This window comes from Microtus oregoni, unplaced genomic scaffold (genome assembly GCF_018167655.1).
Source record: "Microtus oregoni isolate MIOR12 unplaced genomic scaffold, Mior012 000007F_ref0000211, whole genome shotgun sequence".
Classification (NCBI taxonomy): Eukaryota; Metazoa; Chordata; class Mammalia; order Rodentia; family Cricetidae; genus Microtus; species Microtus oregoni.
Window position 1 is genome coordinate 2407144 of NW_024543066.1, and position 72089 is coordinate 2479232.

The window sequence follows — 72089 nt, forward strand, 5'->3', positions numbered from 1 at the left end:
AGGGAATTGGGAGGCGGTGGCGGGGAACAGACAGAAATCTTTAATAAATAAATAAATTAAAAAAAATGCTTTGACTTCAAAATTTAAGTCAAAAGATATGCTAATTTGGGGAAGAGGTTTTGTTTTGGTTTCCACAGGAAATAAAAGTCTGTGGATTCATTCTGGGCTAATAAAAACTAGGTTTGATCAAGGAAAACCCTCTGAGAAATCTCTGATAGGAGCAGATGGCCCAGATGATCCAACGTTTCAGAGGACCTCTGTTGGAGTTTCTGCTAAGTTTCATCCAGAGCAGTTTCAAGACTGATAGCTGAGATTATCAAGCCTCACAGAATTTTTCAGTCAGGACTTGACAGCAATTCTAAATTTTCATTAGGTCCATGTAAGATTATCAGCACCCCCAATCTGCAGGAAGTAGCCTGGAAACTACATCCGCATTCCCCAAAAAAAATGGATTATGGATTTTTCCTTTGCTTATAGCGTTGGTTACAAGTTGTATGGATAATGATCAGGAAGAAAGCTAAACGAGGGAGATTTAATTCAGAGTTCTTGTATTGAAAAAAGGGGAGGGGGTGCTGTAGGACAATGGTTTTACCTATAAATATTTGGTTTTTGTACTTGTTTAATAAAATGATGATTGGTCAGTAGCCAGGAAGAAAGTATAGGTGGGGAAACCAGGCAGGAAGTAGAGATGGGGCAATGAGAACAGGAGAATTCTGGGAAGAGAAAGATTCAGTCTGCAATCATCACCCAGCCACAGAGGAAGCAAGATGAGAAGGCCTCGCTGATGAAAGGTACGAAACCACATGGATAACACAGAAAAGAACTATGGGCGAATTTAAGTTATAAGAGTTATACAAAGCCTGAGCTAATAGGCCAACCAATTTATAATTAATGTAGACCTCTGTGTGCTTTTTTGGGACTGAAAGGCTGTGGGACCTGGTGGGACAGAAACCTCTGGCAACAGACATGCACCACTGGGATTAAAATCATGTTCCACCTGATTTCTATGGTAACTAGTATGGCTATTGGGATTAAAGGTGTGTATTACCATAACCTGGTCTATAAGGCGTTAACCAATGGGACTGTTTTACTCTCAGGTCTTCAGGCAGTATTTATTTACTAAAATACAATTGAAATGCCACTACAAGGAAGCATGTGGCACAGAAAGTATGTAGCAGAGGAAGCATCTTGCTTAGAGCTGTAAACAAAGACACCCTAAGCAGCATTGCTAAGATTCCCTGCTGATTTAGTTCTTCTGTAGGCACAACCACACATCTGCCACCTCTCCCAGGCAGTTCATCCTAGTAGAGTCTGTATGGAGTAACACTGGGGTCCTTTGTCAAGTTACCTCCTTTTCCTTATGAAAATAAATGCCAAAACAAGAGAAGAAAACAAAGGCCAAATTTTAACTAAGCTAAAAGAGTATACTTTTATGTCTATCATAATTAAATTTATTTAATGGATTAAGAATCTAAAGGAAGGTTGCTATTGATGGATTAGAATAAATAGGAAGACTCATCTAAGACATTTATTTATAATAATGGAAAGCATGCCCTTGAAATATAAAGACAAAGATGGATAAAATAGCATCAAATTTTATAAGGAACACACTGAAGTAGAGCAAGCCTGGCTATGCCAATCTCAACATGTTTTAAGAAATCTAAAATGCACTTAACTAATCCAACAGTGAATGTCTTTAACCTTGTGGCTAGCAGCATCGTGATCATTTATTTCCTCCTCGGATAAGGAACAGTGTTGGAGTCTCAGTCTCACTTCTTTTTGATAGTGCACTTGAGATCTGGGCAGAGCAAAGGCGTGACAAACTGCTGGTCTTAATCTTGAAAGCTCCATAAAGCCAGTAACTGCACTACGAAGAGAATTGCCAAAGGTCACCATTTAAATGTAAGGTCAAACTCCCACTGAATTTTTTCCGTATAAAGAATCAATAGTTTCAAAATTAATCACCAAAATATATATAACAACAAAATCAGAAAAGCATTAAATACACCACTTATAATGAAAAAGTAAAAGCCCTGTGCAGGACATGTGGACTTAATAGGACTGTAAAGCACGCAGATCAGGGAATCAGAAGAGATGGATCAGAGGCTAAAGCTCAGGCCATGCAGACTAGAGGACTCTGATTTAGACTCCCAGATTCCACAGTGTCAGATGAGTGTCTAAGTCCACCTTTGAAAACAGAGTCAGGGAATTCACAGAAAAAAAAAACTGTATAAAGGAATTAGCCATACTGGTGACTCTGAGTTCGATTGAAAGACCCTGCCTTAAGAAATAAGGTGATGAACAACTAAGGATGATTCCCAACACCAGCCTTGGGCTCAGAGTCCGTGTATCCAATACTTCATTACTCATCACCTCGTGCTAATTTATACTTTTTAAAAGTGCTATTCAGAATCCTGGCAGCCTCTGTTTTTATGATTTGACAATATATAATCTTTATATAAAAACCTAATGATGGCCGGGCGGTGGTGGCGCACGCCTTTAATCCCAGCACTCGGGAGGCAGAGGCAGGCAGATCTCTGGGAGTTCGAGGCCAGCCTGGTCTAGAAGAGCTAGTTCCAGGACAGGAACCAAAAAAGCTACAGAGAAACCCTGTCTCGAAAATAAAAAAAAAAAAAACCATCTAATGATGTAGAGAAGAATTTTTAAAAAGAATAAAATTAAAGGAGAGGAGATAAACCACTGTCTTGCATAGTCACAGTAACCAATGCAATACAATATAGTCCTAAGGATAATGTATAGATTTGTGAGTTTCAATTAGAACACATAGAAATCAGTGTGACTACTGACTGGTTTTTAACAAAGGTGTCAAAATTATTCACTACAGAAGCAATGCTGAGACAACTGGATGCCATTCTAGGAAAAGAAGTGATCATAGCTTCACTAATAGAGAAAATTACAGAGTGGTTTTTAATGTGGTAGGGTGAAGAGAGGAAAGCTCAGAAAGAACCCGAGAATGGCACAATTCTTATCCTGCTACATTTGAGGCATCTGTAAGTCATCTTAAGTTACTTGTCATTTTGTTGCGTGGTGATAGATAGAAATAAAGAAAGTGACTATGATTAATGTCTTTGGAGGACTTTTGGTGAATCAAATGAAAACTATCTCACTCATTTACTGCCTCACAAAACATAGCTCATGCTTCAAAATCTATCCCTTTAGTATCTACTGTTTGCAAGAAAGTGATTACTGAACCCACAAAAGGAAAACCATTCAAATAACTATCTCCCCTGGCTAAATTCTGTTACAGTTACCTTTTATTTTGTCCAACCTTATGCCCAGGCATACAAAATCGCCTCTTAATTTTGCCAATTATTTTGATCACGTGAAATAATGGATGAGCGAGTAAAGTCATAAGTGAGAGATACTGTGAAGTTGAACAGTCATTAGTGGTCATTGCTTGGTGGTCAAACACATCTCTACCATACTGAAGAAACACAACCAAGTGGTAGATACCATAAAACCAACTGCTTCATGGACAGCAACGAGACAACAACAAATCCCAAAAGAGCCTGATTTGGGTAGAGAAATAGAGAAATGTGTCTTGTCACCTGCAGAGCTATATCACCTTTTGCACCATGAAACTGTTACTGGGGAAGAGGGGCAAGGAGAGGAATTTCATAATGGTGATAGAAAAGGCTAGACCTGATGCTATAAGCTCTGGATAGTTAAACTGATCCAAGAGTCGCCATCTCTCCTAGTTTTATTTCTGTGGCTGTGAAAAGACATCCTGACAAAAAGCAGTTCAAGGCAGAAAGGGTTTGTGTTACCTAAGAGTGCCAGGCTATAACCCACCATTACAAGGAGGTCACAATGGCAGGACTTTGAAGCAGCTGGTCACATCCATCCACAGGAATAGAGAATGAATGCATGCATGCTCCTTGCTAACCTCACTTTCTCTACTTTTAAATAGACCAGAGCCCAAACTTGGGAGCAGAGATGTCCACTTCAGGATGAGTCTTCCCTTCATTCCAAATAGTTCTTTTCAATAAGGAAAGTCTATGAAAGCTCATGTATTTCTACCTTGAGGTTGGGACGCAGTGTGCCTGGGGGGAAATACAAATACAAAACATGATTTTTGTCCTACTCAGAGAGTGGTGCTTGAATGACCATATTTAAACAGGCAGAAGAAACTCACTAGCGACACCACTGCAGATCTCTTCTGAATAACCAAGACATTTATTGAGCTCAGAAGCAGCAGCTTCGGCAGTAGGTACACTCATGAGTTACTCTTTAGAAGCCTAAGCCAAAGTTTCCAACTGTGAGTTGTAGACAAGACCCAATTCTTGGAGAATTGCCATGACTGGGCTTTAAAAACGTGAGCATTTGCTTTTATCCCCTAGTGAATATCTAAGGTGCAATGTTTGTACTCTTATGGGGAAAAAAAGAAAACAGCTGTTTAAATCATATGTCAGTTTTTTAATTCAGTGTGTTTTTATCTAACTAGTAGAGTTCTTAGAATGGTATCTAAGCAGAGGGAGACATAAGTACAATCTGGTACTATCTCTGGCTGCTTATGATCATGTGATAATGCCACTATCTAAGGAGAAATATAATAATAAATAAAGGAGAAGAGCTGAGAATACAGTGGTTATAAGATTGAGATGCAACTCAGTTGTCCTCAATGTGATAGGAGCATCAGAACAAGACTGCTCATAGTAAGGAGCCCAAACATCCTTACAATTTAATGGTTATTATTTGGTATTTTAATAAAAATGATCTCAATTTAGATATTAGTAAATGAACATCCAATTATTGTTATTATTTTATAATAATAAAAAGATGTATTACCCATTTCAAGAAATTACTTTGCCTCATAAGATTATTTTGTTTTGCCTTAGAATGTACAAAAATAATAAATATCAGGTCCATTTGTTTTACTCTATATAGGATAAAATTTAATTTCAATCGTAAGATCACTTTGTTTTAGAAAATACAGAAATGCTAAATATAAGATCAATTTGCTTTACATCGTATAGGATAAAATTTAATTCCAACTACAATGTTCTCTGCACTTCAGCTCAAACTGCTTATGAATTTGCTGTTGTGTTTGTAAAACATTACCTTGAACTAACTACACTAGCAGTGAGTTGCTAAGTAGGTGAAGATTGAAGATTCACAGCTCTGCTTGAACCATCTCTGATATTTAATGTCTCAGACACAGTGCTAAGACAATTCTACAAATCCAAAATCTCTCACTTGATGTGTTTAATATTGTCGAACTCATCTAGCAATGCTTTTAAAGACCATGATTATTAACTGGCCATTGTCTTCAGTAATAAATACGCTTAAATTATCTTATCATTTTTAGTATTTAGGATATATGCAGTACATACTCTAGAACAAAGAAAGCCTTTGCATGTGCTCATTGTGGTAAAAGCACAAGCCATAAACCTGACCTGTATGGATCAGGATGAAGACTAAATGCACCAAGATGAAGACCAAGTTCAAACTGAGGCAAAGCTTTGTTCTGCCTCTGTTAACATAAAATACCTGCAGACGAACCTCATCCCACAAAGAGTATTCAAAACAAAAACCTCCACGTAGTTTCCAGACTTTAAATTCTAGTAGTGTTTTATTGTTCCATCAAGCATGTGGAGCCCATTCCATCTTGTCCTCTAATCTATTCTCTTGCTAACTTTATCTCCTAAATAGCTCCATAAACCAAGGAAGCCACAGAAATTTTATAGTCTACGTCCAAGCATGGAAATATTGAGTGAACTAAACATTCCTTTTTCAGACCCACAGTGCAAACAACAGAGATGCATCGGGACAAGAAGAATAGCAACTAAGCACTGCATTTTCCTCTGGATGCTGCTGCAACAAATTGGTGTGAAGTGATTAAACATACACACACACACACACACACACACACACACAGAGAGAGAGAGAGAGAGAGAGAGAGAGAGAGAGAGAGAGAGACAGAGAGAGAGACACAGAGAGAGAGAGAGACAGAGAGAGAGACAGAGAGAGATTTACTACCTTACAAATGAAAAGGTCAGAGACTAAAATGAGTAAGGATCTGGAGGAAAATTCATTATTGTACCTTTTCTAAGGTTGAGAGGATATTGTTTTCTACAACTGTGACCCCACCCTGTAAGCATAGACTGCTCATTCATTTAAGGCTGCCCAGACCTGAAATAATCACAAAGAAATTGTATTAATTAAAACACTGCTTCGCCAATCACTTAGGCATATTGCTAGCTACCTCTTATATCTTAGATTAACCCATCTCTATTAATCTGTGCACCAGCACCAAGTCATAACCTACCAGCAAGGTTCCAAAAGGATCCTGAGAGCATCTTTCTTCTTTTGTAGCTACATGGCTTCTCTCTTACTCAACCTACTTTCTCCAAGAATTCAGTTTTGTTTTACTGCCTGGCTATGTTCTGCCCTGCCATAGGCCTAAACAGCTTCTTTATTCATTAACCAATAAAAGCAACACATATACAGAAGGACTTCCCACATCAACTCCCCTTTTCTTTCTAAATAAAAAAGGCTTTAATTTTAACGTAGTAAAATTATATATGTAAAACAGGTATCAAGCAAGAATTACATTTACAATTTTGATATCTACTTTATATTTTACCATAACTGAGAAAAACTATAAATATAACTATTATTCAACTCAATCAAAGACTTCAGAAGGATGTAATATTACCTAAGTAAACAGGGAGTGCATTGTAAGCAACTTCCAAAACTCTAGAATTGACAGAGACATCTCGTTGCCTGGACAGTCACTCAAAGTTCTTCTGTAACATTGGGGCACTCATCTTTAGCCTACAGGCCCATAGTATCCAGCAGACATTCCCATGAAGCAGGAAATTTGAAGAACTTTTAAGCCTTGTACTGGAAAAGTTCAAGCAACACATATACAGAAGGACTTCCCACATCACTACCCTGTACCTTCAGGCCCACCAAGCATATCCCCTCTTTCTGTCTATCGTTTTCCCCCTCTACCTCTTTTTGACATCCCCTTCCAAACTTAGATCTCCAGACTCTGTCAAATTCTCTAAGTCTGTTGTTCCTTCCTGTTGTGTGGAAAATGCAACATCACACACATCACACACACACACATACACACAAACACACACACAACTGCTTAGCCCATAAATGGAGTCCATGTCAAATCAAACTATGAATACCATCTGTGCTGGATAGTTTTAAGTCAATTTGATACAAGTTAAAATCATCTATCTGAGAGGTGGAAACCTCCATTAAGAAAATGCCACCTAAATTCAGATTAAAGTCAAGTCTGTATGGCATTTCTTAATTAATGATTCATGTGGGAGGGTCAAATCTATTGTGGGTAGTTCAATCCCTGGGGTAGTGGTCCTGGGTTCTATAAGAAAGTAGACTGAGTAAGCCATGAGGAGCAAAACATAGTTGGTTACTGCTCCATGGACTCTCCTTCCCTGTTTGAGCTCCTGTTCTGACTTCCTGTGACCTGGAAATGTAAGACAAATAAACCCTTACCTCCCCAACTTGCAATGAAACCCTAACTATGACACCACCAACTTGGACAACCAAAGAGTTTTATTGGGGTTAATTATAGGAAATGTGGGTGAGGAGTTATTTATAGATTCAGAAATGACTCAAAGACAATTGTACCATCAAAACCTAACCTAGCATAGTGACAGCCCATGGAAGCTGGAAACTGGTACACAGTGCATGACCAGCAGGCAGCACAAGAGACTGGAGTGTCCTTTCCAAGTGGCTCAGGTGACCTGAGCATCTTCCAGGTCTTTGTGTCTTCTAAAGAGTTCTGTTGCTATCCCCTTCTTTCAGGCTACTTGGCTGGTCCCTGATTCTTCCAAATAGATGGGTTTATCTGGGAGTAATATACAGTTATCTTTTTAATCATATATTATTAGGGAATGAATCTGTTTAGTTTCAGGGACTCCCTGAAGCTTTTTGAGTTGATCACTCTCTGTCTTAAGGAGCTTCCCTGCCGAATGGAATGTTCAAATTTCAGAGGAATCTGCTACACATCACCAGCACATCTCTTCTTCCCAAAGCCTGTAGTGTAATCACACCAATAAGTCTCATTAGCCTCATAGAGAAATATGATCAGATTCTGGGGAATTAGTGCATGAGCATACTTGAGAGGCTGTTATTACTCAGTCTATTGTATCACATAAGGCTAGGTATATTTCACTGAAAATCAATGCCAGTGTAAATAAAGGAATTTGTTTAGCTTGAATATTACAACTTCCCATTAAATAAAGAGAAACTTTATTATTACTTACTCAAGTTATGGTTTTGTACTCTTTATAACATATGATTAAAAGAGCCCTCTCCTCCACAGAGGATCAATGTCCTAACAGAGTAATGAATATATATTGAAACATGGAAAGCCCTTTAACTTGAAACGTCTATAAAAAAACTATTTTAAGAAACATGTCAATCAAAATCAGTCTCAGTTTAACAGCCTTTCGTTATGCATATTTCAGCTTTGAATATTTTTATGTTAATAACCAATAAATTCTTTGGTTAAAACAAGGCCACCAACATTTTGCCAATACTTAAGATTAATTTCTTTTGTTTTTCTAACAGAAATATATTTCAAGAGTTAAAAAATGGTGTGCTTTAAATGCTTTTATTGAATGACAAAACTAATTAAAAGAACTTTTGTCTTTAAACTTTAAAAATTAGGTCAGAAAAAATTGCCTTGATTAGGGTTTACTAAATATGACCTACATGAAATCAAATCAATGGTAATACAGACCATACAATATTTGCATTGACTTAAGATTTTCAAATGCAATATGTGCTTTAATATGTCACTTAATATTTTAACTTGCGTGCCATGTTAAAATCAAACTAAACTGATAATTAAAGACTTCTCATTATATGCAAGTAAGTTTTCTGAGATCCACCACTTATTAAGTGGTGTCTCATAATAGTGGAAATGGGAAGGACATTGGAAGACAAATGAAGGAAATGTCAGATTCTCTCTGAAATTCACTCACTCCTCTGGAGAGACATCTGCAAATTCCATGCCTTCTAAATTCTGGTATTAACTCCTAAGGCAAATAACATTTTGCTTTACAAGCAGTGTGTGTTGCTGGGGCAACCTTGAAATCACAGGTAACCAAGCTTCGTTCATGGTTCCTTAGAACACTTGGCCTCAGTATATATGTCTTAGCTAGGGTTTTATTGCTCTAAAGAGATACCATGATCATGGCAAATCTTATAAAGGAAAGCATTTAATTGGTGCTGACATACAGTTCAAAGGTTTAGTCCATTTTCATCATGTTGGGAAGCATTTCAACACATAGGCAGACATGGTGCTAGAGAGGAAACTAAGAGTTCTACATCCAGATCAGCAGAGAGCGGAATGAAAAGAGAAACTGAGACTGGCTTGAGCATCTAAGACCTCAAAGCCCACCTCCAGTGACATACTTCCTCCAACAAAGCTGCACCTCCAATAACGCTATTCCCTCTGAGTCTATGGGAGCCATTTTCACTCAAACAACACTGTGCACAAGTATAGATGCTCCTCTTTCTACATATTAGATAATAAATTTGAGGACTGTAAAACCATTAAAGAGAAAAGATATCCTTTTTCTCATGATCTAGACCAAACATTAAACTTTAAAAAAATATTAAAGAAGACATATCTTCATTTTTTCTTTTTTTTAAATATTTATTTATTTATTATGTATACAATATTCTGTCTGTGTGTATGCCTGCAGGCCAGAAGAGGGCACCAGACCCCATTACACATGTGCGCCACCATGTGGTTGCTGGGAATTGAACTCAGGACCTTTGGAAGAGCAGGCAGTGCTCTTAACCTTGGAATTCAGTGGTATGAATGTACATTCCATGGAACACAGACTTTACTCCATTTCCTATTCAAATACACATTAATGCTAAAATTGCTCTTTTATGCTTAGTTTCTTGAGATCCTTAGTATATTCCTGTCAAATGAGCAAATCCAAAGGCATTCTCTATCACCATGGGCTGTTCATAGTTTATCTGGCAGAGAAGAAGATTCAGTGTGAGACATTCCTATCATTGCTTGCTATTATTCCTGAGATATTAGAACTCTTTTTAAATTTAGTTGTAAACTGAGACTGTGTTTTCATTTCCTGGCTGCAGAGACCAGAATAATCACACAGATACTATATTAGTTACAACATTTTTTTTGGCCAAAGGCTTAGGCCTATTCCTAGATAGCTCTTACATCTTAAATTAACCCATTTCTATTAATCAAGGTAACACCATGAGAGTGTGGCTTACTAGTAATGTTCTAGCATCTTTCTCTCTCAGCAGCTACATGGCATCTTCTTAACTCTGCCTGTGCTCTTTCTATATCTTTGTTTGGACCTCTCACCTAGCTTTACTCTGCTATGTTAAAACAGCTTTATTCATCATCCGATAAAAGTAACACATATACAAAAGGACATCCCACCTCATTTAGTATTTTTTTTCTATTTTTTGAAATGCCTATACACTTATACCATGTATTTTGATTATATGTACCTGCCATACCTACCATCAATCCCTCTAATGCTCTCATTCTGTCTCCCTCTCAACTTCATATCATCTTTAGATTGTTATCTCTATCTTTTACTCCACAATTTCATAGTACTTACAGACATGTTAATTTAGAAGAAGAAGAAAAAAATGAATAGCCAGGTTAAAACTGTTTTCCCTCCCAGACTAAATATTCAAATTACCTCCATTAGTCTATAAATTCCTTCCTGATCCCAGAACTTTAAAATATTTGAAGTCAATATGGTGTTTTTTCATTGGACTTTGCATCGCCTTCATAAATTGCCATGTCTCTCTCAGAAATCATTGTCTACACACAGCCTTCAGCTTAACTGTCTACATTTTTTTTCCAGATCACTATTTGTTCTTATCTCCAAACACTCACATTCCTTGCATGGCTGTGTGACTGGCAGCAGCCTTCACTGCTGTGTGTATGTATGCCTTCATATGCCACTGCTAAACAATCTAGGCTTGAGAGACTGATTTTGTATTTTCTAGTTGGATTGCTGCTCTCTGTTTTGTGCCAAGTCTACCTGGAAGATTTTTGTGCAGGCAACAATAAAAATCTTTACAAGCCCATAAATAGTCGAGTGGCCTTGTTTACAGTGTGCACTTACATGAGTTCCTGGCCTTGGTCATACAAGCCCAGCTAACAATCTTACGTGCTTCAGCTTATGTGTACACATGCTTATTAAAGAACTTTATAGATCCATGAACAAATCTAATTAAAAGTTAATCAAAGATATAAGCATTGTGGGCAGCCACCCGCTTGGATTTCACTAGCTACAGCTTCAGTGTGTACTTTTACGATTCTCCGAGGGTGGGCTTTCCATGCTTATATGTGAATGTAGACTGAAGACTTGACTCCAAAATCTGAAAAGGGGGTACTAACCTCACAGATGGAAACATTTGAAAAGTAATAGGTAAGATGTATAAACTCACCCCTTTTTCACACTAGGCTTCTGCAGAAATCTTTACAGGGCTGCTACTGGGCATTATCTTTTATGTTTTAGAGAGAACTATGCCCATATTCCCAAATCAAAATGGAGCTGCTCCTTATCTAGCACCATGTCTGTGTGCATACCACCATGCTCTCTATTACATGACAATGGACTGAACCTCTGAACCATAAGCCCACCCAATTACATGTTTTCCTTTATAACACCACAGTCATGGTGTCTCTTCACAGCAATGAAAACTGTTAAGATAGCATGTACACATTAAAGGCCAGGTGACCCTGATGATGCTTACTTGGTTCAAACAGCATTTTGGGAAAGCTTCCTTGGTTTTTCAACAATATAATACCTGGAGATGCTCCATGCACAAATTTCTAGAAAATAATCTGCTTTAGAAAAGCTGCACAAAACTTCACAAAACATGATGATCAACTTTTATCGAATGATGAAAACATGCCTTATGGTTTATTGTGGCCAGCACATTATTTATTATGACAAACCAAGAAAAAATGCTGTGAATTCTTTATATCTTAAGCATGAAGGTATCTTTTCCTGCTATTAGAAATGTCACAGTCATTAATTTTGTTTAAAATACCTTTTCTGTGCCTTTCGAATTCCTTGCATATAAATTCAGTACAAGCTTATTAAAGCAATGCTTCCTTGTGGCCTAGAAGGACTCCATCTTCCCACATTCTTTGGACTATGCCACCTCTTCATTATCCATTTAACAATAGAGAATGCTTGGTTTATAATTTTCCTTGATGGAAAAATAATGAAAAATAGAGAGCATTAAATTAATGGCATGAATCTTCTGTTAACTCAAAGGTACACCTATTTCTGAGTGTGTAGCAGTATACACTACAGGTATCTCTAGCATATACACATAGACTGTGTTATTGTCTTTCTATCTTCGCACTTAACTCAATGATGTTATCATTTGTGCCAAGGAAACTGTACTACTGTACAGTCATAGAGCTACTGTTCCATATGAGAGATGAATGGCCCATTTTAGAACTACAATGGACTACATTGAGGTAAAAATGAAAACAAAATAAGTTTTTAATTACCCTGTCCAGGGTAATAAAAATATTAACCAATCTTAGGCTAGTACACACTAGCATTTATATTTCAAAATGTGATATGGCACACAAATATTAAATTTTAAGTAATATACACTCTACATTTTTGAAAGACTGTGGGCAAAGATTTAAAATCCTTGATAAGAGTTACTCAGAAGAAGGACTCCTGGAGGGTAAGGCTGTCAGTAATGAAAAGTCTGACTTAGTTATACATGGGAATTGTTGGCAGATGAGCGTCTCGGGTGTAAATGGCACTTCAGCTGATAAAGTGTGGGTAACATCTGGATGTTCCCTAAAAGTAAATTTCAGAATCATCTAACTCAAAGTCTAAGATAACTTCCTAAAATATAATGAAAGGGTATAATTAGAAGTGACTGTTCAACATGCGAAATAAACTGAAAGGAAAACCATATGATCATTTCATTAGATGCAGGAAGGGAGGGTGGGAGGGGAAGAGGAGGAGAGAAGGGAGGGGTGAGGATAACTTGAGGTAATGGGATAGTCGAGAAAGAGGAAGGACAGAGAAGACAGCAAGGAAAGAGATATCTTGATTGAGGGAGCCATAATAGGGTTAGCAAGAAACCTGACTCTAAAGAAATCCCCAGGAATCCACAGGGATGACCCAAGCTAAGACCCTAAGCAATAGAGGGGAGGGGGCCCAATCTTGACTAGCCCTGTAGTCAGACTGATGAATATCTTAAATATCATCATAGAACCTTCATCCAGCAACTGATGGAAGCAGAGGTAGAGACCCGCATCGGAGCCCTGGACTGAACTCCCAAAGTCCAGTTGAAGAGTCAGGGGAATGAGAATATAAGTAAAGAGGTCAAGACCGTGATGGGGACACCCACTGAGACGGTTTACCTGAGCTAATGGGAGCTCACCAACTCCATCCAGACAGGGAAGAAACCAGAATAGGACCAAACTAGACCCTCTGAGTGTGGTTGACAGTTGCATGGCTGGGGCAGACTGAGGGGCCAGTGACACCAGGATTTATTCCTACTGCATGTACTGGCTTTGGGGGAACCTATTTTCTTTGGATGATACCTTGCTCAGCCTACATATAGTAGGGAGGGCCTTGGACCTTCCCCCAAATCAATGTGCCTTACCCTCTCTGAGGATTGGATGGGGGTGGGGTGGTAGGGTGTGTGGAGGGAATGGGAGGAGGAGAGGGAGTGGGAACTTTGATTGGTATGTAAAATTAAAAAAAGAGTTTGTTTTCTTTTTTAAAAAAGTGAAAACTGACTGTTCATGTTATAAGGCTCAGCTAACTGCACTTTATAGCCCCACTTCCCAGTTAACCAAGTTACATGATCAACTTACCCTAATGATATTCATTAGGAAGAAAAGCACAAAGGAAATTTTGAAAGGTTTTAAATCTGTAGGAAAATGTTCTTTGTAGGCTTCATATCCAACCAAAGTTAGAAGAGTTTTCAATCATTGTGTTTAAAAAAAAAATGCAAGAGAGAGGGAGAATGGAGGAGGGACAGAAGGAAAGAAAAAATAGAGGAAGGAAGGAAGGAAGGAAGGAAGGAAGGAAGGAAGGAAGGATTGCAAATGAAAGGAGAGAACTTGTACAGAAAAAAAAAAAGAGCCCATAATAGGAACTGATGGGTGCTGAAATTTCAAATGTCAAGGAACCCAATCCATTAACCATACCTGGAAGGGTTTTCAATTTATTGACTGAGATCTTAATGATTCCTAGTGATAAAGGTTTAAAAATTAATAGTTGAGAATCAATTATCCCAGGGAATTTTGTCAGCTGATTTATTTGTTCTATGTTTGGTAACATAGAACACTGCCTTTCTTCAACTTGCTGTGGAGAGAAACATTTATAGACCCCTGAGAGAGAGAAAGATGGGCATCACCTTGAAATCTGAGTAGTTTTAGTTCAAAGGGAATCTTGGGAGGTAGGTAATCCTAAAATATTTCAGTGTGTGTTGTGCTCAAAGAGATCATTTCAGAGTTAGTTTTAGTTTTAGATTAGAAAGCTGGAGCTAGAAACAATGTTTGGAAACTTTTTAAGAAAAGGTTTGGCATCATCATTTACCCTGTTCTTATCTTATAAACTTATAAATACTTTTAAAATGTCACTTATTAGATATAACGTTTGAATAAACACATCCATTCAATAGGATGTGCACTGAGGGACTCTTTCCCATCACTGCCACAATTAATCAGAACATCCTTTTCCCCCAGATAAGCTATACAAGAGATTTTCATTCTGCTAGAAGGTTGTGTTAACTGTTGCTCTGGCTTCACATAGAGCTATTTCCCCAATCCCAAGAATATCATTCATACTATGAAAAAAATGTATAAGCATGAGTCATTAAATACTTAAATAATGAGCCATGTGAGTGAATAGGAGAAAATTCAATTAAGTAAGTGTGACCTTTAGTAAAACCACCTGGCTTTGCATTCGTCATCTGCCTGGGGTTCTTGTTCTGCTACGTGGACCAAAACCAAAAACCAAAAAAGCAACTCTTCTTTGCAATGATTCAGTAGAGAACATAAAACAAAAAGAACCAGAGAGAGTACATCAGACGCTACGGGGGAAATTGAGAGAAAGAAAGGAGAGATGCAGCGGATTAATTACATTACTAATGCAACTGCCTTGGGGGGAAACTAAGCCTTGCAAAAGAACAAACAGTCATTCATCAATAATTTCATTTAATTAATCATTCCAGAAGTTTAAGAGATTGGCCCTCTGGAGCCAGACAGAACTATATTTATAGACGGGTACCATCACTTCTAATTTGGTGCCTGTTTCCAATAGCACTGACATTCTAAGCCCAGGTTTTCTAGACAGTTAAAATAAATCATAATAATAAATCATTGCATTGTTATCAAGATTAGTTTAGGCAATTAGTATCCAAGTTTCAGGACAAAGCCAACACTGAGAAGAATAGCCAAAAATGTCACTACAGTGGTCCTGATAGTGTGTCGTCATCATTACTAGTTAACCATTCAAAAGGTGATTTGACTTAAACCGTCACTCAAGAAGTGAGGACTTAAGGAAGAGCTGAGTGTTATCAGTGATACAAGAAGAAACAGACATCCCAAGCAACCAGCATGTCTTCGAGGGCACGATTTCCATGTAGCTTGAGGTCATAGAAAATTTAGTTCTTAATCAGATAACTGACTCCATCAAAGCTAAATTAATGAAATTCCACTTTTTCAAACCTTTTAAAGAAAAGGTTTGGCATCATCATTTACCCTGTTCTTAAGACTTTGCATTTATTCAGCCGTCAAATTGTGTTGGTTGAGCTTTAAAGGGTTGTGAAAATTTTACCACCAATGCTGCCGCGAGCACACCACAGGAATGTGTACCTTCGCCTATGTACCGCTGTTAATGAAACATTCTATACTAAGAAATCTAAGACTTTTAAGTTGCAAGTCAGGGCTATTTCAATTTTGCAAGACAGGCAGCCTTGCCCTAAGCTGAGCTAACTAAACAGCATTGTCTGTCTTAAAGCCAGGCTCTCTTTGGTTCTAGCATCTACTTTAGATATTTTGTGATTTCCAGCTCTCTTTTTTTTTTTTTTTTTTTTTTGGTTTTTCGAGACAGGGTTTCTCTGTGGCTTTGGAGCCTGTCCTGGAACTAGCTCTGTAGACCAGGCTGGTCTCAAACTCACAGAGATCCGCCTGCCTCTGCCTCCCGAATGCTGGGATTAAAGGCGTGTGCCACCATCGCCTGGCCTCCAGCTCTTTTTTGAATTATATTCAAATCCTTTTTTAAAAAGTCCCATTGCCGATTTTATGGCACGGTGTCATCTATCTCAAATAACCACTGCTTTCAGTCATAATGATATAGAGACAGGGATGCCGTCTCTCAGTAGTCGCTTACTTTACAAGGTTATACTATGCAGGAATCTGTGGACCTTTAGAATCATGTTACTGAAGAATTCAGACTTGCAATGACAATAGAGAAGAAATGTTGTTATAATTTGCATATAGAGATAATCCTAACTGGCAGAGAAGCATACACATTAAAACAAACTATAATCCATATGACTTAATTTTTATGATGATCAAGTAATGTTTTTATAATAAGAAAAATAGGATGGTAAGATGAATCAGCAGTTGGAAGGTTTTGCCATTCAGGCCTGGTGATATGAGTTTGACCCTGCAGCCCATATAAAGGTAGAAGGCGAGAACCACCTCCACAGTTTTCCTCTGATCTGCACAGGTGTGGAGTGGCATACACAACACCCCACGCGTGTTACAATAAGAAAGAGGTAAGTACGAAATTAAGGGTATCAATAAAACGTCTGTGCATGTCAACATTTTTAATGTAATGATTGGTCCTGCAACCAAGAATTATGTCCACACAAACCCCTCCACATTTCTTTCCATCACACACTAAGACACTATTGATCGCTGCATCTTCACAAGTTGTCTGACTCAATTTGGTATTGTTGGATGCTTTGTGCCAATGCCTTATTCACAAGACACTGGTTAATTTTCTCAGTGAACCCTGTCCTAGATGTCTCTGCAGTTCTAAATTGCAAAAGAGCTTGTGAAGCAGACAAGAGTAGCTCCCATGTCTCTTGACAGATTTGGAGCGAGTTTCAGAGGGAGCCATGGAGCATTGGCAACCATGACCCCTTTTGAATATTGACATAGGAATTGATTTTTCTCAGACAACTGCACTGAGAAGAGGCCAAGAAAATTAGGAAGGCAGGAAGCGAGAATCTTTCTTGTGTATATGAAGCCATTTAATAGGAAAAATGAAAATTATATCCTTGTTCAGAAAATTTAAACAATAAAAGCAATATTTATACAGTTCTACAGTCTGGTTGCTTCAGACCTAGCCTTATTTTCCACAGAAACCTCTGTAGCATATTCTGTGCTTTGCAAAGTACAATGAGGGATCAATTTATTTCTGTTTGTCTATTGATATATTTTCCTTAATTATCACATAAATGTGCATACTCATAGCATATACCATGCTACCCAATACATGCACATTTTATGGAATGATCCAATTAGGGTGAGTACTCCACCCTCAACCTCAAAGGTTTCTCATTTCTTTTCGGTAGGACTATTTCAAATTCTCACTTATGATTACTTTGAAATACAAATAAAACATGATCTTGTTAGCTAATAGTCGTTCTAAGTGTGTCTTCCTTGTGTGTTAGAAATATAATAAAAATAAATTAGTTTAAGTAACAACATTATATTGCATCAGTATTGATATTAGTAAAAACATTTGAATACTATCAGTTACATTCTGCATTTATCTTGTAGACTGAAACAAACAGTCCATAGGTTGTATCACTAGAAGGCCATACTCCCAACATCCCTGCTTTTGATAACTCTTCTCATTGCCTCTTGCATAAATAAGCGATCATTTATAAAGTGATTTTTAAAACATATTTGTTTTAAATTAAGAGGTCAAGGAACTTTGGCAGGCAGAAAGAATACTATTTTATGTTACATAAAACTAATTATTAGAAAGAAATTGGAAATGAGACATTTTTCATAAAATTTAAATAGCTGACATGTGGCACAAAAATAAAAATCAAGGAGTGCATAACTATAAATATCCAAACCATTTGGCCTAATGCTCATTTTCAATACCAAATCCTAAATAAACATATCACTTGGACATCAAAGACAGAGTTGTGCCTCCACTCTCCTCATAAGAAATGTCACATATATCAGTCCGAACACACTGAACCTGATAGAAGAGAAAGTGGGAAGTACTCTACAGCAAATGGGCACAGGAGACCACTTCCTATGTATAACCCCAGCAGCACAGACACTAAGGGCATCATTGAATAAATGGGACTTCCTGAGGCTGAGAAGCTTCTGTAAAGCAAAGGACACTGTCACTAAGACAAAAAGACAACCCACTGACTGGGAGAAGATCTTCACCAACCCTGCAACTGACAAAGGTTTGATCTCCAAAATATATAAAGAACTCAAGAAACTAGACCGTAAAAGGCTAATCAACCCAATTATAAAATGGGGCACTGAGCTGAACAGAGAATTCTCAACAGAAGAAGTTCAAATGGCCAAAAGATACTTAAGGTCATGCTCAACTTCCTTAGCGATCAGGGAAATGCAAATCAAGACAACTTTAAGATACCACCTTACACCTGTCAGAATGGCTAAAATAAAAAACACCAATGATAGCCTTTGCTGGAGAGGTTGTGGAGAAAGGGGTACAATCACCCATTGCTGGTGGGAATGCAAACTTGTGCAACCACTCTGGAAAGCAGTGTTTCGGTTTCTCAGGAAATTCAGGATCAACCTACCCCTGGATCCAGCAATACCACTCTTGGGAATATACCCAAGAGAGGCCCTATCATACAACAAAAGTATATGCTCAACTATGTTCATGGCAGCATTGTTTGTAATAGCCAGAACCTGGAAACAACCTAGATGCCCTTCAACGGAAGAATGGATGAAGAAAGTATGGAATATATACATATTAGAGTATTACTCAGCAGTAAAAAACAAGGACTTCTTGAATTTTGCATACAAATGGATGGAAATAGAAAACACTATCCTGAGTGAGGTAAGCCAGACCCAAAAAGAGGAACATGGGATGTACTCACTCATATTTGGTTTCTAGCCATAAATAAAGGACATTGAGCCTATAATTCATGTTCCTAGAGAAGCTAAATAAGGCGAATCCAAAGACAAACACATAGGCATCCTCAGGAATATTAACCTTCATCAGGCGATGAAAGGAGACAGAGACACAGACCCACACGGGAGCACCGGACAGAAATCTCAAGGTCCAAATCAGGAGCAGAAGGAGACGGAGCACGAGCAAGGAACTCAGGACCACAAGGGGTGCACCCACACACTAAGACAATGGGGATGTTCTATTGGGATCTCACCAAGGCCAGCTGGCCTAGGTCTGAAAAAGCATGGGATAAATCCGGACTAGCTGAACATAGCGGACAATGAGGAATACTGAGAATTCAAGAACAATTGCAGTGGGTTTTTGATCCTACTGCACGTACTGGCTTTGTGGGAGCCTAGGCAGTTTGAATGCTCACCGTAGGAGACCTGGATAGAGGTGGGCAGTCCTCGGGCTTCCCACAGGTCAGGGAACCCTGATTGCTCTTCGAGCAGATGAGGGAGGGGGACTTGATCGGGGGGAGGGGGAGGGAAATGGGAAGCGGTTGTGGGGACGAGGCAGAAATCCTTAATAAATAAATAAATTTAAAAAAAAAAAAAGAAATGTCACATATAAACTTATGACTGCCCAAAAACCTTACCAAATCACTGTTGACTGTAAGTCTCATCTTTAAAACAGTCGATTAGTGAAAGCTGTCTATATTATGTCTTCTTGTAACACACAAAACCAGAGAGACAAAATATGCCCTGGGAGAAGATTAATATCACCCAGCTTTTCAAACAGAACAGAAAAACACATTAGCCCATTATCACAGCAGGAAGAAATAGCTAAATCTGTTACAGCGGTACAGAGTTACCACGGCTAATCAAGACCCTGGCTCAGTATCACTGTGCTGGTCATTACCGTGGTTAAATGTTACTGTGGCTAATCACCATGTGGCAACTGTTCCTCTTTTCATTATCATAGTGCAGTGTTATAATGGCTAATCGTGACCATCCTACAGTGTTCCTATGGCTAATCGTTACCCTGGGGCAGTGTTGTTGGAGCATTAGCATATTGGAGCATAACCATTAGGTTAGCATATTCCAGTGCTACTGCAGCTAAGCATATTCCAGTGATGCTATGGATCATCATTATGAAGGAGAAAAGTATTACTATGACTAGCTGGTAAGGGAGAAAAGTGCACAAAGGCTAATGATTACAATGATATAGTATTAATGTAGATAGTTATTGCCATGGTACAATATTACTATAGCTAATCATTTACATGGTACAGTGTTACTTTGGCTAATTGTTACCATGTGATGGTGTTACTAAGTCTAAACATTACCATAGTTAAATGTGACAACAGATAATTGGCACCATAGCACAGTGCTACAATGACTAATAATAATATAAAATATAAAAATTATTACCATAGTACAACATTAATATGACTAACCATTACCATGACACGTAGCTAACCTTTACTATGATACAGCATCACTGTTACTGATCATTCCCGTGGTACAATATCACTGAGTAAATTATTACTGTGGTACTATGGCTAATCATTATTCCAGAATAGTATTAATATAACTAATCATTATCATAGAACACAGCTGCTATGACTAACGATTACTACAGTATGACTTTGGCTAATCATTTTTGTGGTTCAATGTTACTATAGCTAATAATAGTGTAGTGTAGGCTAGCTATGGTTATGACTGCCATAATGGGTATTACTATGATTAATCATCATTGTGCTACAACATCAATATTGCTAATCATTACTACAGCACAGAGCCTCTATGGCTAATCATTACCACAGTACAATATTACTATAACTAATCATTACTGTGGTACAGTAACACCGTGGCTAACCATTACTGCAGTATAGTGTCAATACAGCTGATCATTGCCACAATACAGTGTTACTATGTATAATCAATATCACGGAAGAGTGTTAGCATGCTACAGTGTTACCATGACAAACCATTATTATTGTATACTATTACTATGACACAGTATCACTGTGGCTAATCGGTACTGCAGCACAGTGTCACTATGGCTAATCAATGCGAAGGCATAGCATCACTATGGCAAAAGTTACTACAGTATCACTACGAAATAATCATTATATAGTAGAGTGTCATAAAGGCAATCATTACCATTGTAGAATATTACTTTAGCAAACATTACAATGGTACACTGTCACTAAGGCTATAATTACTGTAATACAATGTCACTGTGGTTAATTCCTATTATAGGACTGTGCCACTGTAGCTCATCATTACGACAGGACAGTGTTACTATTGCACTCATTACCATAGTACAATATTACTATGGCAAACATTGCCTTAGAACAATGTTATTTGGCATAACAATTACTGTGGTATGATATTACTATCACTAATTATTAATATGGTTTTGCATCATAACGGGTAATTTTCTGCAGGTGTGGTTTGTTACTGCAACTTTATGCATGCTTATATTCCTCCAAGAGGCCTATAGCACCACGTGTTGTCTCGCTATGAATAGATTGCAATAAAATTTAATTTACATATATTTGTTTGGGGCATGCCATAAATAACAGACCTTTACCTGGCTGCATTTTTAATATTCAGCATAGAATGTTTTTATCTTCCTGTCTCATACAACCTGCTAAGTCAGTTCAATCTTTAAAACAATCTCCCCAAATCCACTTACTACGTAAACCTAAATTACTTAAATGATACTGTATAACTTTTCACACCTGAGTAGAAATTCAAGTACAGTTTTATTTGTGTGAATTGGATCAAAAATAAAAAAATGAAAATCCAGAAAAAAATACCTTATAAGGAGAAATGCATCTAATATACCTGCTTACTTAGCGTCATGCTTTGGTACACAGGACAGTTTAGTAGGACAGTGCCTGGGAGTTATGGCCAACCTACACTCCAGCATCTCTGTAGAGTGTCATAACACACGTCCCACATCCAGAAAAATGTGTCAGTTTAAAAGGGGCAGTGTGGTTTCTAATGAGTGTCATTTCACACCATTGTAAAGTGGAACCATAGTAAGTAGAGGATTGGTTCTGTGCACACATTGCACACATCCATACACGCACATAGACACACACTCCTCCTTCCTGGAGAACAAGCTACTTCTAAAGAGTCTGACTTAGACTTAGCTGCATTTAACAGAAGACCTCTGGAAACGAGACTGAGGCTGGAGCTGTGCCATTAATGATCACTACCTAAAAACAAATCAACTGAAACAACTCTTCCTTGGGTTATATGCACGACAGGAAAAATGAGAAGCATTTTGTTCATGTATTCTGAAATGAACAAAATTAATCCAGCAATTTAACAGAAAAGAAAGCAAAATAAATATCATTTTGATCACATCTCAGAGGTTTGGTCTCATAACCTGATACAAATTGCAATCATGTACATTTTAATTCTCAGTAACATTTTATACTGTAATTTCATGGGGATAGTTCCTCAAGTTAATATATCTAACATTTAGGAGTGTTGTTTTACCAAAGAACATGGATTCCAGAGATCACTAACCATTGCAGTGGGGCTTTGGACTACCTGCCAGATCAACCAAATCTGTTGTTATATGGTGAAATCTCTTTCATAGTAATTGTGGATGGTTGCCAGATAATTCTGATAAGCAAGTGAATTGTAGAGGGTATGATTCATAATGCCAAATTCCTGACAACATATCTAGTGGTGCTGATTGGAAGGAAAGCTGGCCAGAAGAGCCATTAGGCCTTTGCAAATAATTATCAGCTCTCCTTTGGAATCCATTCCTGTCTGGGCACTGTCAGGCCTTGCATTTTGAAGAGCAGTTACTATGCTAGAACAGTTGCTAGGCAAGCTTGGACCTGATTGCAGTTTTCTCTTAACTCCCTGTTATAAAGACTGTGTTAATTTTAGTTCCTAGAGATTTTCTTTCTACAATCAAAAGGTAATAGACTCATTTACAAGCAAAATAGCCTAGTGTGATCTTCAGGGATCAGGAGGAGAACAATCCATAGAAAACAGCCTAACAACCTTAAGCTAATCTTGCCATGTAGGATGACATATTCAAAACTGGTTTCTTGATTGTTTGCCATCATAGTGAATAAACACGAGATTAGTTGCAAACACGGGAGCAGGTCTGAAAGTGGAGTGATTATTGTTGTTTTATAGACTCGGAAAAAAATGCTTAAGACTAAGTTGATTGAGAATAACTGTGAGAATAAAGGCTCACTAATATCAAGGTGCAGACATTTGCCCGTGTCACTCAAAACACAAACTCAACACCGGAAGCAAAAACCAATTGAAATGAACAAACAAAATATAAGTAGTTTGATTTTAAAAGCTTATGTTTCTTTGTCCCGTCCTCTGTGATCAAATAAATACTCAATATCTACTAATGTCTGATGATAATGTTCACTAGAAAGATTCATCATCTCAATAAATACTAACTTTACTAAGAAAGTTGCTGATATCATTTTTAATCACAAGATCTGAGACAGGTAAAAGCATGGAGAAGATCAAATTGAGAACAGCTTTGTGGAAAGACATTTTAAAGTGAGTCCTCCAAACCCTTGGAGTTTTAAGCCTGGACCATTAGCACACTATTTCCTCCTTTTCAAGCTAGGAATGCTATGTCAGCCTTTTTCCCAGGGGCATTCCAAATGCCTCACTAAATCACAGGAAACCATGAATGAAAAGCACAGAACATGGATTTCATAAGAATATGATCCCAGTCACATATAAGCGTGAACTTAGATTCACTGTCTGGTTCTCTTAGTCTGAGTGTGGAAACAACCTTTAATCCTAAAATGGTGGTATCATCCTCATAGAACCAAAGAAATAGCTCTCCCCCTTCTCTGCCAATCTTATTCTGATACTTTAAAACTTTGCTTCTGTAATATTGAGCTCCTTGAATAATCTTGGAATAAAACATTACCATCTTCCTGGTTCCTTTACCAATCTGTTTAATAAGATACTGAATCACTTGGGGTAGGAGACACATTGTTCAGTAGAGTGAGGCCAGCTGGATCACATCAGTTGGCGCAGTGCAGAAACACTGGGCTTTCGTTGAAAAGCTCACTTGTACTTTGAAAACTCAACAGTTTTATAGAGAGCCCGACATAATGCAGAAGAGGTGACAAGCTGCTAGGAAAACGCTGTCTTTGAATTCCCTTCTTGCCATGCCCTGACTGTGTGATCTAGGGAAAAAGAATACAGGGCCTCTCTAGAGCCCTGAGAGTCGCTTTCCCCATCTCTGAAAGAGGCACAGGCCCCTTGCTATGAATATTCTATATTAGTAACAATTTAACCAGCTACGGGGAGTTTTTTGAATCTTGTATTTGAGGGTTTGTATCAAGTGTTTTCTCAGGGACCCTTATTCCTCATTTCCCATTTCATTTTAATACAGATGTCCCAAGCAGCCAGCATCAAATACACTAAAGCAAGACGTCTTTCATTCTGTTTGTTAGTTCCTGTCCATTAGTGGACAAAGACCTCTCCTTCCAGATTTCAAAGGACGCTCTGGGGAAATGTCCATGTACTGCACGGGGACTGTTGTGGTGACTCTGAGTGAACTTTAAATTCACCAAAGAAAATCTCAATAGAGAAATAATAACTGAGCATTAGGGCAGAAAGTAAACAAGGTTCTGACCTGGACGCCCATGTTTGTTTAAAGGTAAGCAGATCACTCCTGCGGTTTCTAACCTCCTAGGACCCAGCCATATGTACTCCCACAGAACTACTGGGCAGAGACTACTAAACTGTCATCCTATGGGCAGTCTGAGAGCATCCCACCCTCTGTCTGTGTATTTGCAGTATTTTCTCTAGCGCGCCCAGGACTCAGCAGAGCTGCTTTTCACACTCTGACGCTGGAAGGCTATCACCACATTTCCATCGTGTCGTTTTATTCATTCATTTAACAGATAAAAGCCAGCCTTAATGTACTCTAGTACATATTATTCCATAAGACTTTAAAAGTTGTCCAGCCTGATTGGCAGTCCTGCTTATTCTCAAACAATGCCACCCAGAACCCAGTGGCTGTGGAGGCGGAGAGTCGTCTTCTAATCATCGCGCTTTACCACAATGCAACTTTCACCGATGCCGTCAGGACACCCTGAGAAAGGCAATGGTGTTGTTAAAGACTGTCTGCCGTTATCATCACCCTTGCTCCCTCACAGCAGCTCCGCTTCCATGTGGACACAGTCATCGAAAGGAACACAATCTTCAGACAAGCTCGTCGTTATATAGATTGCCCTGTGAGCTGGAAGAAAACTTGACTTCACTCACTTTCCATTAAAATGATTTACTACAGGGCTGGGACAGCTTAGTTGGGGAAGCACTTGCCATGCAAGAAGTGTGAAGACCTCAGTTTGATCTCCAGAACCCACATTAAAAAAAAGCAAGGTACAATGGCACACATTTGTCATCCCAGGGCTGGGAGAGGGTTGGGACAAGAGCATCCTGGGGCTCTTTGACCAGCTAGTCTAACGAAATTGGTGTGAGCCAAGTTCAGTGAGAAATCCTAAAGTGGATTAAAGTGGAAAACAATTGAGGAAGACATTGAACTTGCACCTCTGGCCTCCAAAAGCACCCATGTGTGCATGCATGCATACGCACACACATGAGAAGACACAGAGAGAGAGAGAGAGAGAGAGAGAGAAACACATGTACACGCACACAGAGACATACATATGCACACAAACATTCATGCATAGAAACACAGACACACAGTCACACACACACAGAGAGAGAGAGAGAGAGAGAGAGAGAGAGAGAGAGAGAGAGAGATGTGCGCACACACAGAGACATACATATGCACACAAACATCCATGCACAGAAACACAGACACACAGTCACACGCAGAGACAGATACACAGAAAGGAGACACAGACACTATTGACACAGACACATTGACACACACAAACACGTACACTCTCACACAGAGAGACAAGAGACACTTCCTACATCAAAAGACAAATCTCATAAGCTACCATGAGTTCCCTCCATAACAAAGGCAGCTGGATTATAAAGTTCCTGAGGAATACTTACTTGTTCCTCGTTATTCTCAGCACATTTTTTCAGTATTGTGGTATCTTAGCACATTCTACTGACTAGGCATAATGCAATGTCCCATTTTGCATCTCAGACACTCCAGCTGTGTCATCAAACATTGCCTTAGTTATAATAACATGGTCAATTTACAACAGAAGCTTTGGTTTAGTTTGTGTTCTATAAAGGCCAGGCTTTAGGGAGGGGGGGTTAGCAGAAGAGAAAGTCGGGGGGTACCTGAAAATCACTTAAATGTGATTCTCCACCTGGGAGAACTGTATTATTTAGTTTCCTAAGGCCTGGAGTTTGCTCTTCGATAGCCCACTATATATGTTTTCATATTCACTTACAAAATAATTACTAATTAAGGAACAAATTTTCTTTCAGGAAAACATCTCTTCCAGACAGCAAACTGAAGAAGGGAATTATTAACTAATTGTGCTTTTGGAACAGATTGACAATGTAAGCATAAGATATCAGTTTCATATGCTAGGCAAAAGAAAATAATCAGTTGGTCTCCTTCACAAAGATAAACATGCCATAAATTAATTTATATGCCCCACAACCCTCTCTAGATTTCTTTAACGTATTTCAGGAAGTAGGGAGCAACTACATAGAAATACATTTACACAAAAACTAGACTAGAAAGACTGGAGAGAGCAACAAAGCAAAAAAAAAAAAGATGTTTTCCAGATTTTTTGCCAGTTAGCTTAATCTTCCAATACCAGAAAATTATGAAGAGTATCAAAAATAGGCCTCACACTTCCTGAATATGCAGGAATAAATTGGTTGCATGCAGCAAGTCTTTCTCTGTCTCACCAGCCAGTTCCCAAATCATGACACAGAGACATATTATTAATTATGAAAGTTGGCTTATAACTTAGGTTTGTTTCTCAGTAGCTCCTATAACTTAAATTAACCCATTTCTATTCATGTAACACGTGGCTTTTATCTCTTGTCCTGCATGTCAAGTTTTCTCTGCATCTGGCTGGTGACTCTGCCTTCTTCTTCTCAGCATTCTCTCTGCCCTGAATATCCTACCTAGCTATTGATCCATCTTGGTTTTTATCAAACCAATCACAGTGAGTGGCATATCTTCACACAGTGTAAAGGAATATTCCACAACATTTCCTTTTACTAAATAAAACAGAAAAGTTTTAACTCTAAAATAATAAACTATAAACAATAAGAACAATTATCAGGTAGGAATTACATTTACAAAGTCCAGCCCATTTGTATTTGTCATATTTTGAGAAAATACCCCACTATTTTTTCTATCTTGATGAATTCAAAGACTGCACCTAATTTTCCCTCTATCATAACTAAGGAAAACTGAAACTATAACAACCTAGTCTTTAGCTCCATCAAAGGCCGCATAAGGATATAATATTACCAGAATAAATAGGAAGTACAGTGGAAACTACTTCCAAACCTATAGAAATGACAGTCATCTACCTGCCTGAACAGTCACCCAATGTACCTTTGCAAAATTGGAGCATCTGTTATTTATCCTAAAGGCCTAGAATAACTATCAGACTCCTCTATGATGCTGGGATTTTGAAGGACTGTATCACCTAGTTTTGACAAAGATCAGTAGTTGCTTTCCTATGTGTTCTGCAGAATGTCTAGCAGACATTTTCATAAAGCAGAAACTTTGAAAGACTGTCCCACCTTATCTTGGGAAAGTTTTACAGTCTTTTTCCTTTGTGTTCTTTTAATTCAGTTTATACAGTATACTGTCAGCAGCCAAGGCAAAAACAGTATACCAAAATCCATACTATTGTAAAATAATTGAGGTTAATACTTATCTTTTTATTCTACATTCCTATAGCCTCCTCTAAATAAGGACAAACACCCATAATCAATAAAATAATCAAAAAAACACCTACCCATCTCTTGAAATGTGAATGTTGTGTTCTCTAACTGCTTCTGTTGTCTGGGGAACTAGCATCCTTGGGGGACCCTGAAAAAATTAGGATAATGGTCAAGTCCTGGCTAGAATAGTCTGAGAATCTGACTCAGACAGCAGCCTTGAAGCTGTTCTAGATGCAGAACTCCAAGGAAACTGCAACAGAGTCACTCTGAGAGGCTGGATCTCTTGGGCCACTCTTTATCATTGGTATCTGATCCTCCCTTGCTCTGAAAACAGACAAACTTTTAAAGGTAACACATATATTTGCTTTAACACAAGTATGGAATGTGCAGTGTGTACAAGTCAGTAAAAGATAACTTTTTGTTCTATGTTTGACCAAATAAAAGTCATCTGTCAACTTTATAAGTCCGTTTGGACTTATAAATACAAACTGTATTATAAATCTCTATTCTTGCCATATGAAAGGATGTCATATACTAATTAGTCATGAGAATTCTTTAGTCAACAAGATTTGTCATGTCTCATCTCATCTCTAAGTTGTTCCTATGCAGACGAATGAGCTTACATGTTATCCATCCTGTAGTCTTTCTTGGTTTCTCCACCATGTCTCTAGCCAAGATTCACAGCAGGTCTCCCTTGGTCACATCTGATCTCTATTAACCTAGGAGGAATCCACAGCCTTTCATTTCCTGTGGAAACAAAAGCAAAACTTCTCCTTCCAGATGACACGTTTTCCATTCTGAACTTCCAGTTTGAAGCCAAGACATCACTAAAGTATACAGGCTGATTTAATTCAGCAGTTCCCACCATGAACCTCTGTTTCTCAGCAGTTGTTGCCTATTCATTAGCATTCAAAAAATTTAAAATTAACAAACACCATATACAGTCCAAACTCCCTGTGTGTTATAGCTCCCATCCATACATGGCTTATTGTTTTCTGTTGTTATTACTTAACTTCTCTCTTTGATGACTTTACTATTATTTTTAATTATTTTTGTGATGGTATATAATCTAAATTAACCAGTTTCTAATCATCTACCTGCTGCACATGGCTCATAGCTTTTACCTCTTGTCCTGCAAGACAAGGTTCCTCTGAATCTGACTGGTGACTCCACCTTCTTCTTCCCAGAATTCTCTCTGCCTCCAAAGTTCTGTCTAGCTATTGACCATTTAGCTTTTTATTAAACCAATCACAATGACGTATTTTCACACATTGTAAAGGAATATTCCACATCAGTTGTATGCTGTGCTACATAAGGCACCAATGAGAGGATTCTTAATCTATTCATTTGGCCTAAAATATATACATCAAAACACTACAAAGCACTAAAATATTGATCTTCAGCACAAGGAACGAATGCATTTCAAGGTGTGTTAGCCCTAGTATTGATGTTGGGTGTTGGGGTTTCATGGGTAACTCAGGAGGGTCACCAGGTTCTGTGGCTGGAAGAAGGGAATTAGACAGAGACATGCAGGCAGAAGTTGAAGCAGGTGTGGTTTATTGTGAAAAGGTTCACTTGTAAGCGAAGAGACTGGAGTAAAGAAAAGTTCAGCAGTTCACTGGCTGGAAAGAGGGCTTAGTGGGAAAGAATGTTCAGTGCTCCTTCAGAGGACGTAAGTTCAGTTCCTAATACAGCATCTACCTGTAACTCAGGCTCCAAGGGATTAAACTCCTCCTCTGGGCTCTGAGAGTCTCTCTCTCTCTCTCTCTCTCTCTCTCTCTCTCTCTCTCTTCTCTCTCTTTCCCCCCACTTTCAGATCATTTTTCAGCTCTACATTTGCCTGCCATCATGCTCCCTGACTTGATGATAGTAGGCTAATTCTCTGAAACTGTAAATGAGCCCAAAACTAATTGCTTTCTTTTATAAAAATTGCTTTATCTCATGGTATCTCTTCACAGTCATAGAACAGTGACTAAAACACAATTTGGTGCCAGGGACTGGGATATTGCTGACAATCCTGACTATACTGCTTGTGGAGGGATATAGAAGGAAGACTTTGGGACTTTGGACTAGAAAGGAGAGTGGACATTTTAAGCATCTGTTATTGGGCCATCCTAATATGGAAGAATATGGAAGAGAGTGGTTCTGGGGGTGATTTGAAATGTGGGGGCCTGGCTCAAGGAGTTTCAGAGACAGAGAATATGCTTGTAATATTTTGGTTTTGATCCTCTTTTGATCCAATATTTTCTATCTCCATTTCCTTCCTTTAGGAATATCAGAAGAATCTTTGGACTTCGGATTTTTAAACAGTGTTGAGACTGAGATAGACTATGGGACCTGTTAAAGTTGTACTGAATGCATTTTTTGCCTTATGATATGCCTATAAGCTTATTGGGGCCAGGGAGCAGAATGTGGTGATTTGATTAAGAATGTCCCCATAGGTCCACATATTTGAATGTTTAGTCATCAGAGATTGGCACTATTTGAGAAGGCTTAGATGATTTAGCCTTGTTACAGGAAATATGTCAATTTGGGGTGGGCTTTGAGGTTCCAAATTCCAAGTGAGAACCAATCTCTCTTTCTTTCTCGCCCCCATATCTCTTTCCCTCTCTCTCTTCCTCTCTATTTGTCACTGTCTCTTCTTCTCTCTCTCTCTTCTTGTGGATCAAGATGTAATTCTCACCTTATTCCTAGTAACACACCTGTCTGCCACCATGCTCTCCCTGGTGATGAAATGGACTAAGTCTCTGTAACTTTAAGCATGCCCCAAGTTAAAAGCTTTTTTTTTAAATCGAGAATGGAATGGGAAGACGGGAAGGGGGTAAATGGAAATCGGGGGGGGGGGGAGGTGGTGGGAGGAGAGGAGGGAGGAAAAACTGTGGACAGCATTCAAAATAAAGGAAAAATATCAATAAAAATCTTTCTTTAAAAAATTGCATTGGTTAAGATAACTCTTCACAGCAATAGAACAGTGACTAAGACAAACCTCAAAATCAAAAAAACTGCAATTGAGTGAGCAGTTCATTTTCATATTGCCTGACCAAATACACCATGTTAGACATAAAAAAGCTCATAATTAGGTATATTGGAGTATGAATACATATGACTATATTCTCTCTGTTTTGATAAAACATAAAGACTAATAGACACAGAAAACTTGTCCTATATATTAGATGGTCCTCCGTTTGATACCCTTAAAGGCATCATAGACAGAATAAGCAGCAAAAAAATAAGGCTATTATCTCCTCTCTATTATATAAAAAATCATTTCTCTGACTCTATGCGTGACACAGAAGAGATTTGATTGCAATTACTTTCACAGTGGGCTGATGACTGTGGTAAAGGCAACTAAATTCACTTTTTGAGAATTAACCCATTGCCTTTGCTAGGTGTTCGTCTGTCGGTCTCACTAAGTGAGACTGGGAAACAACTAGAATAGCAAATCACCATAATTACCATAATCACCATAATCACCATAATTAATTACCATAATTCTATGACAACTCTCTTATTCTGCCTCACACCAGAATGCACAAATTAAGTGATTCTATTCAATTTAACAAAATCAGAAAAGTTTGTGTGTGCTTCTTGCAATGAATGGGTTTAGTGACTGGGGATGATTTAAAGATAAAGGGAGTCATATATTTTCGTCTGAAGAACTATCATCATCTCCTGAATCTCAGGAAGAGAGAAAAGACAAAAAGAACAAAAATGTGCATCGGGAGTTATCTGTACAAACTCCTGTCTTCTGAATGCACAAAACAGAAGGTCACAGCTCTCAGGAAGATAGACTCTGTACTCAGCAGTGAACAGTAGAAGAGCAATTTCTGAGAAGGTGGGGTGGAGCATCTGAGCCAGGGACAGTGGTGCCAGCAAAAGCAAAGAGATGAGAAACCAAATTAGACTAAACCAAATTTAGTCTGTTGTCCTAAACAGGCTGAAAAATGTATGCCAAATGCCAGGGACCCCTATCAGCTAATCATAATAAAAAATTCTACTCAGGGGTTGGGGACATGGTCCAGTGGGAAGGTTCTTGCCATGCCACATAAAAACCTGAACTAGATCCTCAACACCCACATAACAAAAGTCATGCAAAGTGGTATAAGCATGTGATCCTGGTACTGGAGAAACAGAGAGAGGTAGACCCCTGAAGTTAACTGGCCACTCATTCTATACAAATCCAAGAGCACTGGGGCAGGGAAATACACTATATCAAAAATAGATGGGTAGCAACTAAAGAAAACATTAGATGCCAACCTCTGGTCGCTATGTACACTTGTGTTCATATGCACACGCACGCACATACTCAAGTGTGCACACACACGTACAAAAGGAAATAATAAAATAATACATTCTACTCAGAAAATAAGGATGTCTTAAACAGGCTGGATAGATGGCTTAGAGTTTAACAGTGAGAGGCAGAACCAAAAAAGTAGGTTCTAGCTGGGCTGTTGTGGCACACAGCTTTAATCCCAGCACTCAAGAGGCAGAGGCAGGTGAATCTCTGAATTTGAAGCCAGCCTGGTCTACAAGTGCTAGTTTCAGGACAGGCTCCAAAGCTACATAGAGAAACCCTGTCTCAAAAAGAAAAAAAAAATGTAAGTCCTCTACTATTGGTATCCAGCTTAGCATGGGAGGACAAGGGAAACATCCCCATCATGATTTTTTTTCCCAAACCTTAAGAAGGCTCCTAAAGGGGCCTAGCCTCTTTAACCCTAATGAGGCTTTTTAAGAAGAGGCCTGTTCCTCTTATCCAGAACCTAGTTACTTAAGAGGCCTAGCCTTTTAGTCACATTTCCTCAAAATTCCTATCCTTCTTAATACCCAAGAAGGAGCCTCAAGAGGTGTATCCCTTTCAACTGGAGCTGAATTCAGTATACAGACTCCCATCGAAAGAGTGTCAGAAGGACTCTATCTGTTTTAGCATCTTGGAGTATGGCAGCCACTCCAAAACCCTCCAGGCTCTGTAGAAATCCCAGAATCCTGGAACATTTCCAGGGGCACCTCCCCTGCATTCTCCACTAGTTGGGAGGTTTGGAGGGAGACTGTATCCTGAGGGGAAGGAGGATACTTCTTTACTGCAGCCTTCACAAATGAAATAATCACATGACAAAGATACAGACAGTCACACTGATTAAGCCAATTAAAAGTACACTGATTAAGCCAATTAAAAGTATGAGAGCCTTTTACTTTTGACCAACAACCAAGGGCAGTTCGTGCCTCAGAGGCTCTTGATGCCAAAGCTCAGAATTAAAGTGTTTTGAAAAGGTAGAAACTACAATTTCATCGATGTTAGATGAGGATCACAGTAACCCTGCAACATTTATTTCTGGCAAACCATAGATAGTTATCTCAGACACAACATAAAAATTTTTATTTATACCTTTTCAGTTATTTTAGCTTATGTTTAGTTTCTATTAACATCAATTATTTTGGTTAATACATCTGACCCATGGTCATGGTCATAGAAATCCCAAATGTGTTGCCAAGGCAAATGTGGTTGTCAAGGGGGAAGAGAGATGGGAAGGATCTAAGCAGACCCACAATGGAGTCAGGACATGATGGTTGAAGTAAGTCAGCTTACTTCAACCAAACTTTCTGCATGAAACATGTCATTGAATATTCTTTCTCTACCCCTTTGAAGGACATGATTGTCCCCCCACACCAATGGATTCCCCATCCACAGGTGTAATCAACTGCAGATCCACAGTATCTGAAGAACACAATTGTATCACTATTGTGAATGCACATTGCATCACCATTCTTTAAAAAGATAGTAAAATGCTATTTATACAGCATTCATAATGCAGTGTGTTATAAACAATAAATGTGTACTTTATAGGACATGGAGCCATGCATGGAAATTGATTCAAATAAATGTTATATTATATTAGAAATGCTTTATACACCAACTGGCGGCACTTCTGGCACTACTCCTCCCCATGGGATGCATAATCACCTTACAAACTCTCGCTAGGTGAAGACTTAGGGAATGTCTACTTTTCATGGATCTATGAGTGATTTATTTGAAATTAAAATCATCATGAAAAATGATTTCTCCATCACATAGTGTTTAGGAAACTAGAAATTGAACTTTAATGTAGCTTTGAACTATTCATATACCTCCAATCATGACCAAATAAAAAGCGTTTATTGTTCTTGGAGCAACAGCAGTTAGCAAACACAGTTGATCTAGGATCCCCTAAACCATGCTCTCAGACTTCCCCTTCATGGAACATCAGCACTGAAGCCGCCCTCTCTCCTTATTGCAAAGTTTTTGTGTTTTTTTCTTTCTTTCTTTCTTTTTTTGCGTTTTTGTTTGTTTGTTTGTTTGTTTGTTATGGCAGCACCCAACATGGTTTGGTCTGGGAAACCTGACTCGGGTAAGGGGGGAATGAAGTAAAAGCAGACACACACATATACACAGAAAAGCAGCCATCTGGTAGACCGTGCTCACTCTGAAGGAGCCGCGCCTATTATTGTGCAGCAAGGAATGTCGGTGTATTCATTATGTACAGTACACAAAGGGGGAGACAGCTGGGCTTTATAGGAGGAGCTGCAGTTGATGGTTTCTGTATGCCCTGTCAACATTCACACATGGAACAGAGGAAGCCTTTGCCAATTTCCTGAGGCTGACCCAGGGAAGGCTTTTACAGTTCTCCTCAGTCTGAGGCATTGGGGGTCCTTGTCAATGATACACATTCTCTCAGGACCTCACATGCTCCCCAACAAGTAATTAACATTGCTAGGGTAATTTTTCTCTGAGTTTTAATAGCCAATATAGCAATAAGTATAAACAAGCTAGGTTTTTACTAAAAACTCACTGTCTATGAGCTCTGAAGTCCTTTTTTTTAACATGATCCTTCATCTTTACAATAACCTGCAGAACAGAAGAGGAATGATGACCATGTTTTAACTGATGCTCCAACCACATGGTTCCTATGACTAATTTATGATACAGTTGGAATCTGAGATGCTTATCTTAAGGTCGTTAAATTAAGTGGCAACAATGTTTTTGAGAGTTTGAATTTGAATTTAAACTGTTAATCAATACGACATCATTAGAAATCTCTGAAAAGAAAAAATTTCCATAAGGAAAGTGTTATTATAGATAGCCAATATGCAAAGAGAGAAACCATTGGATGAAACTGGCCATTCCAAGGTTGACTCTGCATTTGTGTAGGGAGAAAGGGGACACCAGGACCACATGCATTGTATTATCATAAGCTATGGATATGCAGAGTAATGGGATTAACACCTCAAATAGATTGAGATGTTGTAATAGGAGTATAGTTGGCAAGAGTTTTCTGCATACTATCTCATGAAATCTGTACAAAGATCTTCTGGAGAAAATTTATCATTGACTTCTGTCTGAATTGTCAGGTCAAGGACTGTATCTATTTACTTTTATCTTACTATATTGATGCAATACATAAAGTAAGGGGTTATTATGACCCCTTTACAAATAAATAATTGAAGCCTTTGTTTATCTCATAAACATCCATACATCAAGAAAGTGAGAAACAATACTCAAAGAGCACCATTGTGAATCAAGAAACTTAGTGATTTGCCAGCAATTGTGTTGATTTTATTATATGTCCATAATGTCTTTATTTCCTTTCAAAGACTACAAAAAGAAACTAATGGTTAGAGAGATGGCTTACCAATTAGGTGCAATTTCTACACTTGCACAGAACCTGAATTCAATTTCCATCACCCATGTCATCCGTCTTACAAATGTCTATATCTCCAGCTGCAGGAATTCCAGAGTTCTCATCTAGCTTCCATGCAGATATACATGCACACACAAGCATACACACACACACACACACACACACACACACACACACACACAATGAAAAAGTAATAAATATTTTTTAAAAGAATTTAAAAAGAAATATAAAAGATATACCATTTAGCTCATATTCAAATCCAAGCGAGATTACAATGATTGTGAAAGTATATTTTAAATGATAGGAAAAAACAAGCTGCCTACCACATGCCTTATAGAATTCACTAATATTTGAGTATTAATAAATATTTGATCATAATGGGAAAAATGAACAATCTTTGAATTGCTTCCAGAACTGAAATATTGTCATTTTCCATGGTGCCATATGCCACGTGTCACGCAAGAGCTTCCAGGAAACTTTGTACTGATGAGTTCATTGGGACAAAGAAATTGGAAAAATAAATAGTAATCACATAGTGCTGTCTTTTTGTTGTCTTTGTGCTAAATATAAAAAGTATTTATCATTTAACCATTTCAGTTGCAAACTTCTATGACAGAAAGGACGCTCACATCCGTGTGTAGCAGATGGGTACCATCTTGATGCAGTAAGTCTGTCTCCAAACTTATTTTTCCACTGCTAAATCTATATATTTGTGCTTCCTGAGCTAAAATTACATGTGTTACTTCCTCAGCTAAATCTACATGTGTGTATTCCTCCTGCAGCTAAGTCTAAATATGAGTACTTCCTGACCTAAAGCTACATGTGTGTACTTCCTGAGCTAAAGCTACATGTGTGTACTTTCTGAGGTAAAGCTACAGGTGTGCACTTCCTGTGTTTTCTTTTTCACATTTTCTGTAAGTTGCAACAGTGCTGTGGGCAGAAATAAATTAAGAATCTCTCTCTCAAGTTCCCAGTTTGAGCTGAAACTGTAGATTTATTAATTCATAAATAATATACTTTTCTTTTGACTATAATATGCAATATCATATATTATATAGTATGTTATATAACAATTATATATATATATATATATATATATAAAATTCATCTCCCATTGCTGTATCTTACCATTCTAGAATAATCCAAAGGACACAGCCAAATAGCACACTTCCATCACTTCTATGTCATGAAGTATTTAGTCACAGGTGAGATTTATTGATTACAAGAAAAGAAACCAATAATTCACTTTGTCATCAAAACAAAAAGCCCTACTTCACACCGCAGCCAATAGAGTTTGCAGACACATTAATGCAAACCACTGAACTGAAAAGAAAAGCTGTTCTCACAGGCCACAGCAAACATTCTACAAAGCAAGGCAACCGTCTGTATAATGATTAAAAGTAATATTCCAAGTTAAAATAGCCAGGGGACATAGTTAATGAAGGAAAGGAAAAAAAAACGTTGAGAGAAATAAATTGTAAAATAATCAATATGGAAATCTGTACTCTGGGCAAGTTTTCATGAGGTCACGTCTTGGCGATAAAGACACAGAATAAATCCAAAGGTATCAGTTTCCATCAACCAGCTCAGTAAGCCACAAGAAGGACCCCACAAAGACTGCAAATGTGTTTTTCTTGAAGTGACCCATATAAAAAAAATTAATCCTAGTGAAGACATAAAAGAAGCTCATTTCAGAACAGTTTCATATCATTTATATTCCATTGTACATAGAAAAGGCACAAGACCATGTGTGACCTTTGAAGATTAATTTCAGAACTGTTTACAATACTTTCCTTCAGAATGTTCTGTGTCTTTGCAGTTCTCTATTGATCCCAAGATTGGAAGACTACATCTTATTATCTAAATCAATAGTATATGTCCACAATATTATAAAGCAGGGAGCAAGGAAAACTGTTTTGTAATATCTCATGAAGACGCTAAACATCATTGCATGATACGTGTCCAAGAGTACCAGTGAGCTATAGGCTGGGATAGTGGGAACAAGAGACAACGTAGATGGAAGAGATGTAGAATCTGCTAAACTTTAAGAGAACGTACAGACCAATAAACGCTTCATAAAACCTGGCATAGGGAAGTCTGTGGCTCGGTTCCTAGCCATCAGGAGACAAGTGTTGGTCATTAGCCAAATCGGTGCCCACTGGGTTTGAACAAAAGTTATCTCAGAAAAGTCATTAAAATATTCTCACCTTTAGTTTCCTGATTTTATAGAAGAAAATGCTTAGATATACTTTACGTTTATTCTGAGAACTAAGTAAGAGGAAGCACAAAAAAAAATGCCTGGAAGCTCTCAGAAATATTAGCTGCCATTTATTCCACTACTACTGCCTGCAAGACCTTTCTTCCTTCTAAAGCACGCAAACTCTCTTCTCTCCAGCTGCTCTCCGGGGATAGCGACTCTGGTTTTAACAGCTACATATAGAGATAAATACTCAAGTACTACACTGTGAAGAGAAAAAAAAAAAAAAAAAAACAGAGCCAGAGGAGTTCAGATTAACAAATAATGCACAGTTACAAGATAGTTACCAAAATTTAATAAAATAACTTGGTTCCTCGTGATGTATTTCAGTGGGTAGAGTTCATCATGGTACAAGTGAAACCTTTCCCTAGGACCCTGTAAATTCCTAGGATCCTATAAAACCAGGGGAGGGGTGCATGCCTATAAACAGAACAGAACAGAAGTGACGGCAAGAGGATTACATGAGACCCTGACTCAAAACAAACAAAATGCTCGACACTTTAGGACAGTAATTTTAGGTGAAGCACAAAATTTAAAGAGAGTTTACCATTTTTCTTGTTTCCTATTTTTCTATCCCAGGGTTCAGTCAAGGATCCTGTGCGGCACTTACTTGTCATGGCTCCTCAATCTCCAATACGATAGCCCCAGCCTTCTCTGCCCTCCTACATCAATGTCTTTAGTTAGCTGGCACCCATTTCTCATTCGGGTTTTATTTGACTACTTCTCATCATTTTTTTTATGAAACTGGGTGATAGTGTGAAGGATAGCTCTCTTCACACAGACCCTTATCAAGAGGCACACACACGACTCAAATTATTGCACACACATTATTGGGGATGCGGGCTTCAATCATTTAGTAAAAGTGGCACCGGCCAGGGTCCTCCTCGATTTCCTTTAATTACTAAATAGTTCAGAGAAGAAAATATGAGCCTCTTCCTATAGTCTGTTTCTTCTTGACTTTCACCCTGTCCTTTATCTCCTTTCAGATCTTGCCTGTGGCAATATGGAGTACTAAGAGTTTTCTTATACTAATTCATTACTTATATGTAGAACAGTTGGACTTCTTTCGTTTGCTTTACTTTTCGGGAGACAGTTTCTCTGTGTAATAGCCCTAGCTGTCCTGGAACTCTCTTTGAAGATCAGCCTGGCCTCGAACTCACAGAGAACCACCTGCCTCTGCCTCTTAGTGCTGAAATTAAAGGCTTGTGCCAACACATCTAGTTGAACAGTTGGAATTTTGTTGAAGGATTTTATTTTTAATTTCTCCAACAATATTGTCATTGACATTACTATGATCTTATGTATATTAATTTTATTTTTGATTTATTGTACTCTAGCTATTTTGTTTCAGAAGATCCCCTCAACTTTGGGCACTGGGGACTCTTTTAAGGTTAGCTTTTATATGCTTTAGATATATTGACATGCTTTAAGCACTTCCTTACATTTTGGCATTGTAAGATGCTCCTAGAACATGCTTGTATTTTCTCTACCCCAGCCATGGAACAGACTTCAAAGATTCCTGGATCCTTTATTGGGTAAGAAAATTAGAAGCTAAGATCTTGGATCTAACATGGGAATTGCTACAGGTGAGTCACTGCTTTTAGCCTGTCTAGAAGTGTGGTTATGTATCCAAGTTGGTACCTGATGCACATATCTATTTATTTCCACACTGTTTATATCTAACTGTTTATTTAATATGTGTGATTTCTTCAAAGAATGCACATTGATTGATCTAAGTCCATTCTAGTTCCCTGTAACTTCTTTCTCTAACAGTGAAAATGTCCTCGTTGTCATCTGTATTTATTGTTCAGCCTCTGCATTGGAATGAACTAACCTATAGTTCTGAGAAAAAATAAACCCACAAACTATAGTTCACTGATTACATACATTTTTCTATGTCTTTAGCTTTGTAATGTCCAGTAAAAACACTGCTTTCCAAAGTCATTTCAGACGGTTTCTTCCTGTTTGTTTAAATTAGAATATTCGAGTAATTTATGGTGAAATTGGGTCCATTTGTCACAGTCTGACCTCCCCCTGCCTTTCCTATGCACATACATCTTGGCTTTATTTTGCATTCTTTTTCCAATTAGTGAAATTCACATTTTGTCTTAGTTGGGTTTGTTAGTTTTAACAAATATACAGAGTCAACATATCAAACACCCAGACCCATTATTGTCTCCCAAATTTTCCAATACCGCATTACCATAGCAACTGTTCATCTCACTCAACTCCCTGGAAGCCAAGTATCTATTTTCCTGTTTATGGTTTTCCTAACCCAGTATTTTCAGAAATGGAATTAGGCAATCTTGTAAGACTGGCAGCTACTCAAAAAAAAATGTCAATCTCTGATAATATATAAAAGAATAGCTCACTCGGATTTCCTTCTAAGTCTTTATTGGCTGTTGAGATGCATGCCAGTTTATTCTGAGAAAGAGAAAAAGCATCCCCTGATCACAACTGTTCACAGCTGGTTCTTAAGGCTATTACCAACGGAATTTGTTTTTGCTGCTAAGACATAGCATTGTGGAAGCACCAATATTCTACTTCATGCCAACCAAAATATCTACAAATCCCACTCTCAGTAATGAATAAATCAATAATATTTACTAATTTAGTGTTAGCCAAGCTTATAACTGTCTAGATGGTTTTTAGATTTACTGAGATACTCAATCAAAAAGTTGTTTCCACCTTCCTGTTACATCTATTCTGTTTCAATACATTCTCCTCCAAATTACCCAACCAAGGACCACATTTACATAAGACCTCTGTGATCCTCTCTATTGAGATACCTTTAAAGTCCTCAGGGTAAACATCCTTCGACCCTGGCTGCAATGAACATTCAATATGATTTGTTCATTCGTAGGCATGCCCATGATAGCCTTGGACATTGACAGTCACTGGTTGAAGGTGACATATAGTTATAATATTCTTCCTGATTTCTGTGACTATTCTAATATAAGAATCCATAGGACCATAGACATCTGAGGTCCTTCATGATGAGCATACCAGGGTTGAGAGTCAGTGTGCTCATTTGTATTAAAAGACTAAAACATTGTCAGCACTATCATGAAGACCTCCTTTAGAAAAACAATATTTAAGGGGCTGGCATGATAGTTTAATGGGTAAAGGCACTTGTCACCAAGCCTGAAACCAAACTTCCAGGTCAATATCTAGAACCTCGAAAGGAGAAAGAGAAGAACTGAAGGTGGAGGCTGCTTGTTCATCCCAGTCATCCAGAAACAAAATAACCACACAGAAACTATATTAATATATAGTTTATATTATATATATAATTAATATATATTACAGAAAAGGCTACCGTGAGTCCTGCAGGACAAAGGATGTCTGAGATTGAGACTCAACATTGTACCTGTGGGGGCAGTGACAGGTGGGGATTCAGAAGCTGATCATACTTAATGAGAAAAGAGATGGTGGGTGAAAGAACTCAGAGTCTCTCAGTGAGTGAGAAGAAACTGGACTCAAGCACTCTGGATGTCTTAGTATATGTCATTTGGTCCAGCTTCTCAGATTTACAGAAACACTATGTTATATGCATGGATTTACACGAGTCATTCTATGAGAGTTTCTAAAGAGCACGCTTATGTATTTTACATACCCAATCCCTAGACACCTATCGGATACAGTACTCATTAAATCGTAACTTCTTTAGCCTTGACACCCTTACCACATTTTGCCAAGCATTTAATTTCCTAAGAAAAAGAGGTTTTGTCATGGTAGATAACTTAATCAAGCAAAAAATAAAAATATATCATCTGTACCTGAAAAATATGGCTCAAATCAAACCTCGTCGACAGAATACTTCAAACCTCCATTTAGAAGCTAGGGCTATAAAAAGCATTTGGGGCCTATTCAGTGCGTAAAACACATTAACACGGCTCTGAACTTGATAACTTGAGAAACAGTCAAGATGGGAAAAACTGTTCAATTCTTGCTCCGACTTTTAAGACCAGAACTGCCATGTACACCCTCACTTTCACCATTACATTGAAAGGGAGTCGGTGACCATTTACGACAAGCTACAGGGAATAAATGAAGGAAATGGATTTGATCCAGGAAAAGAACAGTGCTCAAATGGATTTGGCTTATTTTTTTAATTTAGTAAAGTCTTCTGCTTTGGTCTCTCTTTGGTGTAAGCGTGAGGAGTAACTGGAGCTCCCAAACCCCCTAAGTGGTAAGAGAAGTGGGCCTGTGGGGCTTCCGTGGTAATGAGATATAATGACATAGGAAGGCAGAGTGGAGCCACTGGGGCTCAAGCAAGATATTTTAGGTAAAATGAGACCTCAAAGGGAAACAGGAGCATGATGCTGTAATCTGATATCTATCACCGAAGACATATGAAAAACACACATCAAAGGTATAAAAATGCAGGCTGCTCACAATAGAAAAGTAGCTTCCATTTCTTGCCAATAGATTACTGAAAATGAGGGACCAGGGTTGAGTGACAGGTTCTGCTGTTGGAGTTCAGACCAGGTCAGCGCCCCCAGGCTGTCATTGTTATCTGATGGATGTACTAAATCCTGCTGCTACACTGGCCAGGTTGTTCTCAGCAGGTGCATTAAATAGGTGTCATTATGAAAGGACATGGTGACACTATACTGTGGGTAAGGAGAGAGGGTCTAACTCTACCACAGATTAGCTCTTTATCCTGAGGTAAGTCACCTCAACTCCGAGTTTTGCTGAGACTGTGAAAGGCAAACGTCCATTTTGCATTTGATTGCAATGGATCTATAAGTCTTTTATTGAGTAGTAGACCACAGATTATACTTCTTGGCTACCAAACAATAAGGGGGAAATCCTAATTAAAATGACAGACTACAGAAATAGATATCCATGTGATTTCTCCTAAATACCTTTAATGTTCGTTATCCCTCCCATCCAGCCTACCTTCCCAGCTCACGCCTCATTAAACTCCTCTTTGCACCATGATTCGCCTTTTATCTTCCATACCACTGGGCTCTGTCTCCCTTCCCTTGACTCCTCCCCATTTGTCCCCTTAGTGTTTTCTGGGCACTGTGGCTATTCCAAAAGAAATATACAGATCTGAAGATTCAAGGCTAATGTCCAGAACTGAAGGAAAATGTGCAACGTTTGTCTTTCTCACTCATAATGATTGCTTCTAGATCCATCTATTGACCTTCAAATTTCATTAATTTCACTTTTCTTTGCCAGTTGAAAACCACAGCTGGGACCATTATCCAGACTAAGAACCTATGACTAGACAGGTCATAGACCTTAGGGAAGAGCCTACTATTATTACCCTATTAAGTGGACATAATATTAAATGGATGTCTAATAACTTACAGATTAGTGTCTCAACCTTCATCAGAGAAGCTAATTTTTTCAATAGATTCAATTAACACAAAGACTCACACCTGGTAAAGGTATAAAGAGAAAGAGACTACAGGATTCTCAGCCCTAAATGGAACACCTATATCACACCCCCTCCCCCCAAGCCTAGAAGATGGGGAGGAACGGTTGTAAGAGCCAGGAACACTGGGCGACTACAAGGGAACAAGGTTTTCTGGACATGGCAGGGCTTAAATATGAATTCATAGCAATTGAGACAGCATTTACAAGACTTGCAGAGACTCAGGTCAGACAAAAATTACCACATAGAGACTGGAGTCCAGCTCAGACTCCCACCTCCAGCTACGAAGCTATTGACAGCAGGTAGCTTCTGGAATGAGGGTCAGTTTCCGTTTTCTTTTTTCAACTTCAGAGAGACGGCTCATTTTATTGTTCCAGGGGTAAAGTATATACAGGTTCTAAGAGTTAAGGATGGGAAGGGCCTTCCATTTTGCCCCAAACTCAGAGAGCTATCTAGACATGATAGACTGTGGCCTTAATAGCACAGTTCTCCAACATCTCCCCTTGTTCGATTCTGTAATGGGAAATATAAACTGTATTTGATTTATTTAAAAATTTCAGAATAAAAAGAGAACACAAATTTGGGTTGGTAGTTGTATTAGTCAGGATTCTCTAGAGGAACAGAACTGTGAGAACGAATATTTATATATATATACATATATTTATACATTAAATATATGTATATATATATATAGAAGATATATTACAATGGGTCACAGGCTATGGTCTGATTAATCTGATAGTGGCTGTCTCCTGACAGAAACTACAAGAATCCACAGTTTTTCTGTCCAAAGGTTGGGATTATTAGCTGATCATCAGAATACATTGAAACCCAAAGAAGTAGTTCTAAGTAGCAATGAAAAAATGCTCAGCAACAGGATAAATGAACTTGTCATCAGTGTTTTACAGGTGAAAAGCAATAGATTCCTTCTTCTGTCATTTTACATGGGTTGCAATCAAAAGGTGTGGCCCATATTTGGGATGGGTCTTCTGACCTCAAATCAATCAATCAAAAAAAAAAAGAAATCTCTCCCAAGTGTGCCCAGTTGCTTGGGTTTTAGTTACTTTAGATGGACTCAAGTTAACAACCAAGACTGGGCATCACAAGTCCACCCCTTGTCAACTCAAGACACAATCATGTCTCTTTATGTCATGCTTAATTTCCAAATAAAAAATAACCAGGTCATAATTATACCTAATATGACGTAACTATAAAATACAACCAAAAATTCATTATGCTTTTACATTCCATGTGATTCGTGTAGTAGGGAAGGATCTAGGAGGAATGGGAAAAGAGCGAATATGATCAAAATGTATTGTACAAAATTCTCAAAGAAGTAATAAAAGAGAAAAACATAAAGCTGCCGACTAATTTTTTTTAGTAGACATCCCATCCCCTTTCTTCTATTAAATGGATTGTGAGAGGAGAGAGTTGAAGGAAGGATGAACACACTGACTCACAATTTGATATAACAAAGCTGCCTTGTGGCAAATGATTTAATTGTCAGTGGGGCTGTCTGACAGGCTGAGGAGAAGAATAATGAAAGCCCTCTGGTTCCAAAATTCCATCATCTCAAAAGATGGGATTTTCAGTGTGCAGTGAATTGAGCCTGGCTCCATTTACAATTCAACAAGGCTGCAAGGGCTGGTCTATCAAAGATAGCCCCTCTGCTCTGTCCACCCAGCGCAGAGGCAGAGAGACGAGTGTGAAACCCAGAACAAGCATGGGCCCTTGGCTTAGATGGTCAAGTGGGACATCCTTTGTCTGACAGTTTGTTCTTCATGGAATACAACTGTTGGCTTCTTTCTCTCTCTTTAATTCTTACTTTTTCCCAATGCATTGGTTCACCATCCCTCTGACTCTGTCAGACACTCATTTAAACAAAGTGATTTATAAGCCAGTGTTTTTGGTTCTAACACATATCGTTCCCATTTCTCCTCATTTTTCTGCCAAGATTGTTATTAGCTAAATCTGTTTATCTGTTAATCTGGGGCAATAAGACAGTGTGAGGGCCATGATTTTTCATTTGGAACTTTGGAAGGTCGATATACTTTGAATGCCTATCATATTGCATACCATGTGTGCTTATGTGTCTGTGGTCACACACCTTCCTGCTTACAAGAGAGAGAAGAGAAGGGGGAAGGAAGAGAGGGAGAAAGAAGTGGAAAAGTAGCTCTGTAATACAGAGCTACAGTATTGAAAACAGCTTGGTATTGGCATAAAAACAGAGAAGTCGACCAATGGAATCGAATAGAAGACCCTGACATTAACCCACAAACCTATGAACACCTGATCTTCGATAAAGGAGCTAAAAGTATACAATGGAAAAAAGAGAGCATCTTCAACAAATGGTGCTGGCAAAACTGGATGTCAATCTGTAGAAGAATGAAAATTGATCCATATCTATCACCATGCACAAAACTCAAATCCAAATGGATTAAAGACCTCAATATCAGTCCGAACACACTGAACCTGATAGAAGAGAAAGTGGGAAGTACTCTACAGCACATGGGCACAGGAGACCACTTCCTATGTATAACCCCAGCAGCACAGACACTAAGGGCATCATTGAATAAATGGGACTTCCTGAGGCTGAGAAGCTTCTGTAAAGCAAAGGACACTGTCACTAAGACAAAAAGACAACCCACTGACTGGGAGAAGATCTTCACCAACCCTGCAACTGACAAAGGTTTGATCTCCAAAATATATAAAGAACTCAAGAAACTAGACCGTAAAAGGCTAATCAACCCAATTATAAAATGGGGCACTGATCTGAACAGAGAATTCTCAACAGAAGAACTTCAAATGGCCAAAAGACACTTAAGGTCATGCTCAACTTCCTTAGCGATCAGGGAAATGCAAATCAAGACAACTTTAAGATACCACCTTACACCTGTCAGAATGGCTAAAATAAAAAACACCAATGATAGCCTTTGCTGGAGAGGTTGTGGAGAAAGGGGTACACTCACCCATTGCTGGTGGGAATGCAAACTTGTGCAACCACTCTGGAAAGCAGTGTTTCGGTTTCTCAGGAAATTTGGGATCAACCTACCCCTGGATCCAGCAATACCACTCTTGGGAATATACCCAAGAGAGGCCCTATCATACAACAAAAGTATATGCTCAACTATGTTCATGGCAGCATTGTTTGTAATAGCCAGAACCTGGAAACAACCTAGATGCCCTTCAACGGAAGAATGGATGAAGAAAGTATGGAATATATACATATTAGAGTATTACTCAGCAGTAAAAAACAAGGACTTCTTGAATTTTGCATACAAATGGATGGAAATAGAAAACACTATCCTGAGTGAGGTAAGCCAGACCCAAAAAGAGGAACATGGGATGTACTCACTCATATTTGGTTTCTAGCCATAAATAAAGGACATTGAGCCTATAATTCATGTTCCTAGAGAAGCTAAATAAGGTGAATCCAAAGACAAACACATAGGCATCCTCAGGAATATTAACCTTCATCAGGCAATGAAAGGAGACAGAGACAGAGACCCACACGGGAGCACCGGACAGAAATCTCAAGGTCCAAATCAGGAGCAGAAGGAGACGGAGCACGAGCAAGGAACTCAGGACCACGAGGGGTGCACCCACACACTAAGACAATGGGGATGTTCTATTGGGATCTCACCAAGGCCAGCTGGCCTAGGTCTGAAAAAGCATGGGATAAATCCGGACTAGCTGAACATAGCGGACAATGAGGAATACTGAGAATTCAAGAACAATTGCAGTGGGTTTTTGATCCTACTGCACGTACTGGCTTTGTGGGAGCCTAGGCAGTTTGAATGCTCACCTTACGAGACCTGGATAGAGGTGGGCAGTCCTTGGGCTTCCCACAGGTTAGGGAACCCTGATTGCTCTTCGAGCAGATGCGGGGGGGGGACTTGATCGGGGGAGGGGGAGGGAAATGGGAAGCGGTTGTGGGGACGAGGCAGAAATCCTTAATAAATAAATAAATTTAAAAAAAAAAGAAGTGGAAAAGTAGAAAAAGCAGCAGTGTTTCTTTAATAGAAGATGAATCTATGGCCCAATCAGTAACACTAAAGTTACTCTTTAATGCTGTGGACCAATTAATGCTCAGCTTTTTAAATCTTATGTCAATAGTTATGCAACCTCAGTCTTTAGCCCATTTTAAATGACAACTTTTATTGAATGCAACCCTATAACCTAGTCATTCCTTATGTAAGGTTCTGTACGTAGGATGTAATACAAGTTAGGGAACAGCCTCTACATACAAGGATATTTATTTCACTATTGTGTTTATTATTGCAGAATGTTATATATCTCTAGGCTATATAGTAAGCTTGAGGTCAACCTGTGATAATGAAACACTATCTCAAGAAAACGAAACAGCTGCATCACCAGAAAGCTCATCCCAACATGGATGACAAGTCACAAAAGCTGTGTTCCTATCTCGTTAAAGTTAGAATTAGATTTGTGCTGCATACTATTCATCCTGGGGATATGTTAAAGACAAAGAGTTTATTGAGTTCCCTAACAGAGATGAAGGGTGGTCCACAGGCATGCTGGTGACCCCAAAGCAGCCCCCATTGGAGAACATGTACCCACCATGGATGGCAGCTTCTACATAGCCACATATATAGAGTTACCTCCTCCCAGTCTTCCTCAGCCTAGACACTCTAGTCATTCCCAAGACCATAAAACCATGTGTAATTAGTCCAGAATTCTATACAGTTGGCTGGGAGGAGTGGTTATATACTCCTAAGATAGTTTAATGACCCTCCCTGCCTCACCTTTCTGTAAGGGAATGTCAGCACTCAATAAACCCAACTGGGATAATCAGGTGGTAACAGTTGGATACGGTTTTATAAAGAAGGCATCTGTCTGTGGGAGGATAGCAATGGGACACTTTAAAGGCCACCTCTCATGGAGTAATGATTCTGAGTACCACTGCCTACCTGAGTCAAAAATACCTATGTACTAGAAGCAGAGTCTTCCTTTCAAAGGAACTTGAGATTTTGTTAGAAGTTCATTGTGAAATAACTAAAAGTGAATTTAACGTAGTTCATTTTTTTTATTCTCATATATACTTGGGGAAAGTAAAAACTTCTGTCTAAGATAAAATTTTAAAATACTCTTTGGCATTTTAACCACTAAAAGTGAACTTTTGGCACTGTAAGTAAGTGATTTTTCATGGAGCCATGGAGAGTCTTAATTTAACTCAATGTATCTAGAGTCTCAGCAAAGAATCTCTAGAAAACAAGAGGAAGCTTACCCACTGACAGCTAAAAAAGCAAGTTGGAAGCAAGATGGGATTGAACTCTGTTGAGTAAAAAGTCCCCAAACATATTGTAGCCTATTGTTCATAAGATATGTCCACAGTCTAGTTGAGGAGAAATGTGAGATCTTGGTGTTTGGTCTCCAAGGCAGAATATCCATTAACTCTGTTCTGTAATAAAGCTGATTTCCCAGGTATTCTGATAACTGTAAGATTCTTTCCAGTAGTTTCCCATATTTCTTAAATGTATAAAACACACAGCTATTAAAAACATCACGTAGGTGTGTGTGTGTGTGTGTGTGTGTGTGTGTGTGTGTGAAGGACTGAACAATTTTATGTCGGACAATGTCTTTGTGTATGACAATTTTAAGTTCAAATCTGTTTCATATCACATATAACATACAATCACATAACAAGAAATGAATTTTACTGATGTTTTGAACTTGCAGTTTCCAACCCCCAGAGCTGGAAGAAAACACATGTATAGCTTAAGACACCCAATGGATCCCTGGTTTTGTATTAAATATGGTAAGCCAAGAAGGGTGAAATAATGCTTAAAATGCTTAGTAAATGTTAGAGTCTTATAGACAGTATGTAACCTCCAAGGCAGAAAATGAAACAACCCTTTATGACAGTATCCACAGGCTCTACCCAACCCATTAAATGATTGTTGGTTTAAATAGGTAAGTGTCTAGCACGCATCCTACTAATTAAGATACATGTGATCTCAGCTGTAATGAACTTACAATGCAATGAGATACCAAGAGTTTGCCATTATAATTAAATGTGGAGTTAAAACAGAGGGTAAATACATATGAACAGAGTGCTTAGCCTTGACCTGGGAGTAACATCAATTAACAACTAATAGCATAAAGACAGACAAGAGATAAGGATGGGTAAAGTGAATGCAGAGATTCAAGAATCTGGAAGATCATGGCCTGACTTCATAGAAATGAAGGATAGAAAAAGAGATTGGGTCAAGTATTAGTCTGAGAAGAAATGCAGGGACTAGCTTAAGTGGTAATTTCTAAACGTGTACAGGAGTTGTAACTTTAATGTGAATGGTCAGGAAGCTGTAAGACATGTTTTTCATCAAAGGGGTAAATATCAAATCTTTGCATTTTGTGGGAAAGTTCCATCTGGTTAAGGTGACAAAAGTCTCCTCAAGTCACCAACATGAGAAATAAAGAATCTGAATGAGGTAGTAAAGAGATGGGGGAAAGGATTTCAACAGACTGAGGAAGGAAGACAAGCCTGAAAAAGAAGAGATGGAAATGGGTGTTCCCTAGATTTTTCAAGGTGCCTCCAGACACACATATAGAGAAAGAAGAGAGGAAGAAGGTTTTATTCATCAGCCAATAAAAGCAACACGTATATAGAAGGACTTCCCATAAACTGGTTATATTTAGAAATATATATTCAGATCCATAATTATACATGCATGCAATAACAATTAGTGAAAAGGGAAGTCATGAATTTGAAGGAGAGCAGGGATGAGCATTTGGAAGATTTTCGAGGGATAACAAGGAAAGAAGAATTGTTACAATTAAATTAAGTATCAAAATTTAAAAAAAAACGATAGAAAACAGAAGACTATTATTCTTGAGAGGAGATGCTTGCTCTATCCATAAATGTCAACCTAATTTGTCATGCTTTCCCTTAAATTTGTTTCAAATCTGACCTATCAAACTAATGAGATATTAGGCTTTCAGAGGTGCTATGGTTGTTGCGTTTGAAGAGGGATTTAGATAAGCTCATTTTACTTTTACAATTTACTTATTTACGAGGATTTTTAATGATTGAAGTATATTGAGAGACTTCTATGAGCCAGTAGAACAGTTCTGAGAATGATCAGAGACTTCACACCAACACTAGAAGATTGGAACTTTGACGTGAAATTTAAGTTGTTGATTTTGGCAGCAAGATGGTGTAGAGTTCTGAGCTCATGAGCTGGTGACTGCTATGGATATAGCTTGGCCAAAAGATCATTCCTGATGAGGACATGCCAGTATTAATATACCTTAATAATATTCAAACTACATCCACCTCCCATTATCACGAAATATTGTTTTAGTTGCATACTGTTCCATATTTTAGACATAAACTAGCCTCCCATATTCCTGACAAATTTGAGCATTGGCTTCAGGAGGAGCTTACCATCAAGACCTAAATGTAACTGCATATGAATATCCGTGTGGAGACCCAATAAGAAAATTCAACAAGGAGGGCAATTAAAGGAGGTATAAAGTTTGAAAATGTTTATTCTCCCCTTCAACGCCCATGAGAGCACTAAGTCACAATAAAACTGTATTCTATTTTTTTCTGCCCCAGATAACTGCAACTCCTTTATTTTAAGACCCATTTTCAAAACGTTGGAAGCAATTCTACTGTGGCCACCACTAGAGTGGTATTAAAAGAAAAAGGAAAGACTTCATTTTTACATAAGCGTTATACAACTGCATAATTCAGAATGCCATAAAGCATAGCTACATTAGTAGAAGCAAGGATAAGGACCTCTCATGCAGGAGCCACACCTGCAAGCAGTCAAACACTACACAGATAGGGTAGACACAGTGTTGTTCCTTTGCGGAACTACAGCTCCCAGCATTCTCCTGGACTATGGACATATTCCCAGAAGCCTTTGCATTCCCTGTTAAAAAGCAGGGGCCACCACGAGCTCTCTCTCTTCTCTCTTCTTCCCCACCTCCCCCGTTGTGTTCACACACCTTTACCTGCCCGTTGTTACCCCTCCCCCATTAAAAGTGTACCCACATGGGACTTCCGCGTGTCTGTGTTTTCTTCCCCGCGTAACGTCTTTACCCTCTAACCCGCAGACAAGAAAGCCAGCCAGAAATTAAGAACAACACACAGTATTGATAGACTATTGCATTAGGAAGAGTAGGATGGCATCCCTGAGACAGTGGGGTGATATACCTGAGGAATGTCCAGCAGGTGCGGGCACATGGAATTCTTCCACAAACTCATTGATCTCCAATCAGATTGGCCTGGCCCATCTTGTAGATGAAAACGGAAAGGGGGAAGCAAAATAGGGTTTCACATTTCTTACCATTTTGACTCTTCATTTAATCTTCCAGGGCACAGGAAGCCCAAGTTGTGGGGAAAATAACTTATTATAATAGAATTAAGGAGATTTTTATTTTGGCCATCTGATTTATTTAAATTTTATAGAATAAATATATGCCTTCCTCATAAATGGAATACATTCATTCATTTTAGGTAGCCTCTTTCACATTGAATATCTCCATATGTCAAAATCATCCACAAGTATTTTCAGGATGTGATAATGTTAATAAATTCCTAGAAAAACATACTTCACTTGTTTCTGATGTTTCTTTTTGTCTATTTATTTTTAATTATTCCTTTTTCTTGTGAGATTGCAGTATAATTACATTATTTCTCCTTCCCTTGTGTAGTCCTCCCTACTGTTCTCCTTCAAATTCTGGCCTCTCTTTTAATTAATTGTTATTGCATTCACACAACATACATATAGAGAGAAATATGTCCATATATGTGTGTACATGTTAATATATGGACATATTTCTATTTATAACCTGCCCCGTCTACATAGCTATTCATATGTATGTTTTCAGAGCTCACCACTTGGTAATGGATCAACAATTGGGGACTCTCCCCTGAGGAAGGTTATTTCTCCCACTCAGAGCATTTCGTATTTGCCTGTAGATCTCTGTTTAGAGCTGGCATCTTCTAGGATTCCCTTCCAAGCCAGTTTGGCTTGTCTATTATTGGCCTTATTTAGCTCATGTTTGGACAGTGCTGTTGGTAAGACTTTATGGGTGTACCTTCAGACATTACTGGAAGACACAGTCTCACAGCAAACTCCCTGATCTTTGGTTCTTACAATCCTCACCACCATGCTTCTTCAGAAGTGTTCCCTGAGATTTATGTGCAGGAATGGTTTGTAGGTGTGTCCATTGGGATCAGGCTCAACAACCCTGCACTAGGGTTTGTTGTGTTTTGTTCTAATGGTCTTTATCTGTTACAAAGAGAAGTTTTCTTGATGAGAAGTGAAGACTATACTTTTCTGTGCATACAAAGACAAATATTTAGAGAGCAGTTAAGGATCATGATGCTTTAGTAAATTGGTGGTCGTTGGTCTCTTCGATCCATGACTGAACTAACCCTGGGTAGTTAGCTATGTTCCCAGTACCAGGCATGGTTTCCCTCTTGTTAATCAGGTCTAAGAGAGAACTGTTGGATACTGACAATGTATGTGTGCCTCTACTGCACCCTTATGGTTATCCTGCCATTCTGGTTACTGTAGTGATTTATAGACATCATAGCTGGGAATGGTTGATTATTGCTTCCTTCCTTTGGAAGCTCCCATGGTAACTTTGGGTACTATAAATCTACTCCTCAGGGAAGAAGGATTCGGGTCACTTACAGACTCAGCAGCCTCTGGGTCCTGCTTCTGAGTGCATAGTGTCTTCAGCAGTGAGGACTAACCTATAATTTCTTGGCCTGGGAACCAAGGGCAATAGCAATAGCTATAATATTTTGAGAGTCTGTTGAACAGTCATGAACAACAACTCAAAATAGGGTGTCTGATGTCTGGTGGTGTTGTTCATGTTTTGGTTTTGCTTTTGTTGATGCTGTTTGTTGTTTGTTTGTTTGTTTGTTTGTTAGATGCTCTTAGATTCTTAGAGGTAGTATTTTCAGCCCATATGAGACAATTTCCTGCAAACTATATATGTGTATTTATACACACACGTACATGGATTATAGTATACATGGAGATAGAAATAAAAAGTAAATAGTGTGATTTCATATATTTTTATTATGCATTAATTTTATTTTATTTATATTAATGTATATTAATATTAATTTTGTGTTAATTTCCTATTATTTTTATAATATGGAATATAATTCCACATTATTAGCCTTGCATACTAATAGCTTATTTCCCACCTTCATACAACCTGTCTATCTTCTCCTGCTCCCTCAAATTTCTCTCAGACTCATCCCTAATCATTTTCTTTCTTGACCCACCAAGACTGACCCAATGATTAGGGGTCATCTGTGTGACTGTGGTTTGGGAGCTGTGTATTAGAACCTGGTAGGCTCAGCAGAAAGAATGAAGCTAAAGACAGTGATTCTCCTCTTCCAGAACCTAGCCACAGCCTGTAATTCAGAGGTTACAAGACAGGTTCTGCCAGTCCCCCACCTCTTCCCTGTGTTAATAGGCCAGTCTTGTGTGGACCTAAGGCAAGTATCCATAGTAAGTGTGAGTTAATGATCATAGTATTTGTACTAAACCTGGGTTTTGCAGCATCAGTGGCATTTTGAAACCCTTCACCCTATCTTCAGGCTCTTAAATTTCAAATTGTACTCTAGACAAAGTTGACCATCTCTAATAGAGGTGAAATTAAAAGTACTTTGAAAGTATTATTAACACTGTCTTTTACCTGAGGGGAAATGTCATGCAAAAAAAAGTAATCTATATCATCATAAAATTATTGAAACTAGAACTCTCAATGTGATTCAACATTCTGAAATTTTATTGTGCTCTACCATAAGATAAATTATCTTGATGTATAGAGCCCAGCCAAACTCTACCATAAAACAGTTACTAGACAATAATCTTGACTACTAAATAGTATAAATGATCTATGTTCAGACAATCCATGGGAACAGAATGGCAATAGCACAGGTTGTACATTCATAATAAAAATATTGAAATCTAGAATTGTATTGAATTTACGATTGATGTGTGAGTCGTCTGAGATACAGCTTTTCTGGACTGTCTCATTTAACATCTCCTGCAATCATTTGGAAAGATTATTAATCTCCTTCCCTACAGATTGACATCCAGTTTTGCCAGCACCATTTGTTGAAGATGCTCTCTTTTTTCCATTGTATACTTTTAGCTCCTTTGTCGAAGATCAGGTGTTCATAGGTTTGTGGGTTAATGTCAGGGTCTTCTATTCGATTCCATTGGTCGACTTCTCTGTTTTTATGCCAATACCAAGCTGTTTTCAATACTGTAGCTCTGTAATAGAGTTTGAAGTCAGGGATGGTAATGCCTCCAGACAATCCTTTATTGTATAAGATTTTTTTGGCTATCCTGGGTTTTTTGTTTTTCCATATGAAGTTAATTATTGTCTTCTCCAGATCTGTGAAGAATTTTGATGGGATTTTGCTATCACCATGCACAAAACTCAAATCCAAATGGATTAAAGACCTCAATATCAGTCCGAACACACTGAACCTGATAGAAGAGAAAGTGGGAAGTACTCTACAGCAAATGGGCACAGGAGACCACTTCCTATGTATAACCCCAGCAGCACAGACACTAAGGGCATCATTGAATAAATGGGACTTCCTGAGGCTGAGAAGCTTCTGTAAAGCAAAGGACACTGTCACTAAGACAAAAAGACAACCCACTGACTGGGAGAAGATCTTCACCAACCCTGCAACTGACAAAGGTTTGATCTCCAAAATATATAAAGAACTCAAGAAACTAGACCGTAAAAGGCTAATCAACCCAATTATAAAATGGGGCACTGAGCTGAACAGAGAATTCTCAACAGAAGAAGTTCAAATGGCCAAAAGATACTTAAGGTCATGCTCAACTTCCTTAGCGATCAGGGAAATGCAAATCAAGACAACTTTAAGATACCACCTTACACCTGTCAGAATGGCTAAAATAAAAAACACCAATGATAGCCTTTGCTGGAGAGGTTGTGGAGAAAGGGGTACAATCACCCATTGCTGGTGGGAATGCAAACTTGTGCAACCACTCTGGAAAGCAGTGTTTCGGTTTCTCAGGAAATTCGGGATCAACCTACCCCTGGATCCAGCAATACCACTCTTGGGAATATACCCAAGAGAGGCCCTATCATACAACAAAAGTATATGCTCAACTATGTTCATGGCAGCATTGTTTGTAATAGCCAGAACCTGGAAACAACCTAGATGCCCTTCAACGGAAGAATGGATGAAGAAAGTATGGAATATATACATATTAGAGTATTACTCAGCAGTAAAAAACAAGGACTTCTTGAATTTTGCATACAAATGGATGGAAATAGAAAACACTATCCTGAGTGAGGTAAGCCAGACCCAAAAAGAGGAACATGGGATGTACTCACTCATATTTGGTTTCTAGCCATAAATAAAGGACATTGAGCTTATAATTCATGTTCCTAGAGAAGCTAAATAAGGCGAATCCAAAGACAAACACATAGGCATCCTCAGGAATATTAACCTTCATCAGGCAATGAAAGGAGACAGAGACACAGACCCACACGGGAGCACCGGACAGAAATCTCAAGGTCCAAATCAGGAGCAGAAGGAGACGGAGCACGAGCAAGGAACTCAGGACCACAAGGGGTGCACCCACACACTAAGACAATGGGGATGTTCTATTGGGATCTCACCAAGGCCAGCTGGCCTAGGTCTGAAAAAGCATGGGATAAATCCGGACTAGCTGAACATAGCGGACAATGAGGAATACTGAGAATTCAAGAACAATTGCAGTGGGTTTTTGATCCTACTGCACGTACTGGCTTTGTGGGAGCCTAGGCAGTTTGAATGCTCACCGTAGGAGACCTGGATAGAGGTGGGCAGTCCTCGGGCTTCCCACAGGTCAGGGAACCCTGATTGCTCTTCGAGCAGATGAGGGAGGGGGACTTGATCGGGGGGAGGGGGAGGGAAATGGGAAGCGGTTGTGGGGACGAGGCAGAAATCCTTAATAAATAAATAAATTAAAAAAAAAAATCTCCTTCCCATCTCACAAATGTGAAAACTGGGGCTTAGGGAAAACAACTTATTCAAAATTTGAAGGATTTCACCAACCCTGTGTATTCTTGGGCCTGGTATCTAAGCCAATGTTGGTAGTAAAGTTTAAAAGAGATGTTGATGAATTAATCCCAGGCTTTCTTTGCCATTGACTGTGATAAAAATCCATTCATAACTGAACTGGTAAACTTTTAGTAAGTAGTTAACAGAATGTCTAAAATTCTGATATTGAAGAGACCCTTAACAACACACATACAGAGAGAGACACACATACACACACACACATGTTGAATATGTTCCTGCATTGGACATTTACTGTGTGTCTTCTTTTAACTCATATTCCCTAGGTGATCTTCTCTGTTGCTCCAATTTGCCTACATTTCTTCATCACAGACTAGTTTAAGACAAGATGTTTTGCCAAGCTACTCAAAGAGTTGGTTTATCTCCGCTGACCTTAAATGTACATGCAAACATAGAGCATAGTGCCTGTCCTATTTGAAGAGGGGCACTGTGACCCAAGTGCTGCAATGTGTCCTGTCTGAAACATAAGTTATGGTGATGGAGAGAGAGCTTAGCAGTCGCAAATGCTTGCTGCTCTTGCAACAGACCTAGGTCTGGATCCTAATTTTCATGTCAAGCAGTTCATAGTTACCCGTAACTCCAACTCTAGGGATCTGATGTTTACAGATTTCTGGCTTCTACAGACATCAGAAAGCATGGGCACACACACACACACACACACACACACACACACACACACACACTAAAAGCTAAAACAAAATAAAAATAAATCTTAAAACAATAAAATTGTACAGACTCTTTACTAGAAAAGTTTTGTGTTTAAAATATGATACATCCATGGTGCATTTTATTTTCCTTCTTAGTAAAGATCATGGTTTTTCACGCTATTATTGATTGGTTCAAGGTAATAATAGTAACAATGAGCAAACATCAGTGAGAGTTAAAAGCTAAGCAGCTAAAAATCATTTTCTTTGTTACCAGACTCTGTAGATTGGTGCTCCACTCCACTGACTTTTGAAATATCTTAATATAATGGGTTGTATTGTGCACCACTAAAACTCATGTGCTACCTCCTAAACCCCAGTCCCTCCACTGGTAGAAAGAAGTCACCTCACGTTCATCATTCATGCTGAAATGTGAAATTTCCTCATAATCTTCACTCTAATATTCTAGACATTCTACAGGCAATACCCATTATGTCTCAAAAACTCAACACGGTACAAAGGACAAGCAATGAGATGTGTGAAATGGGGGGAATCATAGGATTAATTAACAAAATAGTGCTACCTTTTACACTATTTGTCCCGAGTCTGATTATATAGGGTTCCCTGTATGTGCGTGGGTGTGAGGCCATTGACTGGAGCATGGGCAGCTGCTAGGCGCCCACATCCCTGTGAAAACTCTCTCTCTCTCTCTCTCTCTCTCTCTCTCTCTCTCTCTCTCTCTCCTCTACATCCATCAGATATCTGAGGCTCCTTTTCTTCTGAAGGCTCTAATCATATTGGGTGAAAGTCTCCTGATTTCTCTTTGAATTGTTCTCCTCTTTACCGAGCCTTTCCCCAAACACAGTCATGTTCTAAGGTATGGGGGTGGGGGGGCATGAGGGATAAGCACATGAGTTTTGGGGCACACAATATAGCCTACGATATTGAAATACTATAAACAATCAAGATTTGCTTCAGAGGGGAATGTCCCTGTGTATCATAATGACTATTTTGATGAATGAATTAATCTTCCTTAAAACTAATAATTTTGAGCTTGGTTCTCTCTGCTGAGGATCTGGACCACTTTCTGTTGCTGCAGCCCTTAACACACCCTCATCTTCAGATCTGTAGAGGCTCTCCTCCTGGCCTCTACGATGGGAAGACTAATGAAGTTTCAAAGTCATATGCAAGCTCCCCAGCTTTCAGGTTTGACCTCCTTTCCACTCGCCTATTCCTAGTTGCATAGGAAAATCTCTATTTCCTATCAGTGCATGTGCATGTGACCAAAAACAATCACACCATTTTCAGTCCAGTTAAGAAACCCAAATTATAATCTCTTTTAAAATTTTCTAGAAATGTAGATAGGAAAATAACAATTGAAGCTTCCAAACAAAAATTTAAACACTTCTAGATGGTTTTGAATTTTATTTTGATATTTGAATTTGAATTTAAATTTGCAACCACACAGTTCTAGGCAAACTTTGACTACACAGCTGCCTTGAACATGTGTCTTTTAGAGCCAATCCTTGAACTTATTAAATATTTCAAATATTTAGTCTTGGAAGCAAAAATTTTCTTATCCACGTTTTTATTGTCTAATGCTCATGCGAATTAAATGAAAATAAGGCAACAGTTTTATCAAGAGCTTAATATTAAAATAAAACAGCTAATGCCCCCATATCATATCTTTTATTTTCCATTCAATATTCAAAGTATTTACTGACATTTATTGACATGTAAACCTCCCAACAGACAAATAAGTAACTGCCAATCTCCCTTTAAAAATGAAGAAACTGAGACTCAGAGTGGTTACAAAGCATGGCAGAGTTCAGAGAGTTAGCAAACACAGAAGCAGACCTCCCATGCTCTAAAAACGTCTATCTTCCACGCCGCTGCTCAGCCTGATGGGACGTGCTGTGAAATTCACTCCACCTAGCACGCTCTCATTACCCCCCACTCTTAAAGTAGCATCAATCACAGGGTGACCCACGGAATTTTTAGGAAGCATTTTAGGGAAATAGAGAATATGGCTGTCGGGGTTTTGATGCAGATATTTTTAATGTTTCTTTTATTTTAAATTATGTGTGTGTGCCTGTATGTATGGCTGTGTACATGAGTGTAACTATCAAGAAGGCCAGTTGCATTGGATGCCTAGAGCTGGAGGAATAGATGTGGTCAACCCAATATGGGTATGAAGGTTGAACTTGGGTCTTCTGCCAGAGCAACTTCTAAGTCATCTCTCTTACCACCAATACTTTTTTTTGGGGGGGCGGGGGGGAAGCTCAGTTTAGAAACTTTATATCCATTTTTTTAAAATGTGCAAAAATGGTGCTATTTTCTAGTTTCTCAACAACAACAAATGCAAAACTATCAGTGAGATTAATTAAATGTCATCGTACTTACCATTGAAAGCCAAAAATAATTCTAGTTTACTCTCATGTGTCGAAAGCAGAAAAGCCCATTGCCTGATGAGGGTGGGACAGTTCGCCAACCCCAACATCTCTGAGTTGCTGGACCATGAGGAGGAGCCATGTTGCAGACCCAAATCCAGGAAGCATGGCGTTGCCACCAAAGATGAAAACCTGAAGCTCCATCTATTTTTTTGCAAAATTCAAGATGTTGTTAATTTTTCATTGTGTAAATGTACCACCTTTTCCTTATCTATTCTTCAGTCAAGGGCATTTAGGTTGTTTCCAGGTCCTGGCTATGACAAAGAATGCTGCTATGAACATAACTGAGCACATGTCCTTGTGGCATGATTGAGCATCCTTTGGATATATACCCCAAAGTGGTATTACTGGGTCTTAAGGAAGGTTATTTCCTACTTTTCTGAGAAGTCGCCACACTGACATCCAAAGAAGCTGTACCAGCTTGCACTCCCATCAGCAATGCAAAAGTGTTCTCATCAAAGAGAAATCCCAAAAATTCTGATAAGGATGTAGATGTGTAGCTCTCCACAATAGATGGATACTGGCCGTGGTGGGGGTGGAGAAAAACTCACTTTCCTTTAAGGGAGTTTGACCAGGCTTCGTTGCCTATATGAACAACGCAAATTGAAAGGCCAAGAGAAGGACCATTAAGGCAGGGGAATAGACCAGGGAGGACTGGGAGGTGAGGGTGATCAGGGTGCATTATGTGAAATTCCCAAATAATAAAGATATTATAGAAAAAAATAGCAGCAGCAGTAAATGATAAAGGAGGAAAAGGGCGGTAAAGAAAGTGCTGGGGAGGGTTTTTAAATGCTTCCGTTGCTGAGAAGTGTTGCATTTATACTCCATAATTGACCAAGTGGTCATAATATTCCATCTTCACAAGCAAGGAGGACAGCGATAACATCTAGGGACTATTGTGGACACACTCAAAAACTATAGCAACATAAAACTCTGTCACGTAACATTAAGGTTGCTAAATAAAGCCTCGTGCTGTTAAAATTTGTTGTTATGTGCTTGAATATATTTATAATCAAGCCAATATTTTCCTATGAATTTTCCGAGTTCTCAGAGATACGATTTCATAGTCACTGACACATAATTACGCTGATTTTCATGGAAACTTAACGTTGGCTGGGAAGACAACTTGGAGAGCCAATACTGTATGTGAACCTCCGTGGATGAGAAGCATGTCAACAAGAACAGCTATTACCTCACCCAGTCTTTTTGTTTTTCAGCGTACAAATGAACTTCATCTAAGCAGGCCTCCATTCAATTCTTGCCACTTATGAACAGGAAGGTTTTACCTGCTTATTAAAAGGTTCCGTAAAGAAAAGAAGATCAACCAAAAATCCTGTCAATTCCTTGTCCTTTTGCTATTATTATTATTATTATTATTATTATTATTATTATTATTATTATTTTAATTGCTTCAGAGCAATGGGAGGAGAGCCCCAGAGATATTCAGGAAGACAGATGAAGGGTGGAAAGCAATCAGACCAAGGGCTATCAGGGCAAGACCTGGTCAGTATCCTAGCAAAGACGGAGATCGCCACCTAGAGGGGGCAGAGGTGCACTGTCGCTTTTTTGCAGAAAGAATTTGTAATAGGAGCATTTTGTAAGCATTTCTGTGAGAGGAATCGATCATTGAGGAGCTGGCAGCCTGCCCAGCTCTGCAAACTGTCGTGAACTCTCACCCTGCTCTGATGAATTTTAATATCGTGTGAGAGCCTTAATCAAACACTTCTCAGCATATCCACCTTTACTTCCTTCTGTCGGACTTCCTAAGACAGCTGAATGAAATCTCCAGATCCCCCACCACTCAGCTGCAGACTATTAAGGAGCTCACTGATGCTCGAAAATGGGCATCTCTAACATAAGAAAACAAAGTCGCTAAACAGAAAATACCCCGGAATCCAGTTCAAATCCATCCTGTGGCTTCTCCCATTACCTTGAGGGAGTTCTTGCCCTTCACGAATCTGTATGCTCGGTTGAAAGGTGAAAAGATGAAGATGACCACAGTTTCTCCCCCGAGTTGTGAGAAATTAAACGAGATGCCGGTGTGCAGCCCTAAACAGCAGCTGCCTAACGGAGCCAGTGCTTGATGGCTTGGTTGCTTCCTGTTTGTTTGGTCCCTCCCAGCCATAACCTTCAGACAGCTCAAGTAACTTGCCTACGCCATCGCGCGTGGGTTCAACCCAGGTGTTTTAAATCTATATGGTCATGAGTTGAATATGTCTACCTTCATAAACTTGGAATTTTCACTCATTCCTCCCCCTCATTGACTATTTTGTAAAGTCATGGAAACCCTAACACTATGCCTCTTGGGAGCCCTATTTAGCTTTGAAGCAAATCTAATGAAACAGCTAAACTCAAAGAAAGTATCCAAGGAAAAGCCCGCCTGCCTCCAAATAATCCCTCCTGTTAATTCCATGCAGATTGGAATTTGCAATAGAAATGAGATTGGCACCGTGTATGATTTTAGCCCACAGTGTTCAAGTGGTGTATTTCCCTAGGTTCCATGTGTGCAGGATTTTAAATCAGTGGTTGTTTGATTTTTTTAAGAAGACTCTAAACTTATTCTTTATGCAAATATTGCTTTCATATATTAGAATGTAAGTTTTATATTTACATAGTGAAATATTTTCACCTCAAATTCTTTGGAAGTATTCCTACTTCATTAGTCATCCGTATTTGTACCTTTATATCTCAATTTTCATTACTGAAAAAATACTTGGAATCCAACGCAAATTGAATGGCTTAAAATATATTAAACTTTTTAGATCAAAAAGAAGAAATATAAGAACCTATTCTGAACTATTTGGACATTCCATCCTTTTGTTCTAGCCCACACAACTTTGTGAACTCAGCCTTGACTGAGTGCGTGTTGAGTCCAGGAGCAGGGATCTAGGCATGCGTGATTGCTCATAAACACATATGCCTTTTAAAAGGTCGAAGAAACAAAAGCCACGAGGAAATGTTGCTCGTTTTTCCTTTTCTGTTAAACTCGTTATAGAAAGCAGGCTTTATGACCACAATTTACTCAGAAACCTGGACACCTTCTCTCATCTTTTAGAGTACACAAACAAAAACTGGTCTTTTTTAAATGAACTAAAACAGATAAAAGGACAACTTGTCTGTTAAAAGACAAGGGCCTTGAGGATCTCCAACACTGGCTAACTAAACCCAAATTCAGACCCTACATAAAAAAAAAAAAAAAACAGACAAGATCTAAAACACTGAAAACATCAAGAATATAGGATTTGTTCTGAATCCTTTCATTTCTTTTCCCCAATACATTCCTGTAAACTGAGCACACAGCAAGGAAGTCATGAGACCGTTAAAGTCATTTTCTTTCATCTGTGAACTGGACTCCTGCCCTGGATCTCACACTGTATTAGTGGTCGGACTAGAAAACCCAAACTGACTGAGAAATGGATGGAACCATTATCTAACAAGAAACCCTAAAAACCAGGATGTGGTGGCTCACACCTGTTATCTCAGTACTTGGGAGGTGGAGGGGCAGGAATTCAGTGTCTACTAGATAGGAAGTTACAGGACAAGAGAGAGAAGGGGAGAGAGGGAGGAAGATAAGGAGAGAGAGAAAGAGAGAGAAACTAAGAAATTGAAAATGGCAATCAAAGCTTGCTAGGAAACCTGTGGAGGCTCAACACAAGGTCCTAAGAGCCATGAGGCAACAGTGTGATTGGAGACGGTGACAATTAGTATTGGACTTTTTAAGAGTCCAGTGGGTATTAAAACAGCATCAATCAAAATCAAGTTAGGGTTACAATTTTTAAGGCCCTGATTGCTTTCTGTGGCTGTGATTAAACATGCTGACCAAAGACCCAGCACAGGGATTTCAAGTTTTTTGTTTCTTTCAATCTGCTTATTTTTATGATGTCTTTTTATTATTTCTTTCCAAATTTATTTTTTGTGGACAGGACTATATCGGTAGAAATGCTATTAAAACCCCATGCCATTCCCCCCACTTGGAACTGTAGAGTAAATATAATTACTTAATCTCCCTGATGTTTCTTGCCTGTTGCAGGGGCTCATTTACCTGAGTATTTCCTGGAATGATTTTTGGGCCTGCAATTTGGGGAGTGATTAGGCTACACTAGTTTAAGTCAACAAACAGAACTAAACTAACAAATACAGAATGTGTTGGCCACAGCTTCTCCAGGAAACTGAACTACCACGGATCCATTCATGGAGCTTAATCAGTGCCAGAAAGGAAAGCCCTGGGCTTCCACAACCTTCAAATCACAGGGAAAGGGATAGAAATAGATTAGCACAGAGCGAGAGAAAAGCACTCATTGTAACATGGTCAAATGGAGAAAATAACTGTAAGATCTGTGGCTTTCAAAATGGGAACATTAAAGAACATTAAATCTCCATAAAACACATTGAATTTTAGTATGAAATATGAGAGTTATTTACATGAGGAAATAATCTCAAATCACGTTTGCTCGAAATTACCAACATCCATTTTCTGTCTCAAAGATCTTTGCTTTATATTATACACAAAATTAACCTGTATGACAAAACTCGAGACACAGGAAGCAGGGCCTTTCTTTTATCATTAAGAAAAGCACAGCTTGGGGCTGGAGAGATGGCTCAACGCTTAAGAGCATTGCCTGCTCTTCCAAAGGTCCTGAGTTCAATTCCCAGCAACCACATGGTGGCTCACAACCATCTGTAATGAGGTCTGATGCCCTCTTCTGGCCTGCAGGCATACACACAGACAGAATATTGTATACATAACAAATAAATAAATACTAAAAAGAAAAGAGAAAAGCACAGCTTAATAAGAGAGACACATGCAACAACCATTGGTGAGAAAAGACACAGCTGCTGTGCCTTCTTATTTCCAGTTTCCCTCCCTTCTTTCAAAAGAGAAAGGACCTGGTTTGGGACAGGGATCCCCCATACATGCCACAATGTGTTTGAATAACAAACTCTCTTGGCAGTCAGTTACCACGGCAACAAACCCAACAACTGGAGGCAATGCCTGTTCTTTGGTCCTTATTCTTTTCCTTTAACTTTTATTGACTCTTTGCTGATTTCACATCGAGCATCTCCCCACCCCACCCCACATCTACCCTGGCGACCCCCCCCCGTCCAAAACAAAGCAAAATTTAAAAGAAAAACCAAAAACCAAACAAACACAACAGAGACAGAAAGCAAAAAGGAAAAGAATCTCCAATCTCCGATAGAAACTGTAGTGCGACCCAGTGTATCATACAGTTCTGCCTATGCAGATTGCACTCTAAGCCCAGGTTGGCTTACAGTGATTGTGATCTTAGATTCAATATCTGTTGGTTGTAGAATTCCCCTCTCTTGGTAAGGTTTTTCTTCATGGAATGACATTCTTTTGTATCAAATTATTTTATTCTTCTACCAAAAATGACTTTAAAGATATTATTTACTTCTCACATTCCAGAAGCAAAACAATCAAGGACATACAAAGTCCATGTCTGTTGTATAAACTTCCATTTAATTTTATTTAGTATATTATGTGCACATTTTATTTGACCCTCCACAGCCCACATTGAAGCCCTTCTATCTCTGTTCCTCATATAATAAATATCATGATAGAGTCAAGATATCAGACACGGATGTTTCTGAGTATAGGCAGATTATGGATCTAAAGTGTTTGTAAACACACTTTTTATTTTTATTCTCACCTTAACCTTTCCTAAAGCTCCCAAAATTGACTAATTTCCGGGCCTTTGTAGGAGGCTTTGGCAGAAACAATTTGACTTTACCCAGTGACAGGTTAGGATTTCTCTTTTTCTGAATATCCAAATTTAAGTTCTATTCTCTTTCCCTAATATACCTCTGTCTTTAGGTCTAAAGATATTTCTAAAATCCCCTGCATGCTCATGTATGTTTCAACATTACTAGCATAAATGTCTCTGCTCAACAACTGTTGATAACAAAAGTTTCAACTACTGAAAAATTTAAAAAGTTTTACAATATTGGCAAAACTATTTGAAGACTTAAGCTCAGAGAAATAGGAAGAGGGCGGCTGGACATTTCCCAAGATGCTGAGTTCCAGCATCAGCAAATACTATCAGCTGAAAGATTCACCAAAGTATCCTCCAGAACCCCGCTCACTGAATCTCTCAGCCAAATGACTGTGTTTTCCAGAATCCCAGGCAACTGCAGAATCCAGAGACCTTTTTATGCTAGAAAGGAAAGCTCCGAGAGGAAACACTGTCCATCACAGGAAGGGGAATTAAATATTACTATCACAAAAATAGAATTTATGAATTGCCAAATGTTGGCTCTGACTCTATTTCTCATAAATCCAAAAGTGTACATTAATATCCCTGCTTTAGAGAAGGCTGCAAATTGTGGGCTAGCAAGGCCTGTGAATATGTATGCATGGTTTTTAATGTTTTTCATTTTATTCAGACACATCCTGTGAAGTACATTTGACACATTGCCTAAATAACTTTATGTTGTGGTCAAAGGAATGCTTTGAAGTTACGGGTTTTAGATAAATTTTCAATATTTTAATAGGATTTCTCCGCACAAAACTGAAAAGCGAAACTAGGTTCTAGCCGTGTGATCTTGGAAATGTACTTCAGCTCTGTCAAATAGCGGTCAGTGCTTGCCCAGAACACAGCCTCCAACTCAGCTTACTACGCTGAAGCCAGCATCCGTTTGAACTTTTGAATTTTCATTTTGAATCCATTCTTCTGGCTCTTTGAAAACATCAAACTGCACTTGTTTGAGACTTAGTCCACAGCGGTCAGATCTTATGAGACCTGTTTTCTGCTGCCAGTGAGCAGCCTTCGGTAAAAAAGCCAGGACAGGGCAATTGAGGACCAGGGATGTGATTTTATGGAGCACTGTTTTCTGGTAGTGTCTACCTGAATCTCCTCTTCAAGAGAACGCATACTAAAGGATACACAAACAGGGATTCAACATAACTGTTGCACCCTTTAAACCACTTCAGCTGTTGCAGTGGAAGGTCTATAAAACACTAGAAATCTGGTATCAGGAATGATTGCAATGAAATTAGTCTCAGAAAAAAAGTAGACTCAAATTTAGACTAAAAAAGTAACTACAGCTACAGGGTCTGAGAGAGACCCAGGCCAGCGAGCACTCCAGTACCCATGAAGATTACAGAAAGCCATGTTCAATTTGATCCAGGACACAGGCAAATAAATCAAATGTTATTTGCTCAACTCATCTATTAATATTGCAAAATCATGTCCAGTTAACGTTCTATTGCATATAATATGCTTAAATAAGATATGGTTCAATGGCTTACCTGCATCAACATTGCTGACTATTCTTTATCTAGATCTTACCATGCTCTCTCTGATCTCTTCCATACTACCCTTTGTTTGGTTCTCATCTTAGTCAGGATTGTTATTGCTGTGATGAAACACCATGGCCAAAGCAACTCGGGGAGAAAAGGGTTTGTTTGACTTCACATCACTGTTCATCATCAAAGGAAATCAAGACAAGAGCTCAAACAGTGCTTGAGGCGAGAGCTGATGGGTCATGGGAAATTCTGCTTACTGGCTTGCTCCTCATGGTTTGCTCAGTCTGATTTCCTATAGAACTCAGGACCAATCCAGGGGTGGTACCACCTACAGTGGGCTGTGCCCTCCCACATCAATCACTAATTAAGGCCTACAGCTGAATCTTAGGGAGGTATTTTCTCAACTGAGGGTCCCTCCCTTCCTTGCTTGTGTCAAGTTGACATAGAAATAGGAGATATGGCTCTAATATTCACCATTATGAACTTTATACTGAACTAGCATGTTCTGGAACAAAGTCAAGTTACTGTGTCTCATAATCATTTTCATGATTGATTAGTTTCTCATGTCTCCGTTTTCTATTATTTATTTGATTGCTTTTGTGGTTATTTTGGCTTTTGTTGGGGGTGCTCTTTGGCTTTGTTTGTCTGTTTAGACAATATCTCATTACATAGCCAGGCTGGCTTCAAACCCATGATGCCCCCACCTCAGCCTCCCAGTGTTCATATTTATAAGCTGATTTTCCACATTCTAATTCTTAACCAAAGCAACTAAGCAACAGCAATGTTGAGTATATGGAAGGTTGGCTCTTATATGCTCATAAAGAGGAATAATAGAAAACTAACTTGTTTTCCCTTCTTGAACAAGGGAGAACATGTTTGCTCTCATAGATAAAAAGCATAACCAAAACCATATTCTTCACCCTTGGGATACAGACACTTGCATGCCCAATGGTTCCAAATCTGTCCTACAGAGGTCTTCATGACATACATGCCCATGCATGCCTTGGGAATGGGAAAACATGGCTGCCCTTCTCTCACTGATGCAGTTACAACCTGACCTGTCATGGATTGTTCTTGGTTATAGAACTCTGGCTTTCTGCATTATATCAAGAAACCCTGAAGAGCAGTCAGGGTTCCCTGCCCTGTGGGAAGTCCAAGGTCCTCCCCCCTCCATCCAGGTCTAGGAAGGTGAGCATCCAAACTGGCTAGAGAGGAGTGGGGGGAGGGGGAGAAGAGTGAGAGGAGGGGGAGGGAAATGGGAGGCTGGGAGGAGGCGGAAATTTTTTTTCAATAAAAAGAAAGAAAGAAAGAAAGAAAGAAAGGAAGGAAGGAAGAGAGTGAGCAAACTGAAATTCATAAAAAAAAGAAATAAAGAAACCCCAACACTACAGAAACACAAAAGTGTTTCCTCTACATCCTCCACACTGGTTAGCTGCATTTATTGACACCATGAACACGCTGAGAACTATCTCCACTGTGTGATAGAAATATCAGCTGGTAGCTGTTAACTGGCCCTTACACAATTCAGGCTCTTATGTACGTCATTGCAAGTCAAGTCAAATTCTTTTTTTTTTTTTCGAGACAGGGTTTCTCTGTGGTTTTGGAGCCTGTCCTGGAACTAGCTCTTGTAGACCAGGCTGGTCTCGAACTCACAGAGATCCACCTGCCTCTGCCTCCCAAGTGCTGGGATTAAAGGCGTGCGCCACCATCCAAGTCAAATTCTTAACAGAGGATATTTTAATCTAATCAATAAAGGCATCTACTTTCCTAATGGAAGTTCCAAAGTTCAGAGATGAATTTCTCGAAGCAATGAATGAGGCTACTGAAGAACATTTTCAAAACATCGACCAGCATGTCGACATCCGCTCACTGCTCATGAATCAAGAAATGTCTTCCTTTCTTATGAACTTGACAATAGCAGGCTTTCCATTTTATTTCCCCTTTACGACAATTCACTTATTTCTGGTTTTGTCATAGCTATGACATTTTCAGAACTAACATACCTTTTTCTCTAATTAAGACTTGGAGGATTATTTCTGCTCTTGTAGCAGCTTATTTTGTCCTTTTATCAAATTTCTGTGTGTCAAAAATTATATTTTCTAAGCTTCATAAGACTGAATTTGCATTTAAATATGATTCATTTTCCTGGGAAAGAGACAATCCTTTAAAAGAATGGCTTAGTCCTGCTTCACCGTGGAGAAACACGACTCTGTTAGCCACGTAAAACGGAGCATTTGTATTAAATGCAATGCATTTCTACATGATGCACTCTACATGCTAATTGAGAGTGATTACTGCTAATTCATAATGTGTCAAACTAAGCCAGATTAGTCTTTGAAAAAGACTCTGTGCCAACAATGAAAACCAATCATATCATTTGTCAAAAGTGCTATATTCCCCATAAGAGAGACAATGCTGAATTATAAAGAATATGGAGAACAATCAATTTGTGGCCTATGATTTATAGAAGTTAATCTATCATAATTTAATTTTTTGCTTTCTGATAAAGCATTTGAAAACAATTAAGTGCCTTAATAGTATAAATTGACTTTGTCTGATCCTCATGCCTTATAAATTACAAAGGATAAAGTAAATCCTATTATCTAGCCAGGACACAAAATCAGAGTTAAAATTATGGGCTCATGGACTGAAAAGATGAATCAGTGGTTAATAGTACTTGATCTCGCAGAGACCTGGGCTTTGGCTCCCAGAGCCCATATGGCTGCTCACAACCATCTGTTAAGGCCAGTTCCATGGAATCTGGTGCCCTCTCCTGGTTTCTGTGGGTACTATATTTCATGTTGCCCAGATTACACATACCAGCAAAACATCCAAACACATAAAATAAAATAAATAAACACTTATTTTAAAATGTGGGCCAAGACGAGTTTCAATGACATATACTAATTAGTATAGGTGTTTCACATGTCATATATTGGCTATGCAAACGAGTTTCAAATGTCATACATTTACTATGTAAATGAGTTTTACAAGTCATAGATTGATTATGTAAATGTAATAAAGATAGAAAACAGAACCATACAACCCCAAATGAATTAAACATTAATATCTGTTATTTTTTCCTAAATCAGTGTTGCCACACTGCCATTTACTTTATAAGATGTGATGATATTACAGTCTTACTTTTTATGTCTGTGTAATAAAAATAGCAGCTGGTGTCTTTCTCCTTCAGCAGCTACATGGCATCTCTCTGACTGTGCCTACTTTCTCTCTATCTCTCTATTTGGATTTCCCACTTGGTTTTATTCTACTAAGCCATTGGCTGAAACACCTTTGTTAATAACCAATGGAAATAAAACATTTTTATAGCAAAAAAAAAAATACCCTGACGAAAACAACTTAAGGGATAAATGTTGTATTCTGTTTCATAGTTTCAGGGTACTATCTGTGATGATGGGCAAGTCCTGGCAGTAGAACTTTGAAACAGCTGATCACATGATATGGACTATCAGAAAGGAGAGACCCATAAATCCTCCTGATGAATTAGTTTCCTCCTTTTCAGTCAGTCCATAACCCTTGCCCTGGGATTAGTACCATCTTCCTCTGGGGCGGGTCTTCTCATGTCAATTAGTCTCGTTAAAATAGTCCCTCAAAAGCATGCCCGGAGACTAACCTCCAAAACAATTCCTCCCATGTGCCTGGAAGTACGTTGTTCAGGTGATTCTGGATACTGATGAGTGGGCAAACTATTAACAGTTTGCAAGGGGGGCATACACATGCAAGACTTTGTATAAATACAGATTCTACTGTGCAGGGCTTGGGTGTATGAGACACAAGGGAGACACATCTGCGTCTCTCAGGATATGTTTGTAGAGCCATCAGTCCCACACTCTCTGCCATCCTAGAACAACGACGATGCTTCGGGAACGCCCCAGAAGCTGCCTCTCCTCACACAGGGCTCGACTACTCCCTGGGCAACTTTGCTGGCAAGTCAGTTTGTGTCCCAGTTAAACCTGTTCTCTGTCCGTCAAACGATGGTAGAGGTAAATTACTTTAGATCCTTCCTAGTTACAATAACCTTCAAAACCATTAGGAGCAGGCTTATCCTCCAACATTTCAGTCTGAGGTTCTGTCAGCCATTTGTAGTAAACCTCTCAACATCCGGGGCATGCAGACCGGCTTCACAAATGTCGTCCTTTGGACTTGGTTATTTAGGCACATCTCCCTTCCTGTTTCTCCCATCACAGAAACAAAGTTCTCTTCAGCTTGGGATTTTGCTTCTATTTGCTCAGAACATTCCTGAGCTTGCTCTTCAAGAATGTGCAAGTCCCTGTTCACAAGGCAGTATTCCGGGTCCTGAAACATCACTTTCTGTAAAATGTCAGAATGGTTACATAGATTGCTGCTTGGGAAATGCATAATTTTGAACATTTTATGGTCCAGTTTGCCTGCGGAAATCATATGCTGAGAGGAGAAACTGAGAGAGAGAGAGTAGGTCTGTATTTATTTGGATTCTAGAAGACGGTTTGCAAAATGCTTTCTACCACTAATGTCAGCTCTGTCTGCGCTATGCTCACAGGCTGAGCAATCTGCAACGGGGCAGCAGGCTGTGTCTTCACATCCCGTGGTTCCACCTAACCTATCCTTTCTCCAAGAATCTTTCAGGGCAAACCCATTGCACTGGCATTAATAAGATTACTGAAAACGAAGATCTTTATTAGATATTGTATGCTTTGGGCTACATCGTGTTCATCTCGATATAATTATACTTAGAGATGGGGTTTTTGGGAAACAATTGAGTATAGATTAGGTCATGGGGACAGAAATCTTAGGCTGGGAGTATGTCCATATGAGAGGAGGAAATGAGAGCAGACCCCACCCCTCTCTCTCCTGCTCCAACAATCGTAGTCTAATGAGGAAGTTACATCAGAGCCCAAAGCTGTGGACCTCAGACTTCCAGATAAACAAGGAAGTACATTTCTGTGGACATCATCAGAGCCAGTGTGCTAACATCAACTGAAGCTCCACGACCAGCAACATCATCTACTTCTTTGCTCATCTGTTTCTCTTGATAGGGTCCAGGGTCTCCCTATGCAGTTCAGACTTGTCTTGAAATGGCTATCCTCCTGCCTCAGCTTTCCAAGAGCTGGGGTTACAGGCATGTGCCACCACTGTGTGCAGACAAAATTTTTTTAGACAATTACAACATGAACCTACTTGATTTTCTACCTCCTCACCTTTGCATTCTGACATTTGTGAAAGTTATTACATATTTTAATGTGTTTGCTTTGTGATCCATAGGCAGTAGATAGCTCTAGTTCTCTTAGATGTGAAGCC